Source organism: Aulonocara sp. 'chitande type north' Nkhata Bay, linkage group LG17 (assembly GCF_057382095.1).
Source record: "Aulonocara sp. 'chitande type north' Nkhata Bay isolate Kocher_YH1m ecotype deep benthic linkage group LG17, A_spYH_male_GT1.1, whole genome shotgun sequence".
Lineage (NCBI taxonomy): Eukaryota > Metazoa > Chordata > Actinopteri > Cichliformes > Cichlidae > Aulonocara > Aulonocara sp. 'chitande type north' Nkhata Bay.
Genome location: NC_141360.1, coordinates 39,078,198 through 39,150,286, shown reverse-complemented (window position 1 = coordinate 39,150,286; position 72,089 = coordinate 39,078,198). Strand labels below are relative to the sequence as shown.

Here is a 72,089-nt window from a genome sequence, read left to right as displayed (position 1 = left end):
TCCGCTCCAGCAGGTGTGAAATACTAAATTGGTTGTTGAATCTGCAAAAGGGTGAAATTTGAAATCAACCTATTACTAGTTGATGAAAGTTGAAGACAAGAATAAAAAGATTTCTGGCCTTTTATTAAATACTTACTGCAACTGATTGAAGTCAAAAGGATTTTTTAAAATAAACAACTACAGCTGCTTTACTCAGGAATGAAAATAAAACAGGCGTGTGATAAATCACAAGCATCCAGTGCTGCTTCAGTTCATGAAACTAGAAAGAGCCTGTGTGTGTGCGTGTGTGTTCATCCGCAGTCTGACCAGGTGCCCAGACAGGTGACCTTTTTACCTCACGTCATGGCATGAAAGATACACCCTGCTGCTGCATGAATTCTGGGTAACCTTGCCCCCGTAGACAGGATATGCCCAAGTATAGCAGCCCACAGAGCTATAGGTCAGAACGAGGCCTGCTCCTCAGAAAGAAAATCACAACTCTGTGATTAAAGTGTATCATCATCTCCTGCTCAAACCTCTGTTTGCATACCATCAGTATAAAAGAACATTTTGAATTCATGCAAAAAGCGTCCGGTCAGGAAACCCCACGATGATGCGAAGTGACGTTAAGTGAAGCCGGATGGGTTTTAGCAAGCTGAGAGGTGCAGAGGAGCGATGGGGAAAGGGCAGGAGACGTGCTGGCACCTGAGCCTGAAGTGAACTCTTCCCGTAGTTTCAAATATCCCGTCGTGACGTCCCCTCAGAGCACACCGCTCTAATTATATGACAGGCAGCTCAGAGCTTCATGTTCTTCAGTGTTTGTACAGAGGCTCCCAATTAAGATCGAGATGTTCTGCTAGCATTGCGAAGAACAATAATTGGAGTAAAGGTTTTGTTAGGTCAGGGTGTCTTTTCAAGGTCACGTTGAGAAATGAATTAAAGTTAGAATCAGGCATCAGAGAAACTGCTGCGACTTACAGTATAATATTTTGAACATCAGCAGTTTGATTGTAATTAAATACAGAAACTGGTGGCCTACTTCTGCCCAACTCTGGCAAATAATCTCAGCACAGCTGAGCTGAAGGATGTGATTAATGATATCCCAGCGTGAAGCGAAGACAAAAGTCTATGTCATCTATTGTTTCTGTTTGTTGACTTTTTTTTTCTTATTTACGCCTCCTTCTTCCTTCTATGTGTGTCAGGACGTTTTTGTTTTTTTTCCAAAAAACACAGTCACTGTCTCCACTGTGATTTATTCCCAGCTGTGTGTCTTTATCACTATAGTCTAAAATAAAATGATATATTATTTTTTTTAAAATCCACCGGTCAGCCTCTGAGGTCCGTGGATCAGGTGGTAAAATACTGAAAACAAAACTATCAACCCCCGTTTGCTCCAACACCTGTGATTGATTGTTACGGCGCTAAAAAGAGGTTTGATGGAGTTTTGAAGAAGTCTTGTGAGCTGCAGAGTCAGTGCATTTGAAAAAAAAAAGAATTTCCGCTGCCAAAACCTGTCGAGATTGTTCTGTTTCCCCCGTCGCTTCAGCGTCAGCAGATAGTTTATGCTTAATCGGGTGCTCATGGTGTCCTTGTTGTTTCTGGTCTTATTTGTTATGCTGTTTGCTCGCTACACTTCCTGGTGTGTGTCCCGCCAGCTTCTGCGTGTCCTACTTTACCATCTCTTTCAATATTAACATTAATTTTATTATACTGTCAGCAAGTGTTGCTGGGCTGTCTTCCTGATTTTGTTCCAGTTTTCAGATCATTTCTGTTTCTAAGTTTTGATTTGAATCGTTTTGATTTTCTTTCCTTACGTTTTTCTTTTTGTGGCTTCCGGTGCAGCCAGTGAACATCCAGGTAATCCAGCCAAGACTCTGCCAGAGATCAGTAATATCTTCCCCACTCGCTGTCTGAGGAGGGTGCACAGTATCCTGCGGGACCAACATCACCCTGCGCGCCACCTTTTCCATCTGCTGCCCTCAGGGAGAAGGTACAGGTCTATACAGGCCAGAACATCCAGACTGGCCAACAGCCTGTATCCACAGGCTGTGAGGCTCCTGAACTCTCTGCCCCCCTCTCACGGACAATAACCATATCCAACTTCTTAATAGCAATGAACTGGTCTGCATTGGTGCATCATATCTTTATTCTCTTCCCCCTCCTGCCCCCCCCCCCCCCCCCCCCCTCTTTCTTAAATAGATAACTATCATATCTGATATCATATCTCACAGTACAATAATATTGAATGGGTTGCATTGTTGTATTTTGTCATGTTTCTCAGGTCTTTGTCTGAATTTCTACGAACATTATTGCTAAGGATTGTCTTATTGCATTGGAGTCACACTGGGTTAAATATGTACACTTGGGTTTTAAGGGGTATTTATTATTTTCTTCTTTTTTTGGGGTTGTATGGAAGCCCCAAACGCAATTTCATTGTTCTTGACAATGACAATAAATAAATAAATACTAATACTAAATACTCCCTGTTCTGTCCACCAGTCACTCACTACAAGAACAGAAAAAATGTAATATGGTTACATATTTATTTTATTACACAATTCTGAGTTACTCGGATTCAGATGCGGAGAGATTTTTTCACCCCCATCACATTCAAGAGGTATTGAAGAGGAAGCTGTTCAAATATATTGCATGTAAAGTCTTAGGTGGTAAAGGAGCTATTAGCTCTGTAGACAGTATAAAAGATAGATGTAGCTACCATGATGTCACCCATTGATTTGTGAAGTGTTAGGAAGCCTTGAGATGATCATCTTGATGCTTTGATACTGGCTGTGACAAGAGAAGGGTGAATCTGGCTGTGAATCCATATGCTCATTGCTAACAACATGTCACTAGTTATTAGCCAACAAGCTAAGTCTCAGCAAAGAATAATCTTCAGATTCCTCGGATTAAAAATAATACACAGCAAAATCTCCAGTGTTAAATTAACACTAGAGAGTGTCTATATGGGTCCACGCCTCTGAGTGTTAAATACAACACTGTTGAGTGTTAAATGAACACTTTTGACAGTGTTATATTTTTAAACGTAATCTAGTCAGTTTTGAAGATTAACAATGACTAACACTGAGCAGTGCTGATTTTCTAACACTGGAAAATAACTCAAAATGCTAGAAATGTTCCAGTGTTGGGTTACTTTTTACTTTTAAAAATATAACACTGTCAAAAGTGTTCATTTAACACTCAAAAGTGTTATATTTAACCTCCTAGGACCTGCCGTCCACGTATGTGAACATCACATTTTGGGTTATTTAGACCAATATACTAAATTTTGCTCTACAAGGGCCTGATATCCACTTATGAGGACATACTGCCTCTGTTTTATGAAAATTTAAAACGAATATCATCATATGTGGCTCTCATTTCTCTTAGAAACAAGAATCGGGTAAAAAAAAAAAAAAATCTTGTGATTCTTTGTTTGTACATTCATCAGGTCCCAATCAGCGCAAATATCAACGAGAAATTTAAAATGCTGCTGTGGAAGAGTTCAGATCTTAGGAGGTTAACACTCAGAGGAGTGGACCCATATAGACACTCTCTGGTGTTAATTTAACACTGGAGATATTGCTTCTGTATGAGACTTAAAATGGCCAAAACGTTCAACATGGACTCATTTTATGTGATATGACTCGGAGCTAGCACCAGGCCTATAAACTCCATGAAAGTCACTAAGATGGTGGCTGAAAGGTCTGGAAATGTTTTTGCACCCACAGACCAGGTGTGGTTGGACTGGTTTTCCTCCACTCTCTGCGGCAGAGTGTGGATTCCTGCTCCACAGCCGCTCTGACCCGTTTCCCATCAGGACTCATCAGAACTCATCAGCTGTATTTAAGGACCTGCATGGGCCCCTGAGTCTTCACCAGACACTCAGCTCTATCAGAATAGTAAATGAGCTCTCCAATGTTTCTCCTGCAATCTTCTTGCACATGTGTTCTAATGCTTCTCTCCTCCTGGTCCTAGCAACTCCATTCCAAGCACATACCTGCCTTTAACCCAACAAACCAGCCACCTACTTCCACGCAGGAGTCACCTATGTTTCTGTCATAAAAAAAGAAAAAATCTGCATCCATAACTTGAAATTTCAAGTTATATATATATATATCAAAATATTTTGTTAATATGCCAAAGTTTCTGTTTATCTTCTCAGTTAGTAAGTTAGCTAACTTAGCAATGTTAGCTCTGCCAATCATTAGGGTCTGTGAAATACATCATTTCCTTGTTATCTGGATGTAGATGGCAGGATCAGTGAGCCACCAATGTATAGCAAACTTGAGCAAACTTGTCAGGATCTGACGGTGCCCTGACCGGTCGACCTGCCGGTGTGTGTATGTGTATTTCTGTGTGCGTGTGTATGTGTCTCTCCTGTCGCTCTGTCTTCCCCTCCGGCTCCGCTGTGATGTGTTGGGGGGTAGCCTAGCAACGGGCTACCTTCAACCCGGAGGTGCTGTCGCCCGGACCTGCCACACCTACAGTCAAGCCACCAGCTGCTGCCAATCAACTTCCATCTTCAGCAGGACTACTTAATGGTGTGGCTGAGCGACAGACAGCGCTGGAGTATTGCACTAAGCCTGGTAGTGTCGTTGAGTCGCTAAATGTTATTGTAGTGCTGTCCGATCGTCATACTCATTCTGCTGTCGTGTGTTGGTGTTCACCCAGGGATTGACGGAGGATTCACGGACACAAGGGAAGCACCTGGAGGAGAGACGGGCACTCATTACTACGCACGGGCTTACACGGAAGGAGGGACGCACTATCTCCACTGTCGCACATTTGAACTGTTGTCACCTTGCTGCACTGTAAATAAATGCACTGTCATTATTTTTGAGCTCCGCGCCTGAGTCTACTCTCTAACCACCGTGACAAAACTAGTGTTAGGTTCTTCAGCTTTGGATGCCTTCTAGCAAGTAATAACTGTATAAAAAGAAAGAAAAGAATATGTTCGTGTCAAACTGACAGCTGATGCCTTCGGGCTTCTGGTTCTGGGTAACAAGGAAGTGACGTCGTTTCACAGAGTTTCCTGGTTTATAGAGCTAATTCGAAATGTAGAGCCTCGCACTTTTAGCCCAGGTGAAAAGTTGTCTAGTTCAGCATTATTAACTCCGCTCTCCTCTCTTATAGTGGACCTATCTCCAGACCGTGGCCTTAACAGCTCCCTTCACCCCAGTGAATGAATAATGTCTTGTCTTCCTTTTAAGTTAAATAAAGACATTTCTATTGCTATTTGGCCAGGAAGCCTGGAAAGAACTCAACTGGACTTCTTTAAGTTTCATAACTACATATTGTTGTTGTTTGGGTTTTGTCTGCACTTCCATTCAGCTTGGGTGGAAAGGACTGTCTGTGTTCAAGACAATGTGTGTCTCTAAAATGGAAACAAAAACAGTTTAAATAAAGAAGGGACAGTTAGTTAAAAATTGTACAAACGTATAATATTGGGGGAGTGCATCTTGTTCTATGGCACAAGATAAACACAAAGATAAAACTTTGTACTGGAATATATACGTATATTATGCACTGAAAAAAAACCTTTATCTGGGAAAAAAGAAAAGTTTGTTTCTATATAAACAACAAACTCCAGCATAATCTTTCTTTCTCCCAGCCCACGGCACTAATAACTTTATAACAAATGTGTCATACTTTGTTGTATGCTCTGCTTGTTCGTTATTAAAGTTCAAAATCTCCTTGTGAAGCTGAGAGACGGCGCACACCGAGGACGAAACAAGGACTTGCTGCCAAGGGAAGGCACATTTCTGAGAGAGAAATTTTGGCGATATTCAGGGAGAAGCTGCCAGACCTTGTGCTGGTTTGTGATTCTGTGGTGGTGCCGAAAATAGGAACATTAGTTGATTTGATAAAGATCATACTGTAATTAGTGACTGAAAAATACTGCTCATGAAGCCCAACTGTGGTAGATTCATGACAGTTCATTTACTTTTTGCTTTTTTGAGAGCCTCTACGCCCCCATCTGAATTCATAGTCAGGCTGTCAGTCCTGCAGCACAGAATCTGCCCATAAACCAGAAAATTCATCCTCAGCGCTGACAAGAGTCCACAATTTTGGTCTCCCACTCACTGTCAATAAAGCCAAAGAAAGCATGTGCGTGATGACAGCACATTTTGGAGTCTCTTCATCTTAACTGAACTGTCCAACAGCAAATCAGCTTGGACTTCCACTGCCTGGGCTTTCGCTGCAATGGGACACATTTCACAACTTATGGAGCCATCAAAAATTAGCAATGCATGATTTCAATTTGCTAAATTACACAGATTAGGAAATGTGGTGGCAGTCTGTAAAGTTGAAGACAAAAGACATCAAGCCGTCCTTTCTCCCTAACACAAAAGCAAAATCACCTCAATAAAAACTTGCTCTCTCTTCCTTTGAAGCCAGCCTCTATAAATAACTTCCCAGTGGTATTGCATAGAGGGGCTGCAGAGAAAACCGAGCTAAGAGTGCCCTCTATGTGCAGGCTGAAGCTTTATGACTACAAATGTGTCATACAGTCATGCAGAGCTGCTGCAAAATATACAGTGACTATAAGGAATAAGGCTCGTCTCCCAGATATTGAGCTTTATTTGCTGCACAATGACTTGGCTCAAATATTGATGTATATTAATGCTTTCCTTTCTACCGGACTCTTAAGCAGCTGAGACACTGCACCTTTTTTTCCATGTGGGCTCAATATTAAGCGCACCTGAGGTAAAAGTCAGAGGGAAATCTTCACATTCACTGTGCCCTCTCTAAGTGCAGTGTCATCACAAGTTAAGTGGAAGGCAGGCCAGATCAAAGAGGCGAGGCAGATCTTCACTGTCTGAGTTTATCTCTGCTAAAGCCCAAGAAACCCTGTCACAACCTCAGATGCTCAAAAAACGATTTTCCTTCCGGACTAATTATTCCCTCCAGCACCAGATGATGGTACACACACTAGTCACGCTTGTGTAACTCAAATCAGTGCTCCGTTTGAAGAACGCTTAATAAGTCAATTACAAGGCCAGAAAAACTGCAATTAGACAGAAAATCTGGACTCGTGTCAAAATCCCAGCTGATTCCTTCCAGCCAGATGAAGACAGGGTTTGTCAACCGCAGACAAACCGTTTCAATTAAGAGCCGCATGAAAAGAAGCTATAAATATCAAGGAAACAGGTGCACTACCAAAAAAAATCATAAGATGTGCCTTTTCAAGAGCAAATTTAAGAGAGTAAGCTGTCTGTTTAAGTGTAGATTCAATTAAGAAGGGTATAGAGTGGTTATAGCATAGCTGTAGCTTCACTAGATAAATTAATTGTGTTGATATAAAAATGTAAAAAAAGACTGTGAGAAAGCGCTCTAACCACAAAAATGTGAATGAAATGCACCAAAAAGTAATGATTGATAACAGAAGGAGGCTAAAGGATTTCACAGTCAGTAAGCATCCTGTTTACTTCATTTCAACACTGAAATGAATCAAATATGAACAGAGATTAAAATTTTCTTTACCTTTGTTTTACATGGATACGTTTCTCTATTCACAGTCATGATAATTATTATATTCATTCATTTCACACTCAACGTTTCAATCATATGTAAAGGCTGATATGTCACACTATCACACATTTATACCACATTTAACTTTAATTTTGCTGCATTTGTTGGAGTTACATAGTAATAATTAGTGTATTTGGCAGTATAATATATGTATGTACAACTTCTTTATTATGAGGTACGATGTCTTCTGCACATGTATCCAGATCTCTTATTCAGGAATGGCTCTCCATTACTAGATGAGTGCAGTTGGGCAGGGAAGTGTCACGATATGCTCCTGATCCAGAAAGTCCTGCACTACTGCTTATCTAGTACTAAATCTGACAATAACAAGTGGTGGCTTTAGCAATAGTAGCAATTAAACTAACCGTAAATTAACTGCATTATTGGCTAATTATATAAATCACAACTCTATCAAAGTATCAAAAATAAAACTATTTGTTCTGCAGAAAAAAATCTTCCCTGTCAGTTTTATGTGGATCAATATTATTGCTGTGGATGTTTAAGGTTAAGGTTTTTACCTAGAAACAGCTAATGACATCAGACTTAAAGAGCGGGTAGTAAGTCTTCTGCTTCATCTTGTTCTGCTGTATTTGTGACTAAGTTGCTGTTTAAACCACATTTTCACATAACAGTGTTTAACTCTCAGTGAAGCTGCAGCGTTTGTTTGACTTTGGGACCTGAAACAGAGTTTGGACATGGAAATGGATAATGATGTGAGACTTGAAGACCGGATTTTGACGTCTATTGAACTTCTAGTGTTGACGTAAGTAGGAGCTCAGTGGGCGGGCTATTTATTGTCCAGATGTGGTTGCTGTGAATATCTTTTCATTGTCAAACTCAGACTCATTTTTAAAATGCTTCTACATGTATATGCTCTGTAGAAACAGTTATGTGTGAAGGAATGCAGACTGATCAGCGGACATCTCCAAGTGAGCAGATGCACGGTGGACGTCTCCAGCTTCTCATAGGCAGTCTGCAAAATGTGTGCATCGATAAAGACTGTCGAGCAGATAGTCCAGGGCCCTGTTTCAGGAAGCCGGTTTAGTGGAAAAACTGAGTAAGTATACCCTGAGTTAACGAAAACTCTGGGTTTTCGGTTTCACAAAGCGAGTTCAGATGAAGCCTCAGTGAGTCACTATGACGACACACTCCGTGAAGCTAACCTGCCCCCTAGCAGGTTTACTACAACTAACCCTGACTGTCTCCGCCCCTTTGTCGGAAACCTGACAGTAGGAAGTGTCAGACATGGCGTGCCCCTTCCTTGAAGAGCCAGTAGATCGTGAAGCCCAAATTCTCCGCAGAGCTCTCCGCCAGGAGAGAGTGATCAGAGCGCGTTTGGACATTTTATCATTTCCTGATGATTTTCTGTGTGAACGTTACCGTTTCTCAGCACAATCTATAATTTATTTTAATAACATCCTCAGGCCATATATTACGCATGTGACACATCGCGGACATGCTCTCAGTTCATTACATATTATTTGTATTGCACTTCGGTTTTTTGCAAACGGGAGCTTTCTGTATAATATTGGTGACGCTGAGCACGTTTCCAAGGCTACCGTCTGTCGGGCAGTCAGGAATGTTACAGTTGCACTGAAACGTCTCCTGCACTCGTTTGTGGTGTTCCCCGGTCATAGACCCACAAGATTTATCAAAGAGGGATGCCACAAAATTGCAGGTATCAGGATGACCAAAACTTAATGTATGATGTGGTGATACTTGGACTACTACTTAAATTTTACATTTATTTTCACGGTTCCCAGGCGTGATTGGCTGTACAGATGGCACTCACATTCCAATCATTGCTCCTTCAGTAAATGAAGGAGACTATGTGAACAGGAAGTCTTTCCACAGCATTAATGTGCAGGTACATAGTTCCCTGTAGCATTTCAAACTAACAAATTATTTCATCATAGTAATGGATGCTAATTTGTGTTCTCTGCACTGTGAAGATCATATGTGATGCTGCCAACATTATCACAAATGTGGAAGCCAAGTGGCCAGGCTCTGTCCATGACTCACAAATATTCCGTGAATGTACACTGAGCACAAAATTTGGACATGGTGAGTTGAGAATACTTTAAAATATATAAAGACCAATTGCTTCAGGGACATTTGAACTGAAGTGTATCCTTCTGTCTTAGGAGAGTTCACTGGCTACTTGCTTGGTGATAGGGGGTATCCATGTTTACCCTATTTGCTCACCCCTTACCCTGACCCGGGCCCACAGCAGCGATATAATCTGGCTAATTGCAGGACAAGAGCCAGAATTGAAATGACTATCGGAATGCTTAAGGCCCGGTTCCAGTGCCTGCAAAGACTCAGGGTCACCCCAGAAAGGGCATGTGACATTATTGTGGCATGTGTGATTCTTCACAACATTGCCACAATTAGAGGAGAACACTGTCCTTCTGAACCAAACATCAGCAGTGATCCAAACCATGAACATCCTGACCCTCCCATGGACATACAAGATGGAAGCGCAGTCAGAGACACCATATGTCACAATCATTTCTTTTGACCCATCACCTCAACATGTTGAAAGAAGAATAAACAGATTTTTTTGTTCAACTGGCTTTATTGGTCGCCTGTATTTCCTGTACACAAAGTATTAAAAGATGTAAACCTCATAAAGTGTCTCTGTTGCTTCCTCCTCTGTAACAGCTGTCAATGTTTCTTCATTATTTTCCTGTAGTAAAGAAATAAACAACATTGCTGTTCTACTGTAACCTCATATAATCTGTGGAGTATTACTCACAACTGCATGTTGGTCTGGCTCAACAGGAGGCTGCACCAGATGCAGTACACCACCACCATCAACTGATAGAATATGAGGTTTATACAGGTCACTTATAACTTACAAGGGACCAAATGGCAATTAACAAACATACCAATCACCTTACACTTCATTGTCATTATGCTCTCAAAGACAACCAAGGCTGAGGGAAGGCAAAATCAGTAGGAAAATAACTTCACTACAAAATAATCCATTATGGTAAAGAGTTTATCAAATGAATGAGTAGCACTGCAAAGGTGACTGTGAAGAAAGGATGTATTCACATCATGTATTATTTTGAATTTACCCCCTATGTAGGCACTTGTGTCTTGCGGGGTTATTGACTCAGAGGATGTCCCCGCAGAGATGCCTTCGGCCACAGGGCGCCCACTGTTTTGGCTGAGGGCCAACTGCTCAGCCTCTGTGAGTGGTGGTGGTGGAGGACCCCCACCTGTTTTTCGGGCCTCCGCTTTTTTTCTGTTGGCTATAACGGGCCACATTTGAGCATACAGAGTAAGCAAATATGTACTTGTAATGTGCTCAGATAATTTCAATAAGTGCTTACAGAAAGAAAATTAATGTAGCCTCTAACTGCAATTGATTTACATGGGACAAACAGACCAAGCACTATGGCTCATACTACAATTACACCTTACCTGTTTGGACTATATTTTTAGATTTCATTTTTACTTGCTGCCAGGCACGTTTGGGGCCTGTTGGGTTGCACCTGTGCTCACATCACATCACAAAATAAAATGTATAAAATAACAAATAAAATAACATATGATAAAATAACGTGTTAAATGGGTGGAAATCCCTAGATCAATGTTTAAATTAACACTCACGCATTGACTCTGTCGGCTATGTTTTGCCATGCATGCTCCCTTTGTTTTGCAGCTGAGGCTGTGTTACTTTTTTTCTGAGAAATTTGCATGTTATCGGCATATGCTGCCATCAGAATTTCGGCCTCAAGCGCTGTGAAATACATTGACCGTGCCTTCTTTCCCTCCGTCTCCATGGTGACTCGCTTAATCTGTGCTCCGCTTATCAGGGCTTTATGTATCCTCGTCCGCGCGCTTCACTTGGGGTTAAAGCAACTCCGCGTTGATTGAACTAATTGTTATCAGCCTTTCTGAAACCGAATATTCCGAGTTGGACAGTTCGGGGTTACTCAACCCTGCGTATCATTTTTAACTCTGAGTTTTCTAAACCAGCTTCCTGAAACAGGGCCCAGTTCATGCATACGCACAACTACCGATCACAACCACATTGACTTCCTCTTCACAATAAAACAGGATACAAACCTCACTAAAATAAAAACGAGCCATATTTAATGTAAATGTTCTTTTAAACTATGTTGTAGTCCTCTTAAAGGTTTACTAAATACTTTAACCATTATTAGTTTACATTTTAACATGGATTTCAACGGTTTTAATATTTCAACACATTTTAATAAATGACAGTCTTAACCTGGTTACAAACAAATAAGTTGATTAATTAAAAATAAATGAATCAGGTATAGAAAAACAGGAAAATGTAAAATGACAAAAACAAAAAACCTCACATGTACTGAATAAATCAATAGAAATCTTGTTTGTTTGCTTGTTAGTAAATAAGTGATATCTATCATTTTGATAACAACATTAATCTGGGACAGTGGCGCAGCTGCCCCTCTGTTGGTCTTCCTTGGTCTCTTGTGTTCTGGGGGCCTCTGGATGTCTGGAGTTTTGATCTCCTCCACACCTGCTTCATGCCCTGGAGGACGGGGCTGTGGCCCCCCCACACCCTCTAGCAGATCATTACATGAAGGAACCTTTTAAAAAACAAAAAACAAGCGCGTCCATGCTCACAGGTGTACACACGGGTGCTCACACCCACAAACTACACCCTTTTTGGCTCCTACCTCAAAGCACACTGTGTTCTGTTGATCTTATGTGCTGCACAATAATGTTTAATATTTAGTATTTACTGTCATATTCCCATATATCATTGTGATGTTGTTTATTCTGTTACTCTTGTTCTCTTCTGCTTGTTTTCTTTTTTCTTTCTCAGCAGGTGATCCAGGTGATTGATATATGCATTTTTTTTTCTCTGCCCGTTCTGTTGGTTTTTGTTTTTTGCCCTTCTCCCCCGTCCCTCTTCTCAGCTTTTTCTCTTTCCCTCTTTCTTTCTCCCCTTCTTTCCCCCAGTCAAGTCTGTCCCATGTTCAGTAAGTGAAAATAAAATAAACAATAAAAGGTGAATCAAATGGGAAAATAAATAAATAAATAAATAAATAAATAAATAAATGAACCAGGTATAGAAAAACAGGAAAATGTAAAATGACAAAAACAAAAAACCTCACATGTACTGAATAAATCAATAGAAATCTTGTTTGTTTGCTTGTTAGTAAATAAGTGATATCTATCATTTTGATAACAACATTAATATTTGTAAATAAAAAATATTTTTCCTCCAAAGACATGCAGTTAGTGGGGACAGGTTAATTGGAAACACTTAATTGCCCACTGGTGTGAAAGTGGAGATGACTGTGAGTGCGATGGTTGTCTCTGTCCATGTGTCAGCCCTGCGACAGACTGGTGACCTGTCCACGGTGTACCCTGCCTCTCGCCCTAAGACAGCTGGGATAGGTCCAGGCAGAAGCGAGTGCTATTATGTATCTGGTGCTCCGGTCTGTCCTGGCTGAACAAAAGAGGACGTGAGGGTGGAGCTGACATGACAGAGGGAAGGAGGGTTCTTTGTGCCTGGTTTACTTATTCGCGCTGTGGTGTAATCACTTTGTGTTTACAGTGGTTTGCTCTGCTACATAGGCTGAGTTCTTGCTTTGGTTTGGTCAGTTTAAGTTCACGGTCTGTTTAAAGCAGCGTTCTGGTTATTTTACCTGCAGTTGTTTGGTATTCTTCAAATAAAATCCACTTTTTGAACAATGCACCTGTACCTGTGTGTTCTGCTCAGTTCCTGAATATAAAAATCAAATATTATTTGTGATTATCTGTTTGTCTTTAAAGATGTGGTTGGACCATACTATGTGTCCTTTGGAATTGTACAACCAGCCACAGACCAAGTCACACAGCTGTGTGCTGGCTGAATAAAATCAAATGGTCTGAACATGCAGTCATTTATTGGCTGTACTAAAGCCAAGTTAAAGACTGGCGCTACAGGCAATTATATTATTGCCATTTTTGTAGAAATAGTGTTCCTCTCCCTTCGTCCCCCACGACTGGATCATACTCTATACAAATACTATATAATTGCCTACATAATGTATTTTATGTGAGTGCATGGTTGTATGGGCTACTAGCCCCATGCTAATGAGACAATCACAAGAAAAAACAGACATTTGTGAGGTAATAAAAAAAATGTGTGAAATTTTAAATGCCTTCAAAATGAACAAAGAAATGCAAAGAAACCATTTTATTAAAATTATTATTATTACTATAAATTATCAAAGTATTTGGAGTTAAATGTTTCATTTTATTATTTATTTACTTGTTAACCTTTATTTAACCAGGAAGATCCCATTGAGATTAAAAACCTGGCCAAGATAGGCAGCAAGTGTCTCACAGTTACAGAAATTACTCAATTAAGCACAGGCAGCAACAAAATAAAAAATAAAATTCAATAAAGTTCAAATAAAAAATCAGTTAAAATCAATCGAATTGAAACAGTTGCATGTTATGGACTTGGCCTCAAGGATTCGTAGTTTAGATTTAAAAGCACTTCATGAAATGAATTCAGTCATTTTTGTTCTGCAGTTTGTTCCAAGCCGACGGTGCTAAATGGACAAAAGCTCTTTTACCAAATTCAGTTCAGGCAAATGACCTTTGTCAAACTGACAGATACTGGCACAGTACAAGTGTCCTCATGCAGAAAACAACACAGACATAAGTAAATACATATATAATGTTTGTCTAGTATTACTGACCACACAAAGTGCTTTGGCTAAAAGTGTCTTGTTCTCATACTTTGTAAAATGCTTCATTCTTTACACTTGAAGCACTTTATTTACCTTTCAGTGCTGGACAATTTTGAATCACCAGTTAACCTCACAGGCATGCCTTTGGACTGCAGGAGGAAGCTGGAAAACTGAATAAACCTGCAAAGGCACAGAGCATGCAGACTCAAGAGTTGGAGTTCAAACCAGGAACCTTTCTCCTGTGAGATGACAGTGCTAAACACTTCACCACTGTGCCATCTATGCATGGACCGCAGGTTTGTTAACCCAAAATAAAAATACATACTGGAAAATTGCTGAATTAGAGCTGATTTGATAAGTGTACCTAATAAAGTGGTTACTGATATTGTCAAGCTAAAGGATTAATAGTACCTTCGTGCTCTAAAACTTGTGTCAGTTTCCCAAAATATATGAAAATGGGGGAAGTGAATTTTCTTCTTCTTCTTTTAAAGCTCCACCTGTCAGTAATTATGTTATCTAATGACTGTGTGTAACGGAAAACAGCTCTTTATCCGGTTGTTCAGTGATGCCGCGACGAATCCTACTTCCGGGTCTAAAGTAGTCTGTGTTTAATATGGCTTTTGTGTTGTTAACATGTTTAATGTTATGTATTTTCTTATATTTGATCTCAAAAAGCTCCTAAAACAGTCAGTGATCACTGTTGACCTCCCTCGGCTTTTATTACCGCTAATCATTTATTTAAGCTCAGTTTTTAAAACCTTAGGATGTAACTACAGCCCAGCCCATGCAGCAGTATATGAATGACTAACCTCGTATTGTGGATGGATTATCTCAGTTGTTCTCCTGGCTGAAGTTTGGTCCTTTTACAGCATCCTGCCATGCGATTACATTTGTTCCTGACCACCGAGAACACTCACGGTAACTTTTATCGAGTGGAAAAACAGTTAGCTTGTTTATATTATGCTAACATAGCTGTGTCGCTAGCGGTCACGTAGCACATCATTATATACCAGCTAGCCCAACTTCAGTAACCCTACAAACGTCACTGCTGTTTAGTTTTCTGTCTTCATTTATGCTGGAAGTGATAGCAGAGCTGTACGTTTTAATTTGTTTCCAAAACCCCGCAGTCAGGACATGCTATATTGTATTTAGATAGAAGCTAGCGAGCTAACTCCCTGCTAACTTCTAACTCCGTTAAATGTCATAAATTCCGTTTTCATGGATGCCTGGGTGTTAAACTCAATTGTTACACCTGGTAGAGCAGAACGCTGATCATTTTATTAAAGATGAAAGACTTTAGACAGTTTTTCAACTCTCAGTAATGCCATAGTGATCGTTTGATATATGGACCTGCAGCGGAGTTTAGACCCAGACACGGCTAGTGACGTCAGACTGAACAACCGGATTGCAATAAGCCTTCAGAAAATTACAACCGCACTCTGCAGTTTTAAAAAAGCATTTGATTGTCTTTCGTTGTTTGTAGCCCTTTAGTCTTTCTTTTTAGATAAAGTTGCTAAATACAACAATTTGTACTAACCCCAAAAGTCACTGACTAACTGTTCAACACTCAGTGAGCAACAGTTAAATATTTTACCCTTGGAAATCGGTGGAGACCAAAACAGAGTTAAAATGAGAGTGACTTTTGACCTTGATTAAAAACACAGTGTCAAATGTGCTAATGTTGCTCCTTCTGTGGGCGACTCTTGAGTCGTGTCCCCCAAGCAGACAAGTCAGAAAAGGTTTTCTTTTTAAAAATATGTTTCAAACTAAAATAGACAACTGGAAGAAATGCCAGCTTTAGTTCATATTCGCCTGGCTTCATGCTGTCTGAATAAGCCCTAGAAAATTCTGACTCCTTGGTAGTGTAAGATCAGGATTATGCCTTTTTAAAGTGTCTTTCTGACACTGAGCTAAAGAGGGATCTAGCCAGAAAATGACAGACCACTTGTGGAAGAACGAACAGCCAGTTCCTCACTCCCCAACCTGGCACTGCAGCAGACAGATGTGCTGATATGCCATCTATAGCCGCAGGCCTTTTCTGACTTCTAAAGGCTTCCGCTGTCAAAATGGGGCGCCTGGGAGCGCATGACACAAAAGTTAAATGAAGGTTAAATGGAAGCACTTCAAAGTGGGAGATCTCCACAGAAAAATAACGAAGGAAAGGTTAATGTGTGTCTTGTTGAGACACCAGAGCAGCTTGTAGCTTTTGGCCATATCAGTTTGAGGTCCAGTTTGGGTCAGAACGCCTCCGGGCCATCTTTTTATTGGTTTGGTTCGCTCCGTAGCTGATGCTTTGAGAGACATTTTCCTCTGATATAGCATCAATGCATAGACTGTGATATGAGGGGCAGACAATATTGGCTTTATATGCATTAGATATCAGGCAGCTGCTATCAACCACATCTAATACAATGTGAGTCCCTCAGGGATCGCTGACACAAAGAAACTGATTGGAAACGCTGCAGTAAAGCTTCTGTTTTTAAAAGAGGGGTTTCTAGTTCTGCTTTACATGATAAGTAAGGATTTATCTGGTGGTATGTAGGTTTAAGTATGACAAATCAGGAAATGTGTTTCCCATTTCTGAATAGAGTACGCCACTGCTTCTGGGCAAACAGCTAGCTTCCGTTATGCTAAGCTAACAGCATCTGGTTAAAGCCTTACATTTAATGGATGTGCATGTGAATGGTATCAAGGTTCATTTTATACTAAATTTTATGTGGTATTTCAGTGTGTGCATGATCCAGTGGACTTTGTGAAATACTGATATTTTTGATTAAACAAGGACTTGTTGTTCTAGTAGTTATGAAGGATAAACTGTTCATATCTTTTCTAAACAGTCCCTCTCACATCTGCACACCGTGCTAGTTGTTCAGTGCTGTTGGATTCTCTGTTTCATGGACAGAAGGCTACCTCATCTTTAACAATGAATATGTTTTCCTACAACCTAAACAAACATTTGAATGAGGCGAGTAAAGACGAGAGGAGGGAGCAGGAATGAACACAGTTGGATGCTTTTGTCTTACTAAGAACTACAGCGCTGTAAAAAACCAAGTACACTATCGTTCAGTAGCTTGTAGCCTTTAGCAGCAGTAATGTGAACTAATCTTTTTTTGTGTGACTTTATCAGTTTATCACAAAGTTTTGAAATTTCGGTCGGGCTGTTCGATATGACGAAATATATTCGATGACAAAATTAAAAGATCTATTGTTTCATATTATAGGCTATCGTTTGTCACAAAATACACTGTTTACGTAAATATTTTTTCATCGTTTGGATGGTCACCACGTGGATGCAGGCACAGAGAATACCAGCATGGCCAGTAAAGATGAGGCAGAACCAGTTAGGTCCAAACAGAAGGACCAGTCCAAATACATTGAGGACCTTATTCCTAAACGTGGGGCTACCTCTGCAGCATGGACATGGTTTGGTTATGAAAAGTATGACACGGACCAGAAAACTGTACTATGCAAATTATGCTGCAAACCGGCCCCCACCACAGTGTGGATTTTATACCAGTTTTTAAATTGTGTTGATCGGTTATGATAAAATTATATGCAATGTTTGTTTTTCTTCCTGAATACTATCGTTGTTTATATTTACTGCGGGAAGAAACTAAAAACTGTGTTTTATAAGGAAAACGCTCCAAAGCTCCGCTGTGAGCAAAAACAACACCAAAAAAACCCCACCCTTTCCTATTGGTCGAAAAATGTACCATGTCAACCAATCAAAAAAATGATATGGCAACATGGCATTTAGTTGTTTAGGGAGGGGGAAGTTTTAGGAGTGACACCGTGTTTTGACGTGAGAGATTTGCGACGTTTAGCACAGATCTTGTGTAGTTAGTGTTCAAGGTTCAAGGTTCTTTATTTGTCACATGCATAGTTATACAAGTATAACACACAGTGAAATGTAGCCTGACACGCTCCTCGACATGTGCAAAAATTGGGGGGGTGTAGAGGAAGAACATTATATATATACATATAGTATATACACTGGGTGAATGTGCAGTAGTAGCAGCAAGCAGGTGAATTCTGTACATTAATATGAATAGACATCTGACTATTTTACAGGATAGACAATATAAACATATTTAAAATTAAAGGAATTTGAAATGTACATTGTGCCTTGGTTTAGTGTCTGGAAGAGTCCTGTCTCAGTCAATTATAGATGATGTGAGAGGGCGGGTGTGTGTGTTTAGGGCACGGATGGCTTGGGGATAGAAGCTCCTCTTGAGTGTTTTCATAAAGCATGAAAAACATTCAGAGTCATGAATAATATATAAAACCAGTGAATGCTTTATACATCTTTAACTTTTCCCCATTTTTCCATAAATATTTGGCTGCTGCTCGCATTCGAGGCATATTTTACATTTGCTGCATAAAATCTACCTTTCATAAGGTTATAAAAAAAGTGGTTGGAGTGTGTTCATAGAGTCCTGTTAAAAGGCGAGAGACAAGAGAAGCGTAGGAATAAAAAAAGGATTGGAAGCAGCTGGATGTGCTGCGGTTACAGCCTCAATGCAACATCAAAGAATGGCTACATATCCGCTGGGCCGCCCGTGTCCCTTCAGTGTTTAACCTAATATCACAACATTGTTAGTGAAGTGCGCTTAGCCTGAGCACTAGTATGACAGCTAATTGCCAACCGGCAGCACTCAAAGGAGGCTGACCTGAAACTCTGCAGCTTTACAGGGAATATGGTTTGACACTGTTTTGAAGGTCAGCTTCTTCTGCATTCAAACCCCAACAGGTCCTTCCCCCTGGGGTGCCCCATCCTGCTGAAAAGGCGATCACAGGAAACTGGAGAGGCGTATTGTTCTCTCTTTGCTTGGTGACCCTCACCGCCCCATTAAAATCTAGCCTGAAACTCTGCCTGAGGGTCTTCAGCCATCATCGGCACGCATAGCCTCGCTGATGCATTGCATACTAATGAGACAGCGGGGAGCGGGCCATGTGGAGTGGGCGACAGGATGGGGTGGGGGCATCTTTGAAGTGTGAGTTTTCATTGGTCACCATTAACCAGAATTAATATGAGAATGATGCGTGATTATTAGTGAGTTAATTATTGAGTTTGATGCAGGAGGAGCTGCACTGTGAGTGCAGTGAGAGTTGTTGGTCCCATCCAGGTGATTTTGTGTGCTGACTGTTAATGGAAAGACACACTGAGATATTATTCATTCTGCTGACTTGCTGAAGCATTATTGCCTCCACCTTGGAGGTTCTGTTTTCATTTGGCGGTTTGTTTTTGTGCCTCTGTGTCAGCAGGAAATTTGATATTTGAAAAACTTTTACAATTTATAAGCTGGGCATCAGACTAATGAGACCACTGATCATTTTTTTGATGGGATCAAACTAATATAGCAAAGAGAGTCTGGTGGATTATAACTTAGAATCAATATATAATTATACTTGTAATTAAAATTAGGAATATTAATGTCTTGATGCATGTTCAGTCATCCAGGTAAGTAAATCCCCAAAAGTTGATTCTGTTCATCTCATTTTCGGCGTTCTCTCAATGAGCTTCACGAGGTCATCACCTGAAATGGTTTTCCAAAAGTCTTGAAGGAGAGATGCTGAACACTTGTTGGCACCTTTGCCGTTAGTCTACGGTTCATTGTCATAGGTTAGGTGACTGCAAGCCAGGCCATCTGACGCATCACTCTCCTTGGTCACATAGCCCTTACACAGCCTGGAGTGTGTTTGGGTTCATTGTCCTGTTGGAAAAGAAATGATGGTCCAACTAAATGCAGGATGCTGTGGTAGCCATGCTGGTTCAGTGGGCCTTCAATTTTGAATAAATTCCCAACAGTGTCACCAGCAAAGCACCTCCACACCATCACTCCTCCTCCTCCATGCTTCACGGTGGGAACCATGCATGTAGGGACCATCCGTTCACTTTTTCTGCGTCGCACAAAGACACAGCAGATGGAAGCAAATTTGGAGTCATCAGACCAAAGCACAGATATCCACTGGTCTAATGTGCATTCCTTGTGTTTCTTGGTCCAAACAAATCTCTTTTGCTTCTTGCTTTTCCTTAGTCGTGGTTTCTTAGCAGCTATTTGACCATAAAGGTCTGATTCAGGTCTGACACAGTCTCCTCTGAACAGCTGATGTAGAAATGTGTATGCTACTGGAACTCTGTGACATTTATCTGGGCTCTAATCTGAGGTGCCTTTAACTTGGGATTTCTGAGGCTGGTGACTCAGATGTATCCTCAGCAGCAGAGGTGACTCTTGGTCTTCCTTTCCTGGGGCGTCCTCATGTGTGCCAGTTTCCTCGTAGCATTTGATGGTTTTTGCGACTGCACTTGGAGACACATTCAAAGTTTTAGCAATTTTCCAGACTGACTGACCTTCAGCTTTTAAGTAATAATGGAATTTGGTTCTTGCCATAATATGAATTCTAACAGTTGTCAAACAGGTTGTTTCACAGCTGACAGCCCTGACTTCTGCACAACACAACTGATGGTCCCAACCCCATTAAGAAGGCAAGAAATTTCACAATTGACCCCTGACAAGGTGCTCCTGTCAAGTGAAACCATTTCAAGTGATAACATCATGAAGCTCATTGAGAGAAGGCCAAGGGTTTGCAGCGCTGTCAAAGGGTGGCACTTTGTGCAAATCTAAAATATAAGACATATGTAGAGTTATTTATGAATTTATTCTTTGCTACATAATTCCATATATCTTGCATGATATATTTGATGTCTCCAGTTTGTATCTACAATATAGAAAGTAGTAAAAACAAAGAAAAAACAATACCTGAGAAAGTGTGTCCAAACCTTTGACTGGTAGTGCACATCTGTGTTATTGTCAAAGAAAACCACAGCCAACATTATCATAAACATATAAGTAACACTTAATAAATTAAAGATGCACTAATTGATATTTTGATATAATTATCAGTATGTTCATGTGTCCAGAGTCACTCTGTTAAGCTCTGAGCTTTTTAACATTTTCCAGTTTATTATTTTTGCAACCACCAGCTGCAACGGATATTCATGCCATGTTCTGTACGTGCTGGACAGTGTTTAAAGTTTTATTTAACAGAAAGTAATGAATTACATCCTTCCACAAGTCACGAGAATCATTAGTCCTCCTGCAGTATTGGAAGGAACTTAATTAAATGTGCATATAATGAATGATTGCCTAATATGTCTTCACCCAAACTGTAAAGACCACATGTGGTCTTTACAGTTTGGGTGAAACTGGTTTGGATCATGAGGCAGATGTACTACTATGTCACTGACATGCTGATTTAAAAAGTTCTGGGTTATGTTACTTATTTGCTTCCTACAGACCACAGGTGGCTTTTCCTCCTTCTTTGGAATGTTTTTCACCAACTTTTATGTTTACTTTGTTACACTTAAGGATTGTGTGTGGCCTGATTAGGGTAGGAATTATTAATGATTGGGACTGTAACTATATTATACTATTAATTTTTGAATTATGTGATTTTGTATCTCAGGTCATTTTGCGGGGTAACATAAAAGTAATGTAACGAGTAGTTTAATGAATTAGTGTCTATAGCAGGGCCGGTATCCTTAAACTTTTCCATGTGTCTCTGCTGCAGCACACCTGAATAAAATTAGTAGGTGATTAGCAAGACTCTATAGAACTTGACTGCAGGTGGCAATTCAGCCATTTGATTCATGTTACAGCAGCTCATGAATGAATATGGTTCAATAAAACTAGTTTTAGAAGTGCTTTTTTAAAAAAAAAAAAAAAAAAAAACTTAAGTACATTTAAATAAAAGTGTAAGTAAGGTTAGGTGTTGCCACCTCAGCATGCAGTCAAGTCTTGCTAATCACCTACAAATCTTATTCAGGTGTGTTGCAGCACGGACACATGGAAAAGTTTCAGGATATCGGCCCTGCTATAGACACTAAGGCTACATCCACACGTACCCGGGTATTTTTGCAAACGCAGATTTTTCTATGCGTTTGCACCTTTCGTCCACACGTAAACGGCGTTTTCGGTCACTGAAAACGGAGATTTCTAAAAACACCTGCCAGGGTGGAGATTTTCTTAAACTCCGTTTTTGCATTTACGTGTGGACGAGAAAAACGGAGAAAACGCAGCGTCAAAGGTGTGCGCCTTTTTTGACGTCACACTGTGCGCCACGTTATTGTTTCGGTGAAATTAATTTCTACAATACTGTTACTTGTACTCTCTGCAGTGTTTAAATGCTCACATATACACACACAGTTACTGTCCCTCCACACATACGACTCGGTTCTGCTTCTATGCCCCATCTTTGTTTACTATTTCCCACCGAGGCTTCTAGACTTCTGATTGGCCAACATTTCTACACGGTTAGGAATATATCGCCACCTGTTGCTTTGGCATGTTCATAGCAGCGTTTTCCTTCATTTCTGCGTTTACGTGCGGATGGGATTATTTTTTAAAACGAAAACGGAAAATCTCCGTTTTCAAAAATACCCGTGTACGTGTGGACGTAGCCTAATTCATTAAACTACTCATTACATTACTTTTATGTCACCCTGCAAAATGACCTGAGATACAAAATCGCATAATTCAAAAATTAACAGTATAATATAGTTACAGTCCCAATCACTGATAATTCTTACCCTAATCAGGCCACACACAATCCTTAAGTGTAACAAAGTAAACATAAAAGTTGGTGAAAAACATTCCAAAGAAGGAGGAAAAGCAACTCTTGTATCAACAGAATCAGACAGAAATGGAGTCTATAATGCTACATGTAGCATTATAGCTACATGACTGCTCATTCCTGCTTTTGTCACCTGTTGAATTCAGCTGCTCGGCTGGCGTCAGCATTCACTCCCTTTAACATCACTCGGCACTTGCCAGACTTCATATATCTACAGATCTATAGCTTTGTGATAAAATGATGTCTTTGCATTTGCTTACAGAAGAGCTAATTTAAGTCACGTGGAAAGGTAACTATGTTCTAGATCAACTAGCCTTCTTTCTGACAATAGAGGAGTCGCCTCCTGTTGGCCATTAGAGAGAGTGCAGGTAAAATACTGCTAAAAACCTCACAGGTGGAGGCTACATTATGTCCATCTTTATATCCAGTCTGTGGCTTGGTTTAACTTTCATTAGCTATCAGTGAAAACGTAAAATCATAAACAAAGTCAGGGACAATCGTTCATTTGAATACATACATAGTTTATTTAGCTAATGTGATTTGTGATATCTTTATATTAGTTACAAAAACATAATTTAATTTTCTATACCCGTGTGGTTCTGTTCCCCACTCTGACATGACAGTTGCAGAGGTAGTGGAAATAAGTGACGCAATCTGAAAAAGGATCATGTTGTACAGGATAGTTGCCCTGATTGAAAGCGCATATTACATCTGGTACTCGAAGGATGAAAGACACTGAGATTACTGCTGAGACAAACTACAGTATGAAGGTCCAAACACACCACACGCACAAAAAAACGTACATGTGTACATACACAGAAATATCTGGATGTGTGACTATGTGTACAAAGCTCCATAAACACAATACATAGTGAGTTCTGTCAGACAAATGACAAAAAATACTTTTCCAGATTCAGTGCATACACATTCTCACATCATCAGCGTATTTGTTCATATGTGGTTTAAATATGGAGTGAATTTCTTTTTCCTTTCCTTTACACAAGTTGATCGTTTAGAGTAAAAAGAAGGACTGCAGTGATGTGTAAACATACACACAACATAAGCAAGGGGAGAAGTTGCACTATTGTCCATGTTTATATCTGTCAGTTTAAAACAATAAGGCACAGTTAGCTTACATTTCCTCCTCCTCCCAGAAGCAAATGACCTTCTATACAATCAGCAGCAACACATACTGATATCCACATCAACATAAAGCAGTGTGATACACGTGTGGGAAGATTCCACCTGCAAGCTGGAATTTTGTTTGCTTGTGTTTTTTAAAGGTAATTTGAAATGCACAAAAAGACAAATTTAACTGAGAATAAACCTCTAATTCCCCAAATTCTCATACAAAAAGAAAATAATTTTATTGAAATGTAATACACATTATTCAAAGAAAAACAGATCATTATAGTTAACAGTTCACGATTTGTTTTATATTATTTAGTATATGAATGAAAAGCTCCAATCTGCTGTCATTTCAACAAGCTAAGGGTGTTAGCTGCAAAGTGCTGTCCAGTGTCCAACAACGTTAGCATCTGCATATATCTTACAGCGAAGTGACACCTCCTCCACACACCAGGATAATAAATTAAGCTGCTTAATAGTTAACTGTGTTTAAAAAAATAATGCCACAGGGGGAGGAGTCATTATTATTCGCTTAAATGTCATCGCTCTGCTAAAATTGGTTTTAAGCAAACTTCAAAATAAATGTCTTCTTTCTAAATATACACACATAAAAAGAAAATAAACACAATCTTTGAGATGCTACACCTTATAATTGATAATAAACGTAATTTAAAAAAATACACAAAATGCTTGTTTTGGATGTCAATATGTAAATATAAGAACATTCCAAGCATGTTATTTACCTTATCACACATTAAATTTAATGGTATATGATTTTTTTTTTGCATAAATAACATTATCCATACTGCATCATTTTAATTACCGGGAAAATTGGGCACTGGAAAAAATAGGAATGAAACTGAAACTGAAATTAATTTATATTCCCCTTATTTTCACATGACAAGATTTTGCTTTGTTATTTGTGTATAATTCAACCTATAAATATCAAGAAAATATAGTTTAGAAAAGAAAAATGCTCATGCATTTATCCCATGAAAAATTAATTGTTTTTGATATTATAAATAGGTAAATGTAACAAACAACAACCTGGCTTTCTTGACCTTTCATGTGGCTTGAAACCAGCAGGGGGCAGTGCTATTTGATAGAAGTGATTTTGCAGCATTCATAGTGAACCTCTTTCCACTAATTAAGTGCAGGCTGAATAAAGTAACATTCACAGACTTTAAATGTAGGAGGGTACAGACATGACAGTATATAAAAATACTGTGTGATACGGGAATGAAATGCTGATGAACTAAAGTGCATTTCTGGAGACAAGCGGCCATAACAGGAGATTCAGATTAAGTGATTCTTAAAGGAAAATATATGTGAGACTAAGTCCAGGACAAAAAAGAGCTCAAAGAAACTGAACAATCTTACTTGCAAGAAACAAAACAAACAAAGAACACAGCAGTGGTCAATACTCATACCAGAGTTCACACAGACAAGCAAAACAGCAGCCGATTCAAACCCACCTACAGAGGATATCACAGCACTATTATCATGAGTCTTAGATAAAGACAAGATATGGTTGAACCACTGATACACAGCTTGATATCAGGATTTCAGAGTTCTGAATACACATCCCACCATTTATAAAGGGACCAGTGTGTATGTTCATGATTACTTGCAAATGTGTTTGGCTTTCTTATCTGTGGCAGGATATCATTTGGTCATTTTTAGCTCCAGGTTTTCAGACAAAAACTGATCAGCAGCACAGCAGGGTGACGTTTACAAAAATACACATGTAATGGATATCATACTGAACAACACTGACATTTATAACAACCAAAATATCTGAGTGAACACGACACACTTGGACACAATTAGCTTTTCTTAATTAGTGACGTGTTCCTTCATTTTGTTAACATACTGGTGCGCGGGTTGTTAGTGAATTAGTTTGTTAATGACTACAGCATATAGAATACAATTACTTAAAGCTTTATCACGTAGTATACACACGTTACATTGATTTCTCATGAGTTGGGAAGTTAATCAAACCAAAGAGGTGGACCACGTTTAACACAAAGATTTATCAAGATTCATCAAGTTTTCACTGTCTCCCCTGCACTGACTGCACTAGATTTAAGGCAATGTATCACAGTATGGAGAGGCAATGGTCACTATAAATATGTTTCCCTGTATAGCTGTGTTACAATGTGAGCATATTGCTTATGGGCTTCATATGTAGAAAACCACTCGTAATCGATGGTTTTTAGTCATTAATACCTTCTTAAGGCCCACAGAGGAAATTACATTCAACCATAATTAAATTCACTGAATTGCAGCAATTTCATAATGAAGTCTGGAATGAAGTGTGGCCATTTCACTTTTAGTGCGGCACACGGTATATGTGAGTATAAGAATATGGGACCCAAGACATTTAACGTAGCATTTTATGACCCGATCAGAGCTTGGACTTTTTGGCAGCTTTTACTGCATAAAGTTAGAGTTCTCAGATGGACAGCATAATACACAGGCGCCAGCTGTGAACACATCTGTACCTTATTTATGGAAGTTGGAATTTTAGGGCACCCAGTTGCCATATAAAGCACAGTGCAATTAGGTACAGTCCCATTCTTCACAACTTTGCATTTAAATGTTGATACTTGTAGAATGGGTGTGTTCATTACTATGGCCAAAGGTGATTCCTTCATCTGCCTTTTCTGGTAAGCTATTTGCACTAGCAACTTAGCACCCTCCATTTAGCTTGTCCAATATGGGTGTAGAACCTCAAACAACCCAGATGCTGAAAAAAATGCAATGAAATTGCTTGTTGGCTGAAGCCAGAGGTTGAAATTAGTTCAACTTCAAGAACAGACTGTATATAAAAGATGGATTTAACCACCATGTCATTAAGCATCAGTTAAAGAAGTCCCAATGCGAAGCCTTGAGCTAAGCATTTTTTCCATCGCTACCTTTGAGCTTTGAAAGGATTGGTTCCCACAAAAAGGAAGTCCTGCAATGTAACAATGTGTCAATCACAAAGCATGCCCAAAAGGATACTCTTAAGTTTTATATGCACAATAATTAATGAAAATTTATGTCATTTTAATAAGATCTAGTGATCTGTATTGACCTTCATTAAACTGGACTACTGTTTGCACCCCCCAGTGGCCATTAAAAAAAATGCATATTTAAGGCACTTCCATACTGGCTTTGCGTTTATGAATCAGAAGTTATGTCCATCTTTTATCAGCAGTCTGTGGTCAAGACATCACAAGTAACGGAGACTGGTTTAAGTGACGGAAATGTCTTTGAATGCCAAAAAACCCCTATCTTATTTACCAGTTATGTTGTTAAGGAGGCTTATTTATTTTAAACATGTGGTTGCTGGTGCTGTTGGAATTATGATGCATTCAGGTCAGAAGACGCAGCAGGAAGAATGGAAAGATATTTGCTGTTGGGTCACACAGAAAATCTATTTAAAACAGAGTCAGTACTATTATTATTTTAATAAACGGCAGCAGATAAATCTTTGATGAAGGTTTCAAAATTATCTGCCAAATTTTTTTAATTTGCTGCTACAATTGCTCCCACTTGTCCTAGTTTTATAGGACAGAAACAATATTCCCTTGTACTGACTCAAACAGCCACTGTGTCATGTGAGTGTTTCTCCACACGCCGCAGTTTATAGTATTTCCGATACAAGCTCAATGTTGGAAAAAAGAAAATACAGTTAGTACTACCACAAACATTTTGACTTTTAGCCTCTTCACATGCAAACAGTATGTTACACTTTACTTTTTGTCAAAGAGAATTTATCCCTCACAGCCTCTCCTACAACACTGCTGTTGCTTTGGCTTTAGAGAAGTAGAGGACCCCAGATAGAGCCTGGCGGAACACCGGGAGGCACCTCTTAGCTCGGAGCTCAGTCTGATCATAGTGGAGGGTGTGGCAAGATTGCAGCAGTGGTGACAGTGAGGTGTTTGCAGAGTAGTACAATCTAGATGTTGGTTTCCCGCTGCATAGGTTGCTCGTCTTTCTGACTTTCGTCGACCAGTTCTTCAGTGGCCTGGGCTTCGCCATCAGCCTCCTTTTGATCCAGAGTTTGGTCCGGATCTTCTGTCTCAGTCCGTTTGTACATCTCTGCACGCCTGCGCTCACGATCTAAGAGTCTGTAGTTAATGAAGTTTCCGATGAAGAGCCAAATACTGGCCAGAATCACAATAGCTCCACAGCAAAAATACATATACTTGTAATTTTTTGTGACATCGACCAGTTTCCCTGCAAGACAACAGAAAATATTAAGATATAAATAATATACATTTTAGAGTATCACATGTAAAACTGAGGTACACTATACCGAAAACATGTTTCAGCTAATGTCACTTAATTTTGAATTGTGGGTTCGGTCAGTGTTTTCCTTAAAGTTGTGTTGCCAAATCATTTATTTTCCATTTCTGGGATTCCACCAATCAGCTGGTTAACTTGTGGAGGGCAAAATACTAAAGTGTTTTTCAGGACTGGTATCATTTTCAACTAGCTGCAGTAGTCCAGGATCTATTGACTGCAAATAGATGCTATCATTCGTTGTTCTTGACAGCATTAAATTGAATGGAAACAGGTAAATGAATGAAATATGCTCAAAAACAGAAAGACTGTACCTGCTAATGGTGGCCCAATGAGAACTGGGCAGCACTCCACAATGGTGGTCAGTCCCACAGCACTGGAGAACCTCTGAGCTCCAACCAGGTCCATCAAGGTCTCAAACAGCACTGAGCTGACCATTCCAAAGGCAAAGCCAAAGAATATTGCATACACCACCAAACCAGTGTAACTTTCAACCAGTGGACAGAGGATATGGCATACTCCATTGTACAGTACAGCAAAGCTGAAGAAGTACTGGATCTTGGGTCTGACCCAGCGTGAGTTGGCCAGTAGCCCCATGGAAGGCCTGGCACCCATGTCCACAAAAGCCAGGATTGAGAGCAGGAAGGCAGCAGAGTACTCATCTACACCCATGTCCTTTGCATAGGCAGCAAGGAAAACAATAGGTGCGAAGAAGCCTACGAACATGATGACATTGCCCGACAGGTAAATGAGAAAGCCACGATGCTTGAACAGAGATAAGTCCAGATACTTGTTAACTATTTGCAAAAAACTGCGCTTCTCCTTGCTCGTGGTAGCAATGGCGGCCAACTCTTCATCCTTCTTGACCTTGCCAGGTGGAGGTCCTAAAGGCCTCATGAGCGAACCTGCCACACAGCAATTCAGCAGCAGGCCACCCAAGATGAGGAAGCTTCCTCTCCAGCCAAACTGATTGTAGAGATACTGGTTGAGAGGAGCCAGGGTGCTGAGGAAGACTGGACTGCCTGCCATTGCCAGCCCATTAGCAATCGGACGCTTCTTAAAGAAGTATTTCCCTATCATAGTCAACGCTGGCTGCAGGTTAAAGGCCAGCCCCAGTCCTATATTGAAAGAAAGGCATTGAACTTGAAACAACTGTGCTTTAACTGCAGTTACAATAATACTACTTTTATTTTTTTGTTTACCTAAATAAGAACTAAAATTAAAATAAAGTTTGAAAAAAAAAAAGACTTATAAGAATAGCTTTAAGCAAAAAAGGATTTTTGTTGATGTTGCTTTGGTGCTTATAGCTATGCTACAGCAGCAGTTTGGCTTGAATCTATAAAACTAAGGACATTCCTGTCAGCCACAACTATAATTTGTGCTTATTAGGAGGCTTGATATTAGCAGGCTAATGCACGAAATGAAAAAGGTCATCATTATCCCTGCTGTGGAACAGCATTAGCAGTGTGCACACTGCCTGCACAGAGAAAATACCAGCAAATAGAAAAATGCTGCAATAGCACAACAATTTGAATAAAACACTGGATATATTTAAAAAAAAAAAACAGAATGGAAAATGAATAAAACACAGTGGAAGTAAAAAACAAAAACAAATCACAAAACATAAGGAAAGTGCAGCTGGTTTTTTTGTTGTTGCTGTTTTTAGTATTTCTGTTGTTTTTGTATGTTTTTTTCATGCTTTTGCAACAGTTTTCTATTTGATGGTGTTTTCTTCAGTTGCACTTGAGTTTTATTCATAAAGAGGTAAGAAAAAAACCCTTCCTAATGCAATGCATTGCGAGCGACTGATTTAAAAAGCTATTAAATAGTTTAACAGTACAACAGGACACTAAATGGTTTGTTCCCCACATGTGAATATTGATCATTAGATGGTAAATTTGTGACATTTTAATGCTCTGTATTGATACTGTTGTACTGTACTGTAGCTGATTTCTGGAAAACATGAAACAAGTGCCACGTCCAAATATGGAAATGATTAATCTTACAAAATTTTAAATAAAAGAAAATGACTTAAATATATACAGCAAACTATTTTCTTTTCTAACCAGATTCCAATGAATAATCAAATTAACCCAAAATGGATTTAAACGGATTCAGATGGACTTACCAGTAACAACTCCCATACAGATGTAAAGCTGCAACACGTTAGTGCAGAAGGAAGCTGAGATCATGCCCAGGGCACAGAGGCAGCCCCCCATCATGACGATGGGCCTGCAGCCATATGTGTTCACCAGTATGCTGCTGATGGGACCTGCAAAATATAGAAGACAGAAAATCAAACCACATGTTTGCATGTTTACAGCTGTCAGGATCACTGAAAGTGAGCGCATAATGACTTAATCTTGTTAGCGCCGAACACCACCCAGAACCCAGCAGCTATTAATAGCAGAAACTAGGTTGTTTCAATTTTTAAACGAGGCACTCCCACCATCGTGTGTCAAATTAATTTAAGTAAAGTGACAGTGTGATTAAACAGAATAGACTTGCATGTAAAATTACTTTTTAAATTCCATTTGACAAGTTTAAGTTATGTAAAAAAATGCATTGTGTTGAAATACATTAACTAATGTTTTATTCTCCCGGCTGCACATTTAGAGGCTGTGCAAACAAACAGCCTTAAGAAAACATTCAGTTTACTCACTGAATCCAGATTTGTAAGGGATACAAAAGAGTCGCCTACTGCGAGCATGTGAGGTCACTAATTATGCAACTTCAGCATGTAATGACACTGAAAGCTCACAGCCAAAGTCTTAAATTAGGTTAATTAGGTTATAAGAAATCCCTAATGTAACCATGTTATCTAAATGACTTAATGAAAAGAAAAAACAGAGGTCTGTGTGAATATTATTAAACAAATGTTAATAGGAAAAGACTGATTAGATCTCACAAAGGCACTTCCATAGTTTTACTATGCTATGAGCTGTAGGTATGTATGACTTGTAATAAATCTCCGAATGCACCTTCATTATGAAATCCATGAATCTCAGCACTGAATTCATCAGCCAGGATGCACTTCCAATGTGAAATCCAGCACTGAGCAAGACTTTCAGTGGAGCCTGCCTGATTTATTCACACATCGATATTATCAGCCAACGTTATAATGGAAGAGAATTGAATAGAATAGGTTTTTTTTGTTGTTGTTGTACATGTAGAACAAAATTGTGGGCAAAGAAATTTTGAAAAGTCGAGACTGGAGAAACACCCTTCAAGCATTCAAGCACTGTTTAGATTGCTACAAATGTAACAAGCAGTTGATCCCAGCAGAGTTGGGAAGAGTGTAAACAAGCAAATGCTTAACTACACATAACAAATGTTAGGGAAATCGAATTACATTTCATGTGTCAGAAAGAACAAGAATCATTTTTTTCTTTTTATCACCATTATCGTCATTAGTCTCAAAAATTCCACATCAGTCAGGCTTTAATTTTTAAAGCTGTAGTATATTTGGACAATTGTGGTCAACAGGACACCATGTAATCACATTACTGACATATAATGATCTAATAAGACTAGTAGACTAGTAAATTTGAATCCAATATTAACCCTCAGCCTTGGTTCAGCAACTCATGAAGGAAAATATCTGGCTCTCTAGCTGCTAACTGCTATCTCACCGCTTTGCCAGCTTAATCAGGGTCCTAACTGTTAGTACAAAGTTTTCACTGTATGCTACTAGTTACCATAATGGAAATAGATGCCTGGTGCTAATGGAAGCAAAACTCATAAGAGTTAAACATGAAGCTATAGCTGTAGTGTATAGAGTCAGAAAGTAAGACAAGTTGAAAGATGGAAATTGAAGCTATCGCTCTATTAAGCTAATAGAAACTGGAGTTGGGTCAACAACACAAAAAAATCATCAAATTATTCAGGGTTAAAATGAAAATATTTTAAAATATTAGTAAGGATGATAACCACAGGTATTTACTGTATTATCTCCGCCAAGGAGGTTGTGTTTTTGGTGTGCATGTCACTCTGTCTCTAAACACAATAGCTTGAAAATCTTTGAATGAATTCAGATAAAACTTTGAAGGGGAGTAGAGTGGGGTCACAATCCATCCAAATTTGGCTTGCATCCACCAAGGTTTTCAAAATAAACTCAATGATTTATTGGTGGAAAATTTACAAAAAGCCTTGTAACTTATAAACTATGATTGGTGCAGGTGGTGTGTATTGTCAACATGTAAAAAGTACCGAAATATGATTTAAAATCATATGACATTTCAAGGTCAAGGTCAAATAAGGTCAAACGTTTATATCTTTTATCTTAAAAACTATGCTTAAAATAAATTCTGCCTTTTTGTTCGTATTAGCAACATATAGGAAATGACACTGTTTATGATTATTATCTAATTCAACTCAGTTCAATTTATATAGCGCCAAATCACAACAACAGTCGCCTCAAGGCGCTTTATATTGTAAGGTAATACATACAGAGAAAAACCCAACAATCACATGACCCCCTATGAGCGAACACTTTGGCGACAGTGGGATCGAGAAACTCCCTTTTAACAGGAAGAAACCTCCAGCAGAACCAGGCTCAGGGAGGGGCGGGGCCATCTGCCGTGATTGGTTGGGGTTAGGTGTTATGTACTTTACAGTAACAGCTTGTAACCAACAATATGTAACAACATTACTAATAATTTTACTAAACAATGAAATGAATGCTACAAATGTACTACATCCACATAAACAAATAACAATTATATACAAAATGATGTCAAGAATGTTGAAATGGGATTCATATAACAAAAGCCTGCATCTTGCACTTGCTTTAAGTGCACTTCAAAGCTATTGCAGTGCTTCTTGCTGTCATTAAAATCTAGTTCTTCCTGCATTAAAAAAAAAAAAAAAAAACCGCAGAGAAAGTCCATTTCCGTTCTAATAACAGTGATGGGAAAATCTCCTCTAACTTAATGACGTTTGTTATTCTCTGTTGGGCCTGGAATGAATTTTCATTCACATTTTTCTGCTTTGCTGCTCGTTTCACTGATTTTAGCTAAAAATGGTTGACTCAACAACTCAGATTATATTGCTGCTGTGGCACTTTATGTTCTATTGTTTACATTTTGTTCCACTTGAGATGTGTGAGAACATTTGATTGCTTTCTCTGTACAAAGCACCCTGCTTATAATGAGGCAGCAATAAGAATTGTTTGAGAAATCTAAGCATCTTTTAACTCACCCCGTCTCCTAACCTTTTTGCTGAATTTTAAGTGCAGGAGGTGTAAATCGAACAGAAAGAGAAAAGTAATGAAAGATGTTTTTTCTTCTTCTTCTTCCTTTTTTGAATAATGCTCTCATTACCAGGCAGAAGGTGTATCATATTTCTGCCAGGCCCAATGCAATTTAAAAAGCCACACTGGGCGAGGAGTCATCTCACTTAATTTGCTCTGCATGAATCTTTTTTCGACCTTGAGGAAAGTTCCCCTCATTTGCATCCGCAGCAGTGATCGGTATTCTCGGGGGCTTGGCGGGACCCGAATCGGCCAAGATGAGGAAGCCCCTGAGCCTGCACATTACCTCTCTTGCAAAAGGGCTTATCATCTCCTGGCCAGACACAGCGTGGACTTCATTACACAGTGGACAAAGACCCAAACTAAATATAAGCACCTAGATCCCAAAAGGGAATGACACATATAGAGACGCGTCTAACAGGTTTTTTTTTTTTTTTTTCCACGAGACTTTAATGTGAGCTGCAAGCGAAGAGGCTGGTTCAGCTCACGATAGATGCCGGCTATCCATCACACTTCAAACAGGATAAAGAGTTGACAGAAATGGAGGCAAACAACTTTTAAAAGCTGTTCTGCGGTTTTTTGAAGTGACTCACCGCCGACCCATTACACGGATGTTTTAAGGGAAATAACGGAGAGTGAACCAGCCCGAAACCCAGTTTATTTATGTGATAAAAGTTTATCCAAATTTTCGGGCTCACAAGAGGCTTTGATGTAAAGTTTACACTTGTAGAGCAGTAAGCAGCAACATCCTGGATGATGCTAACACGGTGGCTTTAAGCCGGAAAAAAAATAAATGCAGATTTTTAAAGGTACTTGAAATTCACTGGCATGATCAGTCAGGGCGGGTAAAGTTTTCACCACAGAGGTGCTTCTGAATAAGTTACATAAGTTCTCATTTTTAAAGAGACGACAACACTTACATGTTTCCTCACAATATCCACATTTCTAATGATAATTCATGCACGTCACTGGCAACAGTTCTCTTTTCAGCTACTGTGCAGTGTGGTAAAAAGGACTGCTCAATCACTTTGCCATGCAGCAAATACAGCAACCTTAAGGTGTTAATGAGGTGGAAATGACATCTCAAGTTCAAGAAACAAGGTTCCCATTGACTTTTTCCACTGAGAAATAAGAGTAAATGAATGTATAAAAGTATATTTACTCATCATCATAAGCAATATTATTGTTAATATTTTTCTAAAATGACCAGGTAAAACATTAAAAACAAAATATTTGGCTGTATTCCTTATGAGAAACCAGCCTTTGTATCCTGTCTTTAAGACTAACCGTGAGAGTGATACAGTGTGCAGCGTTTCCACAGCCAAGGTCAGCGCTCTCTCTCTCTCACTGTGGATTAGCGACACTAATCCAACATAAACACACAGCATGCAGATTAAACACATCATCACAGTGCGACACTCGCTGTGCTGAGTGGATCATTGGCGGTTGCTTCACTGCTGCCTGATGTAATACGAGGCAGGATTGCACTCTAGGGCTGAAGTATGCCAAAGGCCGTCACAAAAGATTTCCCATGTTGGGTTTACAGCTTTTAACCACACCTTCTCTTACAGAGAAACAAAAGAATAGCATCGATAGTTCTTTTGTTCTGGAAAACATGTTGTCAGCCAGGTGATATGCACATCAGGGCAAGCAAATGACTACGCAAATTTTTAGTAGCAATATCTGTAGAGCTTCTGTAGAGGAAGCTCTGTCATGCAAAAACTGAAACTGAAATGTAGCTACACAGTTGTACTGCCACTCAAAACGTCTGGTTCCATAACTGAATGCTCAGGGCTATAGACCCACAGCGAAAGATTAGCTTATTATTTATTATTTATTATTTTAGTTATTGTTTTTGATTTTTCCTATAAAATAACAACAAAAGAGATCAATACAAATATCAAAAAGTAGCCAAAGTGGCGATATGGAGCGGGGTTCTGTGAAACTGAAGTATAAGCCTAATGCTAACCTCCTCTGACAGAAGGATAGCTTAGCATGCTAAGGTTGACATGATGTGGATGATAAACTGGGTGCCATCAGGACGCTACAACACAGAGCGAACACCATCCCCACAGACACAGCGGCCAGGGAAGCAGAAGAACATCACATCAAGAAGTCCCTGAGTAAATGTGATTATCTCAGCTGGACATTTGTCAAAGCTGGGAAGGCGCCTAAAGAAAGCTCCAGCTGATCCAGGAGAGAAGAAAGATAATTCCTGCCTAAGTGAAAACCTGTAGTGATCCCTTATGTGGCACAAACAGAGTAATGTAGTGTACAATGTTAAGTGCCAGCAGGTCTTACACATCGAGGAAACCAAACAAGCAGATGGCACAACACAGAAGAGCTAAGGACTAAACAGTCTATTTACACCTACAGGCCAGTGGACACATCCTGGACAGGGAGGAACGCTGGTTTGAGGGCGGAGTCAAGGAGGCCATTTACGTTTAAAGGGAAAGACCATCTCTGAATCGAGGTGACAGATGGCCTAAGGGTCCATCTGTCACCATCCTATATCTCTGTGATTGCAGCCATTCCCCAACTCTCTGTGAATGTAATAATAGCCCAACTTGTCTCATTGTCTATAACTGCTTTCTATGTATCATTCACCAGCATTCATAGGCCGATTGATGCATCGCAGAACAACTTGGGGTTAGTATCTCGCCCTTGACTGGAGGAGCCAGGGATCAAACCAGCAACCTTCCACACACATCTCATGTCGTGTGGGACTTTACAAATGTGACCTAACTGGCTTATAAACTATAATCCACTGAGCCAAAACCATCATTTTCAGTATTTTGTTCATCAAAAAGCTTAGCAGGTTGAAGAGACACAGGGCAGCTCAGGGTAGAGGTAATAAGTAAAAGGTCATTTCAGTCATTTGGATCAATTAGATTATTACTTGTGGGTGTCTGGGGCTGTCGGCTCATTACCAGGCAGCTCCACAGTAATGACAGGGCCATGCAAACACCAATACACACACGAAAGCAGCAGTGGGGAATTAGAAAGGTGTTAAACTCTGATTGAATCATCAGCGTGAGAGTCAGAACAAGAGAGCAGGTGTTTAATGAATAGCTGAATGGCTGCGATCAATGTGAACGAATGAGAAACAAGAGCGGCTCGCTCAGTAAGCGCATGTATTGATGCCGTAACCACGTGATAGCGGCATATAGACACTGCTAAGCTAAAGCAGCAGTTAGCGATCGGTTAAAAAGCCAAGACAATCAGCAATAACCACTCAAGTTTTTTACTGTTTGATAAATATGTTTCGCTAGGAACACTAGAGAGGTTGTGTCATTACCAGAACAGCAACCATTGGCTTGTTTCAGCCTGATGAACGCCACCTGTCCATAAGGTGTTTACTCATAATCAGAATTACTCACAATCCCAAATTACTTTATGAGACCACAATACTTAATTTTGAGCAGAAGACTTTACCTTATAGTTACTGAATGAAAATTTGTTTTCAATTGAACACAACATAGGAAATGAGCTTTGCGGGTCTGACGATGACAACAGCACACGACAGAGTGACAGGAGGATTACAGCGTGGACAGATGGCACTACCGAGCCGGGAAACTGCAGGCTTGAAGCCAAAGTGGGGAAATACAGCAGGTGATCAGAGCAATATGGTGGAGAGGGCGACCTGCTGAAAACAAATTCCAACCCTTCAAAGGTTCCTTTTTTCAAAACAAAATGAGGGGCCAGCTGCGGCAATGTGGCAGCATTTTGAGAAGATAAAGGATTTGTCTGAATCGTGCTCTGAATTTGATTAGAGGCTGAAAACTATTAGAAATTCTAGTACGCGGAAATAAAAATTCTGCCTCAGTGAAATGAAAATTCGCCTCTTTCCATGTCAGAAGACAGATCAATTTATTTCAAAATCCAATCAACAACCAATAGATTATTTTTTCCCAATTTCCAGGCTGTAAGTGATTCTGACTCACAAGGAATTACAATTTGTTGTTGTTGCTGTTGTTCGGCTTCAATTTCTCTGGTTATCTGCAGGCTGTGCATGTGATGCTTTGCTAGCATCTCGTGTGGATTCAAATCCAGGTCATGATCCAATGACACAAACTAGTTCCATTTCAATTCTGTCACTGCATATTGTGTTTACAGGTAGAAACAGTGTGACAATGATGAGAGAAACTATTGAATAAACCATGTCCCATCCTATGTGCCTTTCCTCATATCGTGCTTTTCAGATTTCAGATGGTGCATCTGCTAACTCCAACTATCTAGATTCAAGTTATTTAGCATTATTAGGTTGTAGCATTGACAAAAACACAAGTACTCAGATATTAATTAATAACAAATTATTACTGAATAAAAATACTAATTTGCAACTGTATCAATACCAACAATAGCATCTTTGCCTCCGTCAGCTCACACACAACAACCCAAAGCAAGGCTGCTAGCTAACAGCTGCTAGTTTACACTGAACAACACTTTAGAAAGAACTTCAGAAGTCAGTAAAGCTCTCGTTTCAACAGCAGTAAAGTATTAAACAGTTATAAATTTTAATCTGGCTGGCAGACATGTTGACGTTCGCTGTTTAACAATTAGCAATTAACCCATAGCTGTGTTAGCCATCAGTTATTGTTAACGGAGCAGCAAGTGGACTTTAGTTAGATCCAAGAGAAATAGTTATTGCAGGCAGCCACGATAAAGCAGATTATGGACATATGGAGAACAAGCCTGTTCTTTTCTACTTTAACAATGATTTAATTAAACGTTCTCTGGGTTAAATTTTGAAAATGCAGACAGAGACCGGTTCAATCAGTTTCATAGTGGGAGGTCTGTTTTTATGTCTTCTTTAGCATAACTAATATGACGCCTTATACAAAATTCATTTGTAACTTTTCCATAATACTTTTATGCAATAATTAAATGATCTATGTTTTACGTCGTGTAGTTGCTGTAGCAACAACCCATGACAACCCCACTCTAGAATACCAAATTATTATTAGAGGCTTTCGAAACATGAACAGGTTTAACTATGTTAGAAAAATTTCATTTAGCTTTTCCTTTGTTTTAACCAGTTATTTACCTGCAGCATACATGACGGCGAGCATGATGGAGGAGATCCATGCGATCTGACTGTAGGAGGCGCCGAAAATGTTCTGGATTTCTTTGAAGAAGACTGTGATGGCTTTCGGGAAAGCGTATGAGAATCCTATGGAGATGAAAGATCCAAGTACCACAGCCCACCCCCACCCACCATCTGGTGGGGGCACAGCAGGACTTGTGGCTGGGGTTGGCATCACTGGCCCAACTCAATGCAGATTTGCTGAACGCTGGAAAAAGAAAGAAAGGAGGATATCAAAACTCACAGAGAACTTTAAGGTTACGGAAAAAATGACCCGAGAAGTTCTGTTTCTAGGAAAATGTCATCGATCATTAGGGGTAGTATATCCTGTAGATAAATCACAAGCTGTAGCTCATATTGACAGTATACAGACACCTGTGGGATGACAAAGGAGGTTCAAATGTTTGTTCTCTCTGTTTTTCAGATGCGCAGCTGCAAACAGTAATGTGACACAAGAGCAAGGAGGACATGCCAGAGGCCCTTATCCTTTATAGGGTGTGGGCAAACACAGGATCACGAGATTCCAGAGGGCATGCACTCATTATACCTGAGAGGCCAGATCTCCCCCGCCCACTGCTCACCGTGAGCACACCTCCTTCCCACAGGCATTAATGAAACAAGGGTAGAGCTTGACTTACAGAAGTGTGGTGGCAGTTTAAAATCACGTGGTGTGTATACAGAGTAAACCTGACCTAATTATACGTAAGGGAAAAAAAAAAAACAAGTATGGAAACTATCTACTGCCACACATCGCTGTACTGATGCTACAAGTCAAGTAAAGAAAGATGCACTTATATTCACGGACACGTGATAAACCAAAAAGGCCAGCTGCTATGTTTTTAGCTCTGTGTAAGCTCATTAGCCTCACCTCTGTCATCAGTCAGAGGTGAGGCTGTATTATTTACAGCTGTATAATTAATTTGAGGCACCCACTGAGATGATGGCAGCTAGTGTGGCGTCACAGAAATGAGCAACCTGTCGAAGAGTCAACATGTTTGCTCATGTCAGCGGTGCAGAATCACAAGTGAGTAATTATTGAGATTAACACAGCCAGACTCGGATTACCGGGTACGAGTCTGAAATAATTGGCACCGCTGATTTCACTTCAGCTTTGTGTTATTATGTTTTCATTAGAGAGCTAGACCCATTTTAAGGTTTAAAAGTCAAACTGGTTCCCTGTTGATCGCTTAATGATGACCTGTTCCTAGCAGACAGGTATCAGCAATAGCTGGTTGCTAGAATACCTGCCAGTCAGAACAGTCATTGTAAGCTTAAAGACAATCCAAGCGTTTAAATCCACCATGAAGTTGTTAGTAAGGGGGAAATTAGCTATAAAGACCTCAGGTCTCAGTCATACAAGCCGAGAGTACGGTCGGCGTCCCTTTGGCAACCACCAGTCTCTAGGGAGGAAGCTGCATTCCTACATGTGGTGAGCGGTTGCTGGAAGTTGCTGGCAGGTGTAACTGGTTGCAAAGAGCTATGTGGTGCTGCACTTTGGTTGCGTACTGCTAATACTTACCAGCTACTTGTCATGAATAGACCATAAAACGTGTCTATAATTCTTTCAAACTGGAAGGAATTAATTAATTAAATGTGTCAATAATGAATTACAATTAAAATAAATACATAATTATTAAATGTTTTAAATTAAATTAATTAATATTTTATTAATTATTTTCTACTTTTATTTGTAATTTAATCCATTATTTAATTATGTATTTAGCTAATTCATTTTGGCACCCATGGCCATCTACAGTCCAGTGGTAGTGAAGCTGCAAAACCAAAAATGGACAGCATGCTTCAAGGTAAGGTTTACTAGTTTTGAAGCATGCTGCATAAGGCAGAGAGTTTCCATTCAGTACAGGTATCTGCCAGCAACCTCCAGCAGCTGCACACCAAGAAATCCACATTTTTACCTAGCGACAGTTTCTAGGCCTCTCTGACCGAGGGCTAAAATGTTTCTTGTTGTAGACTGTGGCTGAAGTTGGGCATTTATGGGGATGGAGTTCTTTTTGGAGTCAGACTCCAGTGGCCATTAAAGGAACTGCAGTTTTTTGCATTCTGCATTTGATTCATTGTTTAGGGGAAGAGATTGCTGCTGGGGTAGCCGTCACCCGCTATTTCTCAGACATCTAAATAATTGTCAGTGTTTTATTATTTAGAAAAAAAACAATGGTCACGATTAAAACTCAGACCCGCACAGTGCATATCAAGTTTCACCTGTCTGTGCGCTTAATGATAACATCTTCCCCGTGCCAGTTGACTGATCAAGCAGAAAATTGACTAAACATAAACATCATACGAAACCTCACTATCCAGCTTTGTATCTGATCAAGCGACTCGACCATCAGCTCTGACAGTTTCCTCTACAACACAACAGGCAACCACTGGAAAATTCAAACCACAACTTTAAGTGAAATACAACATCATTGTTTTTAACTTTTACATGAAAATATTCAGCTGGCTGATCCAAACGTACCGGCCCTGAGTCGACATCTTACCAGAGCAAGTTTCATTTAAGAACATCAAAGGATTTAACCAGGAAACATATGGTTCTCCTGTCCGAGTGCATCAATGACTCGTAAAGACCAGTGTAAATAAATGATGTCACTCTGCTTCCTTGTTCCAGCTCAGGTATGAGCAGACTGCATTGTTGTGGAGACTCGTACATTTGCTACTGTCAATAATTTTGAAAAGCTAAAGAAAGTCAGGAAGCAGGAAATAAAAGACAAGATTATTTCTTGGCAGGAGGCCAGAGAGTGACATCACAATGAACACTTTTAAGGCTTTAAAACGAACGAACTACAGTAGCAAATTTGGAAAAGCAAGTTCAAACAGGATTTGTTCTGTTTCTTAGCAATGTAGAGCCATTCGTGCATTATTAGCATGACAGCACAATACCTGCTGTTCTGTGCTTAAAAAGTTCACAGAAAGAAATCTGAATCGGAGCGGTGTTTCATTTGGGAATTTCGACTTGGATGTCTATGGATTTCTAACTTTCCACTTCAACTGGAACGCACCAGTAAATAAGAAACTTCAGGGGCCCTGAGACGTGCGGCTGTAGCAAGTCTGTAGAGATTTTGTGTAGTAGATGCATTTCGCTTTTAGCCAACTAGAACAGTTCCTCCAAGTAGATTTTCAACTCATATAACAAGTAAACTATACTAACAATGTTGTATGGACTTTTGTGACTAAATGAGCCACACAGGCACTGACTAGTTTCAATGTGCATCACTGTGTTCAAGTGATAAAAAACAGGCACTGTGTTGATGGATGAATGACTCTACCTGGCTAGCAAGCAAAAGGAATATTGTGTTTTTCCTTCCTTTTGTCTGTTTTTCCTTTACCATATTGGCAGATATATTGGATATCCAAACTGATATCGTATTGGTACTGGTCTTAAAAATCCTGTATAGTTCAGATAATAATAATTAAAAGCCAAAGGGGAATGATTAAATTTGCTTTTATTTTGGAATTCAATAGTTGTGGAACTGTGTTTTAAATAAGTGAATGATTTAAGCAAAACATCACTTGTGCTAAAAACTGTCCTCTATATATATATCTTGTATTGCCCCTTTAATCAAAGTTAAAGATTAGTCTTTCTTCCCGGAGTTTCATATAGTAGGTCTAATCCGTGCTAATCAGATTACAGACTGTCCAGAGCAGCAATTGGTGGAAATACTAGTTTTGATTGATTGAACGTGACAACAGTGCACGAAGGATCCTCAGAACCCATAAGCAGCTTATAAATTGATGGCTGTTAATATGAAGCTCCAAACAGATTGGTCATAAAAGATCTAGTAGGTAAAAAAAGGGAATTGTCCGCACAAGCTTGATGGATCTGGTTTATGATCAACCATATAATTACACAAGAAGTCAAACAAAGTAAAGTCACTGTTCGGTCGTTACAAAGTCAACACTTACTTCCTTCCAGATCAGTGTCATGTGCCGTCTCCCCTGTGCCCTTCACACCAGTGATCATGAGAGCAGCTACTACAGCCCTGACTGCTGCTTGGGTCAAAGCTGGTGGGTTATAAAACAGTGCCAAGGAACAAGTCAGGTGACAACAACAGGACTGTACAACCACACCCACTTGAAAGACCACTTTTAGAATAAAACATTCCAACTCACCAACCAAACATAATTCATTGTCAAGGTGCTAATAAAACTTTATTGACTCCTGTCTGGAATTTTTTTCAGATTTGTCTTCCACAGAGGTCAGCAGTTACAGACCAGTATGCTAGTTTGACTAAGTACCAGCACTGATGGGCTGATTGCCATGGTGAGTATTTGTATGTTTCACATAATAAATAAGGGCTCGTTTACAGTGGTCATAAAATATGACTGTAGCTGTGAAGTCTTTCCAAAGCAGCATGTTAGACACAGAGCAGCTTCTGTCCTCCATCTGCGTATACATTCACTGGGTCATCGATCATTTAGCCCAAACCTATGAAAAGCCCATTGTCCATTTTCTAGCAGAACCATGTCAGAAAGATCCACAGTCATATTATTTAGTGGTCCAATGTCAGTGAATTAAGATTCAATCACAATCTTTCCTGAAGTTCTTATGTCTTCTTATTATATGTTTTTTTAGCATGTTTCCTTGGCCTAGCAATGTTTTCCACTGAGTTCAGGAAACATGATTAGGAAACATATTAGCACTTTTCTTCTTTTGCTTTTTATATATATATGACTGCTATGTTATCTACCTAGCATTAGCTCAGTGACATGAAACAGCTATCTAATAATAACACAAAGGATACATGAAGCTTACTTTGTGTTTTGGCAGAAACCAACGTAAACAGAAATCTTGATTGGAAGACGGCAATAGAAGACAAGTCAAAATGAGCTGAATTCATTATTTTCCAGTAATATCTTTTCCAGTATTTTTAAAGATATCTCACTCTGACCCAAGAGGAAGGATTGGCCAACTGGCACTGATTTGGATTAACCGCATTTTTCAAGCATCATAATAAATCCCCCAAAGAATCCATCACAAGTCACCATGTTAGAAAGTGTTCTACAGAGCGACTGTGAAACCGCATTTCTCAACAAGTGTGGAGCCATGCACAGAGTCGCTCAAGCTGAACAGACTGAGTTTTTTTGGGCCTGTGTGATCTCAGTGCACTTGAATTGACCACCTGACTTCACCTTGATGAGTCTTATCCGGACAACAGAGCTCAGTGGAGGGGGCAGCAAGGACACGGCAAGGGGAGCAGAAACCAAAATAGAGTTTCTATAATCAAATCATAGAACTGGCAATAAAAAATCACATTAGAAAAGCTTAAAGACTCTAAAACAGTAAGTGCAACAACTCCTTGTACAAAACACATTGAGAACTTGATTTATTGTTATTACAAAAACACTGATTACCACAGGTTTAAACTTTAATATCTCCTTAAGGGAATCATGATTCTCAAACTCTGCCAACACAACTTCAACATCCAGTTATTATTTTTAGATGGAGGTTAATTATAGTTTCCTGAGAGAGATATTGCAGACACCTTTTAAAGGTAGCCTTCAGGGGCCATTAAAGGAGGATGAAAAGAACAGCAAAGACATCCTTCAGAAGAGCAACAATTCCACATTTTCATGTTCACATCTAATTAAAAGTTTTCTTTGAATTCTTATATGTTGAAGTACTTTTTCCACTTTTACTGATAGTGGAAGGTTGAGCAGTGGTCAATTACTAATGTTTTTTAATGGGCTTTTGTGGAGCCTTGTAAGACTTGAATTGTAATGAAGGACAACAGAAGGTTAACTAAATCAGAGTTACGGAGCAAGAGGACACCGGTTTTACCTGGAGGAGATAAATTAAAGCGTAGGATTTGTCTGTATTTGTGAAGACCTTGAACAGAAGAAATACTCAAAAGCTTCACTTAAAAGCTATTCAGGTGAACATATCCTGTAAGTACAAAAGGAAACTTGACCTCTACACTCAGCTTGCCAGCATGCCCCCCGCCTCCTCCTGACTCCGCCAAAGCCTCATGCTGGGACTTGAAGTTATGGCAATGGAAGATTAGCTCTAAGGTAACCTCCAAGTAACAGTACACCCATTGTTAAAATAGAAGTTCATTATTAACCCAATAAACACCTCTCTAAATGTTGACTAAAGCACACATGCCATCTTCTTATCATCACAACAACAATCTAATCTCACTTCAGCAGTCAGGCAAACACACTCGCCCATATTCTTTCACAAAGAAATAATTCCTTTAAAATCTGCTTTCTGATTAAAAAGGCCATCAGGCAGAGGGTCTCCCCATAAAGTACACTAACACTGTAGTTCCCTTTCTCCTCAGCTTCTGGCCTTTTACTAACTCCGGGATGCCTTGATTTAGAAAATAAATTTCATGTGTGGACACAAGAGCATGCTGGGAGGCTTATTCACTTTTCCATATGGGCTGCCAACACCCACATTAAACATCCAATCCTGAGCTCGCTCTCCGCTACACACCTCTGACCATGTCATGAAGGTCACAGAACTGTAATCATGTTATATTTAGTAGTCAGACAGCAAACGTTAGTCATGTCTAGAAATGTGTATGGGGGGAAGGATACTAATGTTATGTAATGATACTAATTCTGTTGCTCAGAATATTTGTACTTTTTGTACCTTATTACTTGACGAATAGGGTACAAAAAAAACTTAACTAGCCATCATAAGAGTCCAAAGAAACTGTTTTTGTAGTTTTTGATCAGTGCCGAGTGGTTCTGTGATGGTGTGTCATGGGTGGGTTCACATCTGGCATGATTTCCATCTTTCAAATAAGAATCAGGTAGAATCAGTTTGAGTCTGCTCTTTGCTCTTTCTTTTCTCTTTTTAATGTAGGGAGCTAACTTTTTTTCATTTGTGAACTATCACTATTTTTCAAACCCTTGCAACTGTACTGCTGATCCATCAAGGTATGGAACTTCTGAGGGTGACCTGTGGTACCAGATCCTTTGGGTCTTGTGGGTTAAGCTTCTGGATAGGCCATGTTTAGGGACATCCTGTGGACGTTTTATCGAGCTGATCTGTGGAGTCTGGAGGCTTGCTCCGTACTTGGAATCTTTGACCCTCTTACTTATTCTTAACTGTTGTGTTTTCGTGATTTGCAGTACACTGTTGAGGAGGCAGCTGCTGTCAGAGTGCATTTACATGGGTTTTACATGACAAAATAACAATGCTGAAACCCAAGGCCTGGCTGTAGTTTGACTATTCTGGATGTTAAGTGATTAACAGTAAGTAAGTAACATATTTTCTCAGTGTGGAGTATACGCCATGTTTAGTGTTCATGAGGTCATACTAATGAAACCTAATCCAGAGGTTTAGCAGGTTTCCAAAACAGTCCTGTCCTGTTAGAAAACCCAGTTGTGTCCAAGTTTCTATCATCCAGCTGTTGATGTGAAGTGAAGTTAAATAATTTGAAGGTAGTCCTTCTTCATTATTCCATCCACTGTGCAAAACAGGCCCAGAGCATGATGATACCACCACCGTGCCTGACAGTTGGTACGGACGATCTGATATCCTCGTGTTCGTGTTGTTCCCTCGTCATCATAAATAATGTTGTTCCAAGTTCAACATTGCAAGTGACCTTCTGCTGACGTCATCCGCGACCTCGAAAAAAAACAAACGCCTTCAAAAAATCTACTTCACTTGCGGGAAGAGAAACCGCCTCTGTAAGGACAATATGTATAATGCTTACCGTTTATTAAAGGAAAGTATCCTGAAATGCAAAGAATTCAAGTTCCTGGATCGGCGGACAGAAGCGGTTTCTCTTGTCACAAGTGAAGTAGATTTTTTTAAGGCGGTATTTTTCAAAGGCACAAAAGGGGGACGTCACAACAATGTGATTGGTCACTTGCAATGTTGAACCTGGAACAACATTTATTATGATGATTTGGGAACAACATCGACACGAGGATATCAGATCATCCCAGTTGGAACAGTGTTCTCAGGTTTGACAGCCTCACCTTAACTCCATTTGTCACAGTCTGGCGAGGGCAGACTGTATGAATTGAAAAAGGACCCAAAACGCAGACGCCAAGGAACAGGGAACAGAACTTGAAATGTTAACAAAAGGCGAGCCGTTTAATAAGGCTAGTAGAAGAGGTACAAACAAAGGGCAAGGCAAACTGAAGCAAAATTAACACAAACCTAAACTGGGGAATCTAAACAAGCAATAAGAAAAACCTAGGCAAGAAACTTGGAAGCATGGCATGGGAAACATGGCGTGGACAACAGACGACCTGACAATCACACACTGAAAACAGAGGACTTAAATACACAGGAGGTGATTAGGGGAAGTGGGAACACATGGAGGAACAGCTGAGGGTAATAAAGCAGGACGAGGCAAGGGAAGCAAAACTAGAAACACTCACATGAGACATGGACCTTCAAAGTAAAACAGGAAACACACTGACTGAATTCTAAACATGCAAACTTAACAGCAACTGGGGAGACAGAATATAGGAACCTGAAATATGGTACAAAACCATCACAGTGGACATAACATGGAACACAGGGAAGCCATATGACGAAGCCAAAGAGCAAAACCTAAGATAACCATAACTGAGATCTAGGGAAACACGAAACAGTACCACAAAGGACTCAAAACATAATCCATAATATAAAAACACGAGATCTCTCCAAAATGAAACAGGAACATGAGAGGCAGACATAACAACATAAGACAACAGACATGAAACACACGAAGGGCAAGGGAGATTTAACATAGTTGGAACACGAGGGGGAAATAATAAGAACTAGAAACACTTAGGCATGATAACAAATAAACTTAGGAAACCTGATAAGCTTAAACATACACTATGAACATCAAAAGAACTGAAACTCAAAACACTGGGTCATAAGACCCAGGACCGTGACACCATTCAAACATACTGTACCTCTTGTTAATGTGACCAAAAAAAAAAAAGCTATAATAGGCATTTTGTTTTTTATGTGTATAGCTGCAAATTTCAATTGAGCTTGAAGTTGTGTATTTTGGAGCAAGGGTTTCTTTTGCTGGTTAGCACCCTTGGCCCATGTCCATCTAAAACTCACTTCTACGTGGACAGTTATGGTGGGGTTTCAGCACTTTTCAATTCATGGCAAGCCGGAGCCGTGGTGATTCCTGGATTGTTTCTGGTTCTCCTAACCAATTTCCTCTCACCTTAGATTGACGGTTTAGCTCTTCATGCAGATTTTGGAAAAGTGATGACACATAAAAACAACTTGTACTTATGAACCTCAAGAGACTTTCCTAATTTGTGTCAGTTTGAAAATTGTGGAGTTAGCTGGACTTCCCCATTGTTTTGAGTATTGGAATGCTGTCAAACAAATACGTTTTATGCTCGCAAAGATAAACTGAATAAGCCTTTGAAACCTAGCCCTAGAACCAATTCAATTATTAATTGATTTAAATGAATCTATATATTTGAGTCTTTATGAATACTGGCCCTGTGTGCATTAGAGACAAATATAAAATGAATTCAAATTTGTTCACCTGATTCTTGTTTTTCTTAAAAGACATTAAAGATATATGCTGTACAATCATTCCACCCAGAAAAAAAGTTCAAATAAATTACCATGACATTCATGCTCATGAAGAGTGAATGTAAACTTCTGACCACAACTGTAAGTATAACATTTACAACAACAATCTCCTCGGGCAAAGACATAAATGCTAGCCAAAGAGTAACTTAGTTAAAAACAAACAACAACACACATTTTAAGATTTCTGCCCACATGGTCAGAAAGGTCACTGCTTTCGGAGAAACAAACAGTGTGGACATTGTCAACTGCAGACTGTTTAGGTTAAATCTACAGACAAGACAACATTAAAAGCAACAAAAATAGGACGGAGACTAAATAGAGAAAAATGCTAACTTCGTTTCTGATGGAAGGGCATGATATGACAAACTTAGGATATTAAAAAAAAGCTAAAATGGAAATTCTAATCATAAGAAAATTCCGGACATATCAGTAAAGTAAGTTAAAGGAGCACAGATGACTAATATCACACGTATTACTTTATAGCAATTATAAGTTTTCGCTGGTTAGCCGTGCTTGCACCTGGTCAAAAAACTGTCCCACACATCTCCTCATAAAACAACACAGATATACAGATTTGACATGTTAACTGGTGAGCTTTGGAGGAGCTGAAGCATGTTTTATTTTTCTTTCCTTTGGTACAAAGCAAGCTAGCTGCTGACCAGTTTATATGCTATACTAAGCTAACTAGCTGCTGATGGTAGTTTCATTTTTTTGGTGCGGGTAACAATATTATTATCAGACTCTCAGCAAGAAAGTTAAAAACAGTATTTCCAAAAATTGTGAGCTTTTTAAAGTTTTTTTTTTTTAAGTTTATGCATAGTCCCATGTAAATCTAATGCAAATAAATAATGGATGCAAAAGACCTTTTCATCTGCTAGCAAAATGTCATTAAAATGACGTTACTTTTTAATAACAAATTGTGACTGAAAAGTTGTACTCATGAGACATTTAACACACTGAAACTCGACTCAGAACATTTCAGTTCTGCTCCTATGGCCACAAGTGGTTTGATAAATCCGGTTTATACTAGCTACTGTAAGCCACCTAGAACTTAATGATCTTCAGTTTACAACTCTGCCTGTGCTTTAGCATTTTAGCATCTCACCACGGAGGGCGCTGTTACAACCACATATTTGATAACCTGCTAAGATGCTCTGTCACAGCCAACTTGCACGACAGGATCATAGATTACAAACTACAGACTTCATTTTTTCACTTCTACTCAAACCTAAAACTGGGGTCGTGTAAGCTTTTTGCCATTTAAGCTAAATACACATAGGGTATTCATCACATGCAGAATGTGAAGTTATTCATACAGATCACCAACTGAGCAGGAGTGAACCAGACCTGACGTGGACATAAATACTTGTGACATCCTAAGATAATAATATACTTTTTTCTCTTTCAAAGTTCGACTCGATCAGAAATGCCTATAGCTGGAAAGGCGCAGGAACCGGAGAGTGATTCCTCAGCACTGCAGCCTAATCATATGATGCTGCTGATTGAGACCGGATATTGACCGGATGAAGCCAGTCTTAATGCTCACGGCCTGCTAAACCGGATGCTTCAAAACAGCCCAAAAATCAGTGCAAATATATTTTAGGACTGTGCACCTCAGCTCTTCCACCTGCGACAACTGACAGAAAAGCGGCAGATGGGTTTCCCTTCTCTCCTCTCTTCAAAGGCTCCTGAACGCATCATAAAATGCGGTCACCCATCCGACTGGGACACTTGCAGCGCCGCAAGCCGCTGTCTTGACAGGCTACAGCGCTCATTCACCGCAGCGCACACGCATCCCTGCATCGCTCGGTTAATCCTCGGGCTCACCGGCAACGTCGGCGCGTCCTTCACTGCAGTCAATGACAACCGGCCACTGGATGTTACTTTACCTTCTGAAGGAGGCTGTGCGTGCGTGTCCTCTGCGGGCTGCCGGCTGCGATGACCTTGGAGCATAAAGATGCGTGCGGCTGTGTTGTGGACAGATCGCTATTTGAATTTCCTGAGTGAGCCGCTGCCTGACGTTGAGCTGTTGCGCACCACAGAGGGCGGCGCTGCCTGCCCCGTCTCCGTTTTAGATCGTGATCCGAGCAGCCCAGCTTTTTTGTTTTTTGTCACCATCCCTAGACCCTGATTTGGAGTGGCGTGGAAACACCACAGCGGAGAAAAAGACAATAGATTCTGGCGTTTTAAGCGTTTAAACAAAGTACATGTCTTTAATATAATAATTTAATAGTTATATAATATTTTAATAATTAATTATAATTAATAATTAGTTATAATTTAATTATATTAAATTCATATGGATTGCTTCTGAAAATGTCTGTCTGGTCTACTGCTGCACTTTAATCTCTGTCAGATGAGCTTGGCATTGTTATGAATTTAGCTTTAATTATATTTCCTCTTTGTAATGTAAGGAAAAAATGAGGATGTTATACATTTTTGTGTGTTTATTACAAACACACACACAAAGAAGGATAAGAGTAGTGCTGTGGGTTACTGCAAATATTGGCATGATCTATGCCAAGTACTGAAGTAAGTATTGCCAGTACCAATACTGATAACCATCATAAGCAGCTTGTGTTGGGGAGATCAGAGTGGCAGGACTTATTACATGAGTTGTCATCAGTTTCTGAACACATTTTAATGACCACTAAATCCACAATAGACAACACAACAAAGAATAAAACACTCCTTCCAGTTATTCATGTATTCTAAAACAGGGTTTTGTTTCTTTGAAGCTCTGGAATGTAAATGTACATGTCTCTAAAACACTTCGGGTGAACCTCTGTTGTTCAAACTGCTACAGGCTACAAATAAAATAGACATGACATCACAAAAAGATGCAGGCGGCATTTTTCAGAATGAATGCGTGAGGTATATTTTTTAATTCCCCCTAAAATAATTTACTTAACACAATTCAGTGGGACAGAAACAAAGTATTGATCCTATCGTGCTTGGATCAATTCAACACCAACACCATCAGTATTGCTACTATCGATATTTGGATTGTTCTACCACCGGTAACAGAAATGTTAAATCATTTTATATAATTATTACTTATACATTTACATTTGCAAGTCACGCCTCTTTTATAACTGGTAGTGCTGAAAAGAGTTTTGCTAAGGATAACACCAGTGCGCCCTCTTTCCTTCAGACGCATTTTAGGAATTGGGACTTTGACTTCTTAAGACTTACAGATTGTGTCAGTCTAAAGGTCACTTTGATGGAGGAGACATGGAATGAGGAAGAGAAGAGCTCTACATCCTAAAAATAAAATTTTAAAAAAGAAAGCTCATGCATGTCCATTTGAATGAAGGTGCAAATGAAAATGACAACAGGTGAACTGTAGAGCCAATAACAGAAGTTACAGCATACAGTGGTTTTTAGGTTTGGTTGGCTTTTTTAAAAATTGCAGTGATGAAAGGGACCTGACAGAAAGTTTGGGAACAGATCATTTAAAAAAGACACAAATGAGCACAGTTCATTATCTTACCATTTACCACTGTATGGTTTAACATTTAAAACTACCTGATGTTACCTGATACAACTTAAGCTGACTGTAAGCAAGCATTCGAAAATGATGATATAGCACAGTAAGTACTAACCTATGATGCACATACTGGTATTCAGAAATAGTGATGATTGAAAAGTTAATTTGTTAGATTTGTATAGTTTTACTAACATCTAGAACAAATAGATTCCAATTGACTCTATGGCTGATCTTCTTTGAGAACTGTCAACTGACTAAGTTTCTGGCCCTTTGAAGGATTGTAAAGAAAAGCAGTCTGTGGTGGCCGTGATAAGGGAGGTGGCAGTCATGTGCCCAACAGTCTTGCAGGCACTGCCAAGTCCTCACCCTCTGCTCAGTGCAGTGCACACACAGATAATTAAACATATGTACAAACCTTTGGATTTCAAATTAGCAGACAAATAAAATACATCACAGATGTGTGTTTAAATGCTGTGTTCCTGCAGGTAGTTTGAAACTGGAAGATGTTTGATCAGATGTACCATTATTGTCCTACTGTCACCACCAGCAGGACCATTCTCTGCTCTTTGGTGTGAGGAGGAGCCAAGGTTATTACAGTTAACTACAACTAAACTAAAAACTAAAATTATATATATTTTTTAAAATTGTTAACTAAAATACAAATAAAATTTTGAATTTTGGACTGAAATGATTTAATTAATTTGGTATAAATAAATACATAAATAAAACATGTATTAAAACTTGCCTGATGAGGCTTTGACAGATATATTTATTGAGACTTTGGACGTCTGCAACACTTTGAGTCAACTGCGTTCAAAAGGTTGTGTGTTTTTATTGTAATACCTGTACTATTTTGCCTCTGATATATTCCCTGCATACAAAAATAATCATTAAAGCCTAAAACTAAGACTCAAACTAATAGACGCTAAACTAAAGCTTAACATTTTCAAACTGTAATAACTGTGGGGGGAACAGGGGGAGCACTGCCAGAGACCTACAATATGGCCTCCAGCAGGCTACTCAGGTGCCTGATTCAAATAAACTGTCAGATACAGAATCCATGAGGGTGGCATTTAGTGCCCACAGGTCGGTGCCACCGTAAAGTACTCGATGGTGCTGGGATGGAATCCATCATCGAGAGTTTATGCTGATGCAGTGGGCCCTGGATTCCCGACAAAGGGCAATGCCTGGCCTCGTGTGACCGGAGTTTCTTGCTCTTATCCGGGGGCCAGATCGCAGGGGTAGTTGAGATGGTTCCTCCTTTCAATGTGGACCAATAACGGCTCTACTCTAAAACCCTCCCAAATGACTGAACTCTTTGCTCTCTCTCTAAGGGAAAGGCCTCAGTGTGTCAACCCTGCCAAATATTCTGGGAGATTCCCCAGGACACCGTCCACTGTCTCATCAGAAACATGCTCAGGGGCTGTCAGGCATATATGAACACAACTGAACAGGCTTGGTCTGTGATTTCAGATTTGAACTTTTGTTAAAAAAATTTGCTCTGTATCAGTAAAAAATTTTAACTTTAACATTGCTTTCACCAGGCTCCTAGAAGCTGTTTTAGTGTTCCCTTCATTTTTCTGTGCAGCCTGTAAGAGAGACAATCTTACAAAATCCCAAAACGTTACAAAAGTATGCTCACTGCAGAAAATGTGCATGCAAAGGTCTTGAAATCAGCAACACTAGTGGATCAAATTGAAGAGACAATAGAAAAACAGTTCCAGAGTCAATGGGCATTAAAAATGGCAGTGTCTGAAGAAGCTGATATCTGTCACTACTGAGGGGAGTGGAAGTGTTGGTACTGATGAAAAGCCTCAAAAATATACCCAAAATCTGAGGAAGGAATCCAAAAATGTCAGTTTATGAATAATCTGTAAAAGTTTATATCAAATAATATATAGTTTTTTGTGGAATTCCATTATTCTAAAAAGAAGAACGTAAGACATGACTAAATAACTCAAGTTGAAATTTGAAATTAGTGGAGGGTTGATTTACTGCATACAGGGACCTTTGTTTTTTCTGTGATGTGAGGGTTTTAGTCTTTCTCTAAAATGTTCTTGTGTGTACAAAACGGCCGACATCAAACACACCCGATCTGGGTCATTTGACCTCAATCCACAGGATTAATCTGAAAGGAGCACAGTGACGCTTCTACATATGGTAGCACTGACTTGGCACGTGTAAAGATGACATTTAACAGCAAAAGCTCAATGAAACTTTAAAGATGCAATGAATAATGAAAAACATTCCTTTTTCAATTTTTGCAGGTTTTGCATGTTCTTCTTCTAAATGTTTCGAGAGATTATCTCAAGTGATTTCATCAGTCGTCTCTTCAAGCTGCAATGAGACATTGTCAATTTCATGCCTTCGTCTATAATCAAATGATCAAAAACCAAACCTGCCAAACAGCAACATGTTACCTTTATGCAACCAGTCACATCATAATTAGTTTTGTTCAAAGTACAGATATGGCTCTATTCTGTGAACTTAACAGAATTTTTCTGTTCTGCTTTTCTTTGGGCATTTTCTCATTACATTTATTACTTTCAATTTTGGGGTCATTTTAATTCATCTTTGTGCATTTTTTCCACGGCAAATTAAATGAATCTAAAGTGCAGCTCAGGTGATCCTGGCATTTAGTTTGCTCGAGAGGGTGCTCATTATATTTTCAAAGTCCATAAGCAGCCAGAGGTCATTGGATGGGGCACTGAGAGAGAATACCTAAAAATGAGCCAAGTGCATCATTCAGTGCATTTGGTCAAATGATGGGTTATCCATTCCAGAAAATATATCAAGAGCCCCGTTACCTCTAACACTAAATTCACCCATCCATCCATCCATCTACTTGTTCTCAGGTCATTTAAATGCAAGAGGATATAAAACACATGAAACACAAACCTCCGTTGTTCCTTTTCCACATGGGATTTTACATAGAATGAACACATTTAAATATGTGATCCAAAAATGGATTTGTTGATTTATAACTTACACAAGTTAATTGTTGGATGAATATCTTATTTTTCTGTGCATGAAATTAAAATTCGTAATAAGTGTGTAAAAACACGTGAAAACAAACGAAAGCACAATTTTAGATCAAATCGGAACAAAAAAGGGGGGAAAGGGTCGATTAAAAACGGCGTGTGTATAACTTCAGTTTATGTCATTAATTCATCTAGCTTTTCACATTCTCTGTAGTTTTAAACCACAGACTGTATCTAAAAGATGGACATGCCTGCTGGATGAGCTAATAACGTTACAGATAAAAAAAAAAAAAAACAATGTCATTGTCAACTCGTCAACCACACTAGTGCCTTGCTCATTTCTGTCAGTGGTACGAGTCTTAAAGTCTGAGGTGTGCAAGGTGAACAGGAATGGAGACACCACAGTTCCCCGTGTAGCTCCTGAACTGCACATCACCAAATCAAACAGCCCAATCTCACACAGTGCAGTCTGTCTGTCTGGTAGTCAGTGATCCATGAGATGGTTCATCCATGTGTTTCCTGATGTTTCCTGCTGCTTCTCTCTCTTGTGTTAATTGGAGATAGTTTAGCCAGGAGCCATCACCATTCCCCTCTGAGGCCTTCCTCAAACCGCAACTGCAATTCATACTCATGCCATCAGCCATTAGCTACTACAAATACTGTCAACTTTAAAACGAGGATGTGGTCCCACCTAGTAAAATACACTTAAGAACTCAAAGGTGACCTGGATCGTGCAGCTGTTACTACCTAAAATAAATAAGCATAAGCTCTCTGCAGGATGGCTGCTTCATTCATTCACCGATTTGCTCTGTATAAAAAAAATGAGAAGGGTTCAGGAGATGTTTTCACCTGGAGTCTCTCCAGCACTTTGATCACATACAATGTGAGAGTAACTGATTGATAGTTTCTTAAACTCAGATGGTGTCAGCATGTTTGGTATAGGAACTAGACAGCGTGTTTTCTATAATACCAGCATCTTATCCTATTTCAGACTGTGGTAGCCAGCCGTCTGTGACTGGGGATTAGAGAGACCAGTGAGGATAGTGTAGGGTGTGTGGTGGTGGAGGAGGCAGCACAAGGCTAAACCTGTTGAAGAAATTCAATTTGTGATATAGCTACGGTAAGTATAGCAATTAAATATTTTAAACTTTTAAACTACACAACTTCATTTTAGTTAACATCTAAAACGTGCATCCATTTGTGATATACAGGCTATTGTTGCAGTCAGTGTTTCAGGAGCAACAGAACTAAAGGCTGACTGAAGTCCATGCTCATTACTCAGCTCTCCAGGGATTACACAACAACTTTAGCTCTGGGCCCTGCAGTCTGTTTTCTTACCAGAGATCACCAGACGACATGAAAACACTAATCATGGACCCTTATTTAAAGTAACATAAACATAAACTTCAATTATGGTGGTTTCAAATACAACGTTGAACCAGTGGAGACTTTAGATTTGATTCTGACTTTATGAAAAGCAAATAAACTGTCCCCAGTGCTGCACCATTCTGGCCTTATCCAAAACCTCACAAAACACTTTGTGTGTCCATTTTGAGCTAAATATTTCAGAGGCTTCAGAGGGGGAAGCTTTGAATGATCTAACAGTGGTTTTTACCAGTTTTGCTTCTTGAGCGCTTTGAAAACTATCAAAATGCTTATTTTCAAAAGTCTTTCATGTTTGGCAAAAGCTGCAAGCTATATCAAAATCATTGTTTTCTCTGTCACGTGTACAGACCTCTAGATGCCTCAATGTGTGACTGTGGATTTTGCAGAAGATTACATGCAGTTTTCTTAAACACCTACAGCGGTCCTTCGCTATAACACGGTTCACCTTTCGCGGCCTCGCTGTTTCGTGGATTTTTTTGTGCAACTTTGCTTGTTTTTTGTTTTTTTTAACAGCGCATTGTTTTCTGAGTCCTGATTGGCTGTAGACCATTGTAATGGAGACCAGGGGTTCCATTACCTGGTTGGTATTGTTAATAATAAATTGTTGGATTGGGAATTTAAAATGGGGTAATAAAGAAAACACATTAGTTCTTATGGAGTCTTTTAATAGGTTATTTGACATACGATTAAATTGACAGCTTGTAACAGAAAAGAGACAGTGGGACTGGCCATCCTACCTGTGTCGGAGAAGAGCCAAAGTTAGAGCTGCTTGCAGTTAATCATTTATCAATAACCTAAATATATGCGAAATGAGAACTTGTAAAGGTACTCACCTGTCCTAGTTGCTTCTTGCAGGATGTGGAGCAAAAGAGTGAAAGCGGCTCAATCACCTGTTTAAGAGCTCTTGGGGCAGACCAGTGTGCCAGGTTAGGGAGTATGGATAAAGAGGGTTTTAATTTAGATAGAAATGGGTGAAGCTTATGTTATTGGTTTGTTTATAGTATGTGTTGGAAATATGTATATGTTTGTGATGTGCTTTAATGTTATTGTATGTTTGTTTGTGTGGAGGGTTATGTGTTCATTTTGATTAGTTAACCCCCATACTTGGGCTATTCCGGATGCTCACCTGGAAAAGGTAGAGTATAAAAGGAAGCCATTTTGTTTAGTTGTGGTTAGTGTTTGTGCTGTTATCATGCTCCTTCTTTAATAAAGTGCCAAACCATGGATGTCTTTTACTCCAGTCTCGCGTCATATTATTGGACAGAACCTATGACCGCCGGCCAAAACTGACAACCATAGTCAATCAGTCTACTGCCATGTCTTCTGTCCAGTACAGAATGCGTTCAGCTTGTCAAATGTACATAACTCTTTGATCGCTAGCAGTGTGACTCTGAAGTGCTGCACTGTATGTTTGTCAGTTTTCTCCCCAACAAACACAACAATGTCGACGAAACATTTTGCACCGTCAAAGGCGCCTGCGGTAGCTCCCAAAAGGCAGAGGAAGATGATAACCATCGCACAAAAAGTTGGACTTCTGGACATGCTAAAGGAAGGTAGAAGTTACTTTTCGGGATTATAAGGTGCATTAAGCGAAACAAAACAGTCAGATAAGTCAAACTTTACTCAGCTTCCTCTACTTTCGTACCATTGATTAATGTTGAATTCTCTGGCAGCTGCTCTATTCCCATGTTCTGGACCTAAAACAGGGTTTGATCTTTGGTTTCATTCTATAATACTGGACTTATTTTTCTGCGAAGGTTTGAACTTTGAGAGTTTAAACAAGAGAGAAAAGTGTGAAAATGTTCATGCCTGTCTGAGAAAATTGTATAAAATGTGTAGTGAGAGGTTTTACAGCCTTAAAACATCTATAATAACTCTAAAAAATAAAGCTGGCTACTTCGTATATTTCACCTATCGCGGGTTATTTTTAGAACGTAACTCTCGCGATAAACGAGGGACTGCTGTACTTGTTTAAATTTACTATGTGTAAATTTAAACTGGTTTAACAGCTAATATAGGCAGAGTTTTACCATTTTGTAAGTTAACTAAGGAACACACAAATGGTTTGAGAGCATTTTTAATTCATTAATGCTTCTCTTGCACATTTTACAAGCTCATCCTATATTTTCTGTCTCAAACCCTGTAAAGTCAGGTAATGTATACATCAGACAGCCATCCCACAGACTTTTATGTAGTGTAAGTTTAAAGAAAAAGTAGGTTTCTGTCATTGCTCACACAGCAAAATCTATATCATAACTAAACCTCAGAAATCTCAGCCAAAGGAAGAATAATCAAGGCCAAGCAAATATGTGATTCTTGACTGACTCCACTGACAAATCTTACAGTTGTTTGTGTTATGCCCCCTCTAGAGGTGACCAAGAAACATCATTAAAGGCATCCATCGGCCACAAGTCCCAAGCAAACAGAAGAACAACCTGAGATAAAATGTATTTATTTTTAACAACATTTTTACAAATAGAGGAGCATAAATTGATGTCAAAGTGAGACAAGGCCAACATGACAAACAACCAGATATGTCCAAAGAAGCACTACCACGATAATCTTACCAAGAGAATTGACATAAATACACTTATTTAAATGTAAACACAAAGCACACAACTGCAGGTGTTGCTCGTTGGAACGACATTATTGAAGCAGTGTGGGATCATTTTGACAGAAAATAGAACAGCCATCTTTCAAAGGTGGGCTTTTTCAAGACATCTGGAGAACGACTCCTGAAGACTACTTTAGTACATAATACTGTATATAAATTATTTTTTTCTGTGCAAAACACTCATGCATGCAAAGTTACAGCGCAAATCAGAGTCCACACTTTATTTTTTAACCTGTATTAGCATTGAAAGCCTTCCTGTAACAGCTGGGTGCTGCAGTTTTTAAGAACAAGAAAAGAAAGAAAAACAAAGAAAAAGGACATTTGAAGGACTATTTTTGGTCATGGATTAATACATATTTGATATTCTGGTGAGGTTTTTTCTCTGGCAGCATGATGGTGAATGTGTCATGTTCATTATAATGAAGGAGAATGTCAGCTAGTCCGTTTTGGCATGGCCTTAATCATGCATGGATAACAGAGGAGCTCTGTGGCAAAAGTTGGTTTGGGGATTTTAGTGGGTTTGGTTTATGCTGTGATAAATTGGGAATTATTGTTTATCCCCTGCTGAATTTATTTATGAATTTATAAGCTTGCTCACTTCCAAACAAATGGAAATAAAGCCTCTCTTTTTTTATTGTATAATTATAATGAAGAGAGACAGAATAGCAACCAAAAATCCAGAACAAAAAAAAAAACCACATTAAAGAAAAGGTATAAACTGACCTGCATGTCACTGAGTGAAATCAGGAGTTTGATCCCCTACAACCCAGCCAGAATTCTGAGTTCCACGATTGGCTGTCAGGGACTTTAAACTTGGCTGAAATGGACTACAATACCATCATTAAGAAGCTTGGTGAGAAGCTAAGAGCTTCTTAATGATCAGAAAGTAGTAGGTACCACAGTCACCAAGAAAACTACTGGTAAGACGCTGTGCTTTAATGGCATTCCAGTAGCTACATGCTAGCAGTTGCTAAAAGTTTAGATGTTTGTTATCTTCTCACTGCGTTAATATGAACCTAAAACATTTTAACTATGTATTTCTTCTAAATGCTGTCTAAATAATATCATTGTCACATGTCAAATCGCACAGTTTGAACAACTAAATTGCCGTTTATCAGTAAGCTAATAATCGCTAATTAGCTTACATAAGCGAACATACTTTCAGAAAAAGTGGGTAACATTACCATAAAGTTAACTTTACTGGTTTATATTATTTTAAGCAAATGCCAAAGGCATACACTACTTTAGAGTTTTGCTCATTATTTAGTAAGAAATATGTATTTTGTGTAAATTAACTGATAGCAATGTTAATGACATGTTAAGTAATATTAAGTAATGTTTCTATTTTATAGAAAGGTTTAAGAGTACGCAAAAACCAAATCTCTGAGAGATGCAACCAGAAGACGGATGAGAAACATACTTGAGGCTGAGATGACAGAATGACATGGGTAAGAATTAAAAATGTAAGATATAAAGAAACATTTTAAACATTGTATTATTTTTAATTGTGATGTTTAATGCCAATTATTGAATTTATACACTAGGACATCTCCCCCTAAAAGCGTAAGAGTGATGTATGCGCAGGGCATTGTTGCTCTGTCTCCATATCTGGAAGACCCATATTCACAACATGGATATGTAAGTAAAGGGAACTTTTCAACATTAAATACATAATTGCCCTCAGAAATGTTGATAACATAGTCCTTCTTCATTTATTTAATTACATAGAAACATTACTACGATCCAGAGAGCAGTTCAGGATACATTGCATGGCGGTTGAAGACCATTCAACGAAAAGCTGTGGAGGAAAGAAGCGTCTCAGTTTGCAAATCTCCCAAAAGTAAGTTCACTTATCATTTAAATGATACTGATGTACTGATAGAACAAGATTTCCGACTCCTGTTTTGTGAGGTCACTGGGAGCAAATTCTTGGAGAGGTGGCTCACCAATCTCAAAGCAAAGGTTGTAAAGAAAAGTCATGGACTTGTCCCCACCTCAGAGCTCTTGGAGTTAATGTGCAATGCTGAGTCAGGTACTGAAGTTGAGAATGGTATGATTGTGACTGTTTTTATTTGCCATTGTTGGTTATATAGGTAATTCTGTCAATTCAATGTATTTTTGGAATAATTCTTTATTTATTCGTCTGTAGGCTGGGACAGTGACTTGTCTACTATCTTGCTGCTGCTACATCTGCTACCACCATCTGCACAAGGGCGAAAGAGACCAGGAAAGATGTCTGCATCTCAAGCTGTCAATAACCTCATCAAATTCCCAAAGGTATGTTGTTTAAAATATACTTTCCATCACCTCTATTTTCATGGACAGTGAGTTGAGCTAATCTACTGTCAGAGGATAGTCACTTAATACTGTTGTTTAATGTGTTGTTGTAGGCTGGAACCAGTGTACAGCAGCATCTAGACAACATCACCCGAAGCAGTCAGCCCTACCATCTTACCCAGGGATCCACAAGAAGCAGCATTCACACCTTCATTGTGATTGAGAAGCATGCACTTCCATGTAATGCGACAGGTGCTGTAGGAGCCCTTGATGAACTCTTTAGGGCCCATTATGTCTTTGGTACATCATACAGTTCATCCCTGATGAACTTTTTTACTTTTCTGCAACTACGACATTGGGGAAATGTCATATTGCTTTCTCTAGTGAGCATCATAGAACTGAATTGTAAAGGTTTGTTACGTTAATTAAATGACACTGAAATGAGAAACATAATAAATGCTGTTACTTTAACCTGTATATTTGTTATTTCCATAATGTAGGATAGATCACAGTTATTTAGTAATATAGCATCATAAGATGAATATGAAAAAAATCACACTACAGAGAAATAAAAATGATATATACACATCAGAGTGTTATTATTAAACTAAATTTGGAGTAAAAATAGCTCTATAAAGTGTAATCAAATTACTCTGAACAGTGTGAATAACCCTCAGTGTTAAATATTTTTACACATTTTGTTGTTAATTTTGACACTAAATTGAGTACAATTAACACTGAAAAGTTAACACTGGCCATAGAGTAAATTTAACTCTAATTTTGAGTGGGACCAAATGTTATCTGAAGCAGAGTTAAAATTAACTCCCTAAGTGTAAAATTTACACTTGGTTTTTTACTGTGTATGTGACGCAGAAAAGAAAATGCTGCAGTTATGCTATTTAAGCTCTGAGCATGAACATTAATAGTGGAATACATCATAATACATTGAACTGATTCTTTTCACAACTTTTTAAAGAGAGAAAAAGAAAATCACCAGATTTACTGCAGCTTCAGCTGTGGTGTTGACTAACGTGTGAGTGACAAAGTTTGGTTGATGGTAATGAAAATTAAACCAACAAAATACTGTGTACATAAAGTAAGAAAGCGCTGTGGTTATTTAATTAGTGTCTTTTGGCCCCATTCATTTGCATACTGGTAAAATATTTTGTTGATATTTGTGTACTGCATGATGTGTTTTCATTAGAAATCGTGACAAGCTGTCGGTGCCCTTTTAGGTTTTACTTTTTAGGTGACCTTTAGCAACACTGACTGCAGAAAGCTGCCAACAAATGGTTAATGACAGCCCACGAATGGGTGTAATAAATCCAGCCAGCAGAGGGAGGTGTGGTGACTTCCTCCACAAGGTCATACTGCATGGACAAATGTTTTTAGTGTCCTCTGAGGACAGGAACTTTATTCAAGTCCATTTCTTGTTCTTGGTGAAGAAGTGAATTAAATAAGTGTTTCCTAAAACATCACATCAAGTGCTTCAAAAAGAGAATCATTCAGTTTATGAAAGTGTGGTAAAAGTGTAGAAGTGTGTATCGTGTGTATTGTACTAACAAATATCAGTGTTGGTTTGCAGTAACTAGGTCACATGAGAAATACCCTATTGATACCAAAGGACAAATAAGGATAAAAAACTGGCACAATAAACAGTAAGGCATAACAAAACTGGTACTTCTTTATTTTTAAACTCTACTGTAATAACTGGCATGGATCTGGAGTAATATTAAATGGAAGGGTGGAGGGCTATATAGGTTGACATCTATTTAAATTTAAATGCGTAAAATGTTTAATGCAATTACCCATTAGCAATCAAATCAATTGCATGCATTTGCTGTATGGCATCAGACATGGTATAAGCTGTGTCCCAAAACATAGGCATCCTCCTGAGGACACATTTGTAGACTGATTACATGACAGCGATGCGACGAAGGCTGTCCCAGTTCGTAGACTCCTCTGAATCCGGCCAACAAATAACCGACCGTTTTATTTCTGTGCCCTTTTGTTTGCAACCTCTACAGCAGGAGTGCACACACTTTTTCAGCATGCGACCTACTCGTAAAATGACCAAGTGAAAATTACCTACCCTACTATAAAAATGCAAAACATAGATTTGCAAACATATTGAGTACTCTTTATTTGTACAATATATGCTGATGTACCTTGCATAACTGTATGAACCCATATTGAACAATACAACTCTGTACATTTCTTGTCATTACATTACTCTGATGACTTGCACTGAATGGACTCAGCCAGGGATGCATGGTCAGTTAATTAACATCATCATGGTGGAACGGTATTTGGATTTAATAATCTTCATGTGGGAAAAGGCTGAATCACATAAATAAGTGGAACTGAATGATGCAGTCAAGGAGGTAACACATTTCTTCATGTTGGGGTACTTTTCCTCTGTAAGTTCCAGAACTTTCCATGACCCCTTAAGTTAAATGTCAGCCTGTAGTGTCAAAATCTCCAGAGAAGTTCAGGTAAAACAGTGTTTAAATTTTTGACGCGAGTGAATCAACCTCAGCATCTTCCCGAAAAGGGGAGGACATGAATGTAGTAACTGGCTCCAGTAAAACAAAGTCTTGAAAGTGTTTGTTAAACTCTGACAGACAGTTCTTGATCTGCTCTGTGTAGCGTGCACCGTCAAGCTGCATACACGCCTTCCTGTTCTTCAAGTTTGCCAAATCATGTCGCTGCAGCTTTGAGGACAGATGTTGGTCAGTTTGGTTAAAAATGCTAAATCTAGCAGCCACTGATCATCATTTAGTTGGTTGTATTCTGCATGTTTAGCTACACAGAAAAACTCCTTAATTCCCAGACAGAGCTCTCGAAATCTTTGCAGGAATTTCCCTCGACTAAGCCGTCCCACCTGAGTGTGTAGCAACAACTCAGAATGGTCGCAGTCGACCTTCTCCAGATGCACACGAAATAGCCATCTTTGAAGAGATCTGGTGTGAATGGAACAGGCGATCATCATTGCCACATCCATTATCGTCGGTGTATTATTCAGTGATAGTTGGGGAAGTCCGGGAGAGCAACTAGCAACGAAACTGTCACAGCTGCTACGGCAGTCGTGTGGTGTTTGTGGAAGGAAGGACCCAAGTCCAGGCAAAAGCTGTGATGCGAGTGAGCGTTTATTTGCAAAAGTGACAAAAACAATAACTAATGGGGAGTTACCTAAACCTTAACTGGGAAAACTAACCTCACTTGAACTGAAAAACAAAATGCTAAACACTGGGATACCTGAAAACATGAGGACAATGTTACACAAAGAGCAGCAGAGAACGCAGACAAACGCAGATGGACCGACAACAAGCACAAGAAAACACGGGGCTTAAATACACAGAGGGGCAATCAGGGAATGGATGACAGGAGCGAAACATCGCTGGGAGAAATCAAAGCTGACGAGACAAGGTAAGCAAAACAGAATACACTAACATGAGACAGACTTTCAAAGTAAAACAGGAAATACACTGACAGAACTCAGAGACACGACACTGACAGAGAACAAGGGGAACACACAGGCAGGGATGACTGGACACTAAACAGAAGGAGCAAAGAACTAGAAAATCTCTCAAACATAACAAAACTTAGACCGAAACATGTGATAATATAACTCTATAACCAAAAGGACTTTGTCAACAGACTCAGGACCCTGACAGAATCCATTTGAGCAGAAACATTTCATCACGCTGGCAGCTCACTTCGAGTTTGATCCATGCAGTGAACCACAGAATGATGTTTCAGCAAAAGAACTGCTGCATCTCATCTATGCCACTGAGGACAAGATATTTCAACATAAAGTTTGGGCTATGGCTTTTGATCTTCATGGGAATATTGTACTCCCTGACCAAAGACTCAGTCTGTGCTCTAGAAATAACCTCACACATAAAAAACTATTATGTGGCAAGAGATTCCAGTGTTACCCTTAATTGTGAGTTTGTCTTTGAATCTGAGAACTTGGGATATACGGAAATAGCGTGGAACATTGTGCCTTCAGATAAACAGCAGGATGACAAGATCATTATCTGGTATACTGGAGGTGTGATATACAGTAATCTATATGAGAAGTTAAAGAATAGGGTCCACTTTGCCTCTCCTGATCCCCAAGATGGGTGACGCATCATTAAGAATCCTTGACCTGAAGCTGACAGATATGGGAACTTACCAATGCAAGGTGAAAAGGTTACCTGAGTTTGGTATGAAAAATTTTAACCTGTTCGTAATGGAGAGGCCAAGTACACCAGTATGCTACATAGATGGTGAAGCAGAGGAAGGAAACAACCTCAGGATGAGATGTAGATCCTCACAAGGTACTCCCCCTCTGGGTTACAACTGGTCTAAGGCAAACGGAAACAAGATGTTGCCTCAAAGTGCCTTTGTTGACACTATAGCAGGTGACTTGTATTTACGCAAGATCACAGAGAGTGCACGTAAAAACTCCAAAACATGTACAAACTCCAAAACAATAATGGCAGTTCTAAATAAAGACAATAAATTGAATGAATTACGAAACACTCATTTTATTTCTATTAGATCTGAAAATGTTGTGTAATACTACAACCTGAAACGACAGGTTTGCGTTTGCCTGTACAGGAGATAAAGGGAAAAAATGTAACAAGAGCTGTTAAATGGAATAGTCCAAATCACCAAAGTAAACTGGACCTGGGCTTGTTGCAGGGATCTGAAGTTAATAAACGTGAAGTGCATACACTCACGCTTAGGACCATATAATAATAAATATGTGCGTGATGAAAGTTGGGCAGCACGCTAACGTCCTTACTCCACTCTGTATGCTCGTATGGGTCTGACCATTTCACTCCTTTGATTTTTTCCTCATACTTTTTTTTTTTTTTTTCCTTTTCGTCAAGTCTGTCTTTGTACGGACCTGTCCTGTTCTCCGTCGTTTTGTACATAACTGTTTTTGGGGCAAATAAAATGCAAGTAGGGATTACAACCGCAGAATGAATGATTACCGGTGCTAGAAATATTAGCATTTGATGCAGTGTTTTGATTTTGTTGCCACGGGTACCCAGAAAGCAATGCGTGAAAGTCACGTGGTCTGTCAATCTCTATACCTTTCTAATGTGACGTTGATTGCCACGACACAACAGCTTTCCATCCCAGGACAGACGGAGAACCTATGCATTGGTCATCAGAGGAGGACAACAAAACGGTGAGGGAGATTTCTTCCAAGCACGGCAGCAGAGCCGGAAGAGAGAGAGCAGCTGGCTGCAGACCACTATGGTGCCCGACAGGGAAGTCGGACAGGACACGACCGGAGGTTTGAAAGGAGACCAGCTCAAAACAACTGGTATGTAAAACCCACCCGAATTGAGCGAGCTGGACCGCCTGTTAACAAAATACCATCAGATGATCCAGACTTTTCTGCTAAGGTCCGCATTATTCATAGACTGATTAAAGCAGTGCATCATCTGAAGAATGTTTCAAGAGACATTTAAGCCAGCCATCCCCAACAGAAAGACACAGACTCTGAGGGAAATGCTAGAAACTGGGCTCACACAGTCATTCTGATCCTCCGTGATCATTATACTGAGAGCATAGAAGAGGAAGTAAAAGCTCATTTTGAGTTCCCTAAACAGGACTGGAGAGGCCCAATTGAGTTAGCGATGTCCTGGGCCAAGAGGAACCTGGGCCGCCGCCTCCAGCCCGAATCTTTGGAGCAGGCCCAAGCTGAGATTGTGGCAAAACTGGCAGATTTGAGGGCAGCCACTGGACCTGGGGGAGAATACAACCAGCGACCCAGCACAACAGCCACAGGTGAGTGGGGCGGTGATGCAGTTTGACACTATTAAACCCCTCACTGAGGTAAAACAGCCAGCTGTTCTGCACACACGACCCGCCACACCACAGACCTCCATTTAGAAAGACAGAACTTCAACATGTCTTGAAGTTCTCCAGAGGCCTGGTAATATGAACTAATCATTTGATTCAGGTTAGTGATGAGATTTCCGGCTCTTTTTAGAGAATCGGCACGACTCACTAAAAAGAGCCGGCTCTTTCAGCTCCCAACCGGGCTCTTCAGGTCGTTTTGTTGCTTTAATTTATTATTAACAACAATAAAAAAAAATTTATGCACAAAAGGAATTACTAATGTAAACAAAAAAAACCCAAACTGGTTTTATTTATATATGTTTATATATAAATATATACGGTGGACCCTAGAGACAAAGCACGTACAAACTCCAAAACACATTTCTAGCGTTAACTGAACTTCCAAAACAGAGCTACCTAGATCAGCGGTCCCCAACCCCCGGGCCTCGTACCTGTACCGGTCCGTGAGTCGTTTGGTGCCGGGCTGTGAGAGTTGAGGCTCAGGTGTGAAATGTATGGTTTTTAGGGTTTTTAATCGGTTTTCAACGTTATTTTGTTATTGTTTTTATCGTTAACTCGGTTTTCCTGTGTCTTTTCACGTGTGTTATGAATAAATCTTGTTTTCGGTACCGGTACTAGTTTTATTTTGTTGTATTTATCCGCGACACCTCAAAGGCCGGTCTGTGAAAATAATGTCGGGCATAAACCGGTCCGTGGCGCAAAAAAGGTTGGGGACCGCTCACCTAGATCACTTAAATTAGTCAATTGAAAGCATATGTGTATTATTTGTGTATTTATACACAAGCACTGATATATATTCAAATAATTAACAAAAAAAATAAAAAAATCTTCATTTACTTGTTACTACCACACACCAAATCCGGTCGTTGGTACTTCCTGGCTTATGTAGCCACTAGGTAACAAGAGCTCAACACTGCGCCTAGCATCCTGGAGCACTTCTGTTGTGTTTTGTACGTGTTTTGGAGTTTTTACGTGTTTTGGAGTTTTTACGTGCAATGTCTCTAGGGGCCACCGTAAATATACTTTTATTTATTCACTCCACATAAAATGTAATAAATAAATCATATAATACAAAAACCAACTATTCACATTTCAACTTTTAAGTATTTAAATTTTCAGCTTTTTCCCTTTAAACAAATTTAAAGTGAAACAACACAAAACACTGCAAACCACAACACAATTAAATATAAATTAAAATATGAAAACATAAAGAAGATGCATATTCTGTCATATGGGCCCGCATGAATAAACCTTCTGAATCCTTTATCATACCCAACTGAAAATAGTTGTGGATGATTACTATAGAGATTGACAGACCACGTGACTTTCGCGCATTGCTTTGTGGGTACCCGTGGCAACAAAATCAAAACACTGCATCAAGCATCAATTTTATTTGCCCCCCAAAAAGTTATGTACAAAACGACGGAGAACACGGCAGGTCCGTACAAAGACAGACTTGATGAAAAGGCAAACAACAAGTACGAGGAAAAAAATCAAAGGAGTGAAAGAGTCAGACCCATACGAGCATACAGAGTGGAGTAAGGACGTTAGTGTGCTGCCCAACTTTCATCACGCACATATTTATTATTATATGGTCCTAAGCGTGAGTGTATGCACTTCACGTTTATTAACTTCAGATCCCTGCAACAAGCCCAGGTCCAGTTTACTTTGGTGATTTAGACTATTCCATTTAACAGCTGTTGTTTTTTTTTGTTTTTTTTCCCCTTATCTCCTGTACAGGCAAACGCAAACCTGTCGTTTCAGGTTGTAGTATTACACAACATTTTCAGAGCTAATAGAAATAAAATGTGTTTTGTAATTCATTCAATTTATTGTCTTTATTTAGAACTGGCATTATTGTTTCATTCTATTATAGAATCTTACAAGAAAGAGGCAAAATTGTATTCCATTATGCTTTATTTAGCAGTTTCGGTGAAAAACAAATCAACACAAAACAAAACAAAACAAAAAAAAAAAAAAACATATCAAAACAACATACTGGAAAACAGTTATTCATCACTCGATTGCTTCCCTTGGGCACATATATGCGGGACGTTTCGTGGCTGTTTTGATATCGCTCTCTCTTTTAACCGATCAAATCTCGCTGCGGTAGCAGCTTTAAACTCGGTATGACCCAGGTTGATAGAGGGGCCCAGTCTGGATCGCATTCCAGCATTTGGTAGGCTGGTTTTCCTACAAAACACAACAAACATTAGCCCGCAAAGCCACAGTGAACAAAGCAGCATAGCACAACGAATTCAATTCAAATCAATAGAAGACTTATTTGTAACCTACATCAACAATTATGATAAATTACGTAATTACAACTACAACAGAAGACTTACCTTTGTGGAAATGCTTGGGGCAGACTAACATGTGAGCTGGAGTGTTCTGGAACGTTATATTTGGTCTTGGAATGGCTGCAATCCAGACCATCCGTCGGCTCTTTGTTACTTCGGAAACATGGCTTAAACAATTTCTCTTCCACGACGTAATCTGATAAAAACCGATCTCTTTACCCGTCGGCTTACCATGGCTGTCATGGCTGAGTTTTCGAAAACTCAGTTTTTGCGCTTACATGTGAACGAGGAAAACGGAGATATAGACATTTACATGTGGACAGGATTTATATATAAAAAAAATAAAAAAATAAAAGCTTAAAAATGTAGACTTGTTTTTAACGTGTGAAAGAAGACTAGACAATAGAAGGTTAATGGGATAAGTTAGGAATCTATTCTTACTGGTACTCTGTACGTACAGTATTTCTGTTTGTGGTCAGTTCTTACAGTTTCTGTGTCCTAGGGTTGCATTTGGAAAGAAACCCAACACAGTTTGATCATCATTCATTTTCAAACTGCCTAATGCCATACAATACATTTCTTTTAGTAAGTCTTTGGTTTCTTCATTTGGGTAGTTCAGTCTTGTGTATTTGTGATATCACAGAAAGGAACCTGGTTCATCAGAATTAAAACGCCTGCTTTGTGATAAAGTTGACAGAAGGAGAAACCTTTTACATTATCCAAAGTTCATGTGTGTAAAACATGTATCTTTGGATGTGTAGCCCACTTTGAGGCTGAATACACAAAGCTTGAAATGGTCAGAGGCGGCGACTTTGGATCCGTTTTTGCTGGGAGAAGCAAAAGAGATAATTTGCCAGTGAGTAATAACATACATATTCTTATATATCTCTTATAGCGTTCCCTGCAGTAACCAAAGTACTCCTGACTGGCCTGTAGGTGGTGATCAAACACATCCACAAAGAAGATGTACAATGTGAACAAGTGGTGAGTGATCAGAACTTTTTAATAAAGATGTTTCACCTTCTTGTCTGAAAAACTCGTGTGCTCATTCACTTTTATTCTTTTTACAGTTTCTGTGGGAAAACCTGAACAGTTCCACTGAAGTTCTACCCATGACTAGAGTGGGAAGTGGGCCACCTCTGTAGGGAAATCTGCCGCCGTCTCCATACTGGACTGGTATGAGCTTGAGAAAAAGGTTCTTCTCATCATGGAGAGAGTCCCCTGTGTAAAGGAGAAGGTACTGAAGCTGGGGTGAAGGAAGTTTTTCTTTTTTAGTTTTATACAGATTTGTGTTGTAGACTTTCCCAGAGAAGCTCCACAGAGCTTGTTTGTTTGATAGCTGCCACACTGACAGGAACCAGTTTGTTCTTCAGCTCTGCAACTGTTTGTCTTTGTGTTTAACCCATGGGAGATATGAGGTCCCACCACAGTCTGGCAGTTGGGCATGTATGCCATATGACATGCTGGATTGAAAGCAACAATTTACCACATCCAAGTGTCTCTGCACGACAATTGCTTTTAATATTGAGATGTCCCAAGTTGAGAAAATATCTCTATGAAGGCCAGAGGCCGGTAAGTGGAACTGAACCCAAGCGCAGTACCCAGAGCGGAGGCAAAGAAAAGGTTTTGACAGTTTTATTGCTCAACACAAGAATAATATTTGATAGTGACAAACTATACAGGATTTGGGTGATGTGGCAACATGGCTGGGGTAAAACAAAGGGGCAGGACTGAGAAGGTAACCGAGTGGAAATAGTCACACTGGGAATTGAGGAAAACCAAATTAGCGCTTAGCAAGAGGGGAGTTCCAGAGAAAGTATGTGTAATTATTCTTTTGGCTTAATTTGCAGGTGAGAGATGGATGCGTTGAAGGAGAGCCGGCGTAGGTCCGGGTGAGTTTGATTATGTGAATATGGCTGACCGGAGTTCCTCGTGGTTCCAAGACCAAGGGACAGCAGGAGGGCGGGCAGGTTAGGCAACGAGTGAATCCCAGGAAATATAGGGGAAAATTGAAAGACCAAAAGGATGTGTGGTTTAAAGCCATGGAGCATCTGGGAGCACTGATACACAAAAACAACAAGGTAAGTAAAGCACCTACAGTCAGACGCATGCGCCATACAGCCTGGTTACCAACGTAGAGTAGTCAAACTGGCGGAGAAGAGACGTCAGCGCAGAGCTTAAATCTGCCAGCCTAATTAGCTCAATCAGCTCCAGGTGGTAGAGGGTGTGGTGGCCATGCCCATGGGTGGAGACCAGAGAAGTTCAGGATCCTAGTGGAAGTTTCCAGCCACTCACCCAGACCATGACTGAAAATGGAAGGAAAGCTTGTGTTTTGGTGCTAACGCCGTGCAGTATGTTTTACTTACAAGTTCCAAACTATCACTGAAGTTTCCATCCTGATCGCTGCTTTTTTTGCAGATGTGTTTGACTCAAAGTCCATTAAAGTGAGCAACACTGGAACAAAGTCAACAGCACTCCTGGCTGCAAAATCGAAACATAAGGATTTAAAATCAGATGATTGTTTGCACCTGTGTCCCGCTCATCAACCCTCCTGCAACCACCTCTTCATCTTCTGTTATTTCCCTTTTATATATTTTTCTTTCTTTCCTCCTGTTGCTTTGCTGTCTGTAAATGTGTAAATGCATATAGTGCAGGTCTCTGGTTAGAGATACTGCAATTACTAAACAATTGTACATTAGAACATGTGTCTAAAATAAAAATATTTTTACTTTGTCTTTTTTTCTTAAAGTTTATTTTTAAACTAGTTCAAATTTTCTTTTCAAAAAGGAAAAAAATAGCTTTTTGTAAGCTGTAACCCTAGTTTAACCCATATTTTTAACATCTGTGTGTTGCAACAAATTCAGCAAGTTGTTGTTTGTTCGTGATTTTGCAGCTGCAAACAATGTTCATGTACAATAAGGTTAATTAAGGTTAATTTGAGGGGGTAGGGACTAATAAGTGTATACTTCTGCCTACTCCTTTTCAAACAAAAGAATGGAATTGTATTTTGTAATGATTGTGAATGCACATGTTTGA

The 72,089-nt window shown here is 39.4% G+C and overlaps 2 protein-coding genes across 3 annotated transcripts; one reads left to right on the top strand and one right to left on the bottom strand.

Moving 5' to 3' along the window:
- Positions 1-24,180: 24,180 nt before the first annotated feature.
- On the bottom strand, positions 24,181-50,208 carry LOC147310583 (monocarboxylate transporter 2). 2 transcript variants are annotated; one of them, XM_086268420.1, is made up of 5 exons: positions 50,024-50,208; positions 38,558-38,804; positions 30,388-30,531; positions 28,574-29,377; positions 24,181-28,193 (listed from the first exon to the last, which is right to left on the bottom strand). In XM_086268420.1, the coding sequence occupies exons 2-5, from the start codon at positions 38,769-38,771 to the stop codon at positions 27,913-27,915; spliced, it is 1,443 nt and encodes a 480-aa protein (XP_086124546.1). In that variant the 5' UTR covers positions 38,772-38,804; positions 50,024-50,208; the 3' UTR covers positions 24,181-27,912. The 2 variants fall into 2 exon arrangements, with proteins under 2 accessions (XP_086124546.1, XP_086124547.1); XM_086268421.1 differs by lacking the exon at positions 50,024-50,208 and adding an exon at positions 42,521-42,637.
- Positions 50,209-58,383: 8,175 nt separating this feature from the next.
- On the top strand, positions 58,384-61,307 carry LOC147310582 (uncharacterized). Its single transcript, XM_086268292.1, has 5 exons — positions 58,384-60,053; positions 60,150-60,243; positions 60,334-60,445; positions 60,755-60,882; positions 60,996-61,307. Exons 2-5 carry the CDS (start codon positions 60,178-60,180, stop codon positions 61,305-61,307), a joined length of 618 nt encoding a protein of 205 aa, XP_086124418.1. The 5' UTR covers positions 58,384-60,053; positions 60,150-60,177.
- The last annotated feature ends 10,782 nt before the right edge of the window (positions 61,308-72,089 follow it).

Bases quoted from the DNA above. Each gene is read 5' to 3' on its own strand.
- LOC147310583 (XM_086268420.1), bottom strand. From the start codon at position 38,771: ATGCCAACCCCAGCCACAAGTCCTGCTGTGCCCCCACCAGATGGTGGG. The intron at 30,532-38,557 runs GTAAATAACTGG...TATATTTTGCAG, and splicing joins CGCCGTCATGTATGCTGCAG to GTCCCATCAGCAGCATACTG. The intron at 28,194-28,573 runs GTACAGTCTTTC...GTTGTCTTGCAG, and splicing joins CATTGGGCCACCATTAGCAG to GGAAACTGGTCGATGTCACA.
- LOC147310582 (XM_086268292.1), top strand. From the start codon at position 60,178: ATGTATGCGCAGGGCATTGTTGCTCTGTCTCCATATCTGGAAGACCCA. The intron at 60,244-60,333 runs GTAAGTAAAGGG...TTAATTACATAG, and splicing joins CATATTCACAACATGGATAT to AAACATTACTACGATCCAGA. The intron at 60,446-60,754 runs GTAAGTTCACTT...ATTCGTCTGTAG, and splicing joins AGTTTGCAAATCTCCCAAAA to GCTGGGACAGTGACTTGTCT.